The following is a 72089-nucleotide window of genomic DNA, read 5'->3' on the forward strand; positions in this document are numbered from 1 at the left end:
TTGAAACCCTAACCCTAATGTAAAACCCTAATTTGTAACCCTAACCCTAATGTAAAACCCTAGTTTGAAACCCTAACCTTAATGTAAAACCCTAGTTTGAAATCCTAACCCTTATGTAAAACCTTAGTTTGAAGCACTAACCCTAATGTAAATCCTAGTTTAAACCCTAACCCTAATTTGAAACCCTACTTTGAAACCCCAAACCTAATTTGAAACCATAGTTTGAAACCCTAACCCTAATGTAAAACCCTAGTTTGTAAACCTAATCCTAATGTAAAACCTCAAATTGAAACCCAAACCCTAATTTGAAACCCTAGTTTGAAACCCTAAACCTAATGTAAAACCTTAGTTTTAAACCCTAACCCTAATTTAAAACCCCTGTTTTGAAACCCTAACCCTATTGTAAAACCCTTGTTTGAAACCCTAACCTTAATGTAAAACCCTTGTTTGAAACCCTAACACTAATTTGAAACCCTAGTTTGAAACCCTAACCCTAATATAAAACCCTATTTTGAAACCCTAACCCTAATTTTAAACCTCTGTTTTGAAACCCTAACCCTAATTTTAAACCCCTGTTTTGAAACCCTAACCCTAATTTGAAACCCTAGTTTGTAACCCTAACCATAATGTAAAACCCTAGTTTGTAACCCTAACCATAATATAAAACCCTAGTTTATAACCCGAACGCTAATATAAAACCCTAGTTTGAAAGCCTAACTCTAATGTAAAACCCTATTTTGAAACCCTAACCCTAATTTGAAACCCTAGTTTGAAACCCTAACCCTAATGTAAAACCCTTGTTTGAAACACTAACCCTAATGTTAAACCCTAGTTTGAAACCCTAACCTTAATGTAAAACCCTAGTGTGAAACCCTAACCCTAATTTTAAACCCATTTTGAAACACTAAACCTAATGTAAAACCCTTGTTTGAAACACTAACCCTAATGTAAAACCCTAGTTTGAAACCCTAAGCCTAATTTGAAACCCTAGTTTGAAACCCTAACGCTAATGTAAAACCCTAGTTTGAAACCCAAACCCTAATTTAAAACCCGAGTTTGAAACCCTAACCCTAATTTTAATTCCCTGTTTTGAATCCCTAACCCTAATGTAAAACCCTTGTTTGAAACCTTTACCCTAATGTAAAACCCTATTTTGAAACCCTAGTTTGAAACCCTAACCCTAATATAAAACCCTAGTTTGAAACCCTAACCCTAATTTGAAAAACTAGTTTGAAACCCTTACCTTAATGTAAAACCCTTGTTTGAAACCCTATAGCTAATGTAAAACCCTTGTTTGAAACCCTTACCCTAATGTAAAACCCTAGTTTGAAACCCTAACCCTAATGTTAAACCCTAGTTTGAAACCCTAACCCTAATCTAAAACCCTATTTTGAAACCCTAACCCTAATGATAAACCCTAGTTTGAAACCCTAACCCTAAATTGAAACCCTAGTTTGAAACCCTAACCCTAATTTGAAACCCTAGTTTGAAACCCTAACCCTAATGTAAAACCCTTGTTTGAAACCCTAACCCTAATGTAAAACCCTAATGTGAAACCCTAACCCTAATTTTAAACCCCTTTTTGAAACCCTAACCCTAATGTAAAACCCTAGTTTGAAGCAGTAACCCTAATGTAAAACCCTAGTTTGAAACTCTAACCCTAATTTGAAACCCTAGTTTAAAAGCCTAACCCTAATGTAAAACCCTAGTTTGAAAGCGTAACCCTAATGTAAAACCCTAGTTTGAAGCATTAACCCTAATGTAAAACCCTAGTTTGAAACCCTAACCCTAACGTTAAACCCTACTTTGTAACCCTAACCCTAATGTAAAACCATAGTTTGAAACCCTTACCTTAATGTAAAACCCTAGTTTGAAACCCTAACCCTAATGTAAAACCCTAGTTTGAAGCACTAACCCTAATGTCAAACCCTAGTTTGAAACCCCAAACCTAATGTAAAACCCTAGTTTGAAACCCCAAACCTAATTTGAAACCATAGTTTGAAACCCTAACCCTAACGTTAAACCCTACTTTGTAACCCTAACCCTAATGTAAAATCCTAGTTTGAAACCCTAACCCTAACGTTAAACCCTACTTTGTAACCCTAACCCTAATGTAAAACCATAGTTTGAAACCCTAACCCTAATGTAAAACCCTAGTTTGAAACCCCAAACCTAATTTGAAACCATAGTTTGAAACCCTAACCCTAATGTAAAACCCTAGTTTGTAAACCTAATCCTAATGTAAAACCTCAAATTGAAACCCAAACCCTAATTTGAAACCCTAGTCTGAAACCCTAAACCTAATGTAAAACCCTAGTTTGAAACCCTAACCCTAATTTAAAATCCCTGTTTTGAAACCCTAACCCTATTGTAAAACCCTTGTTTGAAACCCTAACCCTAATGTAAAACCCTTGTTTGAAACCCTTACACTAATTTAAAACCCTAGTGTGAAACCCTAACCCTAATTTTAAACCCCTGTTTTGAAACCCTAACCCTAATGTAAAACCCTAGTTTGAAGCAGTAACCCTAATGTAAAACCCTAGTTTGAAACTCTAACCCAAATTTGAAACCCTAGTTTGAAAATCTAACCCTAATTTGAAACCCTAATTTTAAAACCCTAGTTTGAAACCCTAACCCTAATGTAAAACCCTAGTTTGAAAGCGTAACCCTAATGTAAAACCCTAGTTTGAAGCATTAACCCTAATGTAAAACCCTAGTTTGAAACCCTAACCCTAACGTTAAACCCTAGTTTGAAACCCTAACCCTAATGTAAAACCCTATTTTTAAAACCTAACCCTAATGATAAACCCTAGTTTGAAACCCTAACCCTAAATGTAAAACCTTAGTTTGAAGCACTAACCCTAATGTAAAACCCTTGTTTGAAAGCCTAACCCTAATGTAAAACCCTAGTTTGAAACTCTAACCTTAATGTAAAACCCTAGTTTGAAACCCTAACACTAATGATAAACCCTAGTTTGAAACCCTAACCCTAATTTGAAACCCTAGTTTGAAACACTATCATTAATGTAAAACCTTAGTTTGAAACCCTAACCCTAATTTGAAACCCTCGTTTGAAACCTTAACCCTAATATAAAACCCTAGTTTGAAACACTAACCCTATTTTGAAACCCTAGTTTGAAACCCTAACCCTAATGTAAAATCCTAGTTTGAAAGCGTAACCCTAATGTAAAACCCTAGTTTGAAGCATTAACCCTAATGTAAAACCCTAGTTTGAAACCCTAACCCTAACGTTAAACCCTAGTTTGAAACCCTAACCCTAATTTAGAACCCTAGTTTGAAACCCTAACCCTAATGATAAACCCTAGTTTGAAACCCTAACCCTAAATTGAAAACCTAGTTTGAAACCCTAACCCTAATGTAAATCCCTATTTTTAACTTTAACCCTAATGTAAAACCCTAATTTGTAACCCTAACCCTAATGTAAAACCCTAGTTTGAAACCCTAACCTTAATGTAAAACCCTAGTTTGAAACCCTAACCCTTATGTAAAACCTTAGTTTAAAGTAATAACCCTAATGTAAAACCCTAGTTTGAAACCCTAACCCTAATTTGAAACCCCTGTTTTGAAACCCTAACCCTAATTTTAAACCCCTGTTTTGAAATCCTAACCCTAATTTGAAACCCTAGTTTGTAACCCTAACCATAATGTAAAACCCTAGTTTGTAACCCTAACCATAATATAAAACCCTAGTTTATAACCCGAACGCTAATGTAAAACCCTAGTTTGAAAGCCTAACCCTAATGTAAAACCCTACTTTGAAACCCTAACCCTAATGTAAAACCCTAGTTTGAAACCCTAACCCTAATGATAAACCCTAGTTTGAAACCCTAACCCTAAATTGAAACCCTAGTTTGAAACCCTAACCCTAATGTAAAACCCTAGTTTGAAACCCTAACCCTATTGTAAAACCCTAATTTGTAACCCTAACCCTAATGTAAAACCCTAGTTTGAAACCCTAACCTTAATGTAAAACCCTAGTTTGAAATCCTAACCCTTATGTAAAAACCTTAGTTTGAAGCACTAACCCTAATGTAAATCCTAGTTTAAACCCTAACCCTAATTTGAAACCCTACTTTGAAGCATTAACCCTAATGTAAAACCCTATTTTGAAACCCTAACCCTAATGTAAAATCCTAGTTTGAAAGCGTAACCCTAATGTAAAACCCTAGTTTGAAGCATTAACCCTAATGTAAAACCCTAGTTTGAAACCCTAACCCTAACGTTAAACCCTAGTTTGAAACCCTAACCCTAATTTAGAACCCTAGTTTGAAACCCTAACCCTAATGATAAACCCTAGTTTGAAACCCTAACCCTAAATTGAAAACCTAGTTTGAAACCCTAACCCTAATGTAAATCCCTATTTTGAACTTTAACCCTAATGTAAAACCCTAATTTGTAACCCTAACCCTAATGTAAAACCCTAGTTTGAAACCCTAACCTTAATGTAAAACCCTAGTTTGAAACCCTAACCCTTATGTAAAACCTTAGTTTAAAGTAATAACCCTAATGTAAAACCCTAGTTTGAAACCCTAACCCTAATTTGAAACCCCTGTTTTGAAACCCTAACCCTAATTTTAAACCCCTGTTTTGAAATCCTAACCCTAATTTGAAACCCTAGTTTGTAACCCTAACCATAATGTAAAACCCTAGTTTGTAACCCTAACCATAATATAAAACCCTAGTTTATAACCCGAACGCTAATGTAAAACCCTAGTTTGAAAGCCTAACCCTAATGTAAAACCCTACTTTGAAACCCTAACCCTAATGTAAAACCCTAGTTTGAAACCCTAACCCTAATGATAAACCCTAGTTTGAAACCCTAACCCTAAATTGAAACCCTAGTTTGAAACCCTAACCCTAATGTAAAACCCTAGTTTGAAACCCTAACCCTAATGTAAAACCCTAATTTGTAACCCTAACCCTAATGTAAAACCCTAGTTTGAAACTCTAACCTTAATGTAAAACCCTAGTTTGAAATCCTAACCCTTATGTAAAACCTTAGTTTGAAGCACTAACCCTAATGTAAATCCTAGTTTAAACCCTAACCCTAATATGAAACCCTACTTTGAAACCCCAAACCTAATTTGAAACCATCGTTTGAAACCCTAACCCTAATGTAAAACCCTAGTTTGTAAACCTAATCCTAATGTAAAACCTCAAATTGAAACCCAAACCCTAATTTGAAACCCTAGTTTGAAACCCTAAACCTAATGTAAAACCTTAGTTTTAAACCCTAACCCTAATTTAAAACCCCTGTTTTGAAACCCTAACCCTATTGTAAAACCCTTGTTTGAAACCCTAACCTTAATGTAAAACCCTTGTTTGAAACCCTAACACTAATTTGAAACCCTAGTTTGAAACCCTAACCCTAATATAAAACCCTATTTTGAAACCCTAACCCTAATTTTAAACCTCTTTTTTGAAACCCTAACCCTAATTTTAAACCCCTGTTTTGAAACCCTAACCCTAATTTGAAACCCTAGTTTGTAACCCTAACCATAATGTAAAACCCTAGTTTGTAACCCTAACCATAATATAAAACCGTAGTTTATAACCCGAACGCTAATATAAAACCCTAGTTTGAAAGCCTAACTCTAATGTAAAACCCTATTTTGAAACCCTAACCCTAATTTGAAACCCTAGTTTGAAACCCTAACCCTAATGTAAAACCCTTGTTTGAAACACTAACCCTAATGTTAAACCCTAGTTTGAAACCCTAACCTTAATGTAAAACCCTAGTGTGAAACCCTAACCCTAATTTTAAACCCATTTTGAAACACTAAACCTAATGTAAAACCCTTGTTTGAAACACTAACCCTTATGTAAAACCCTAGTTTGAAACCCTAAGCCTAATTTGAAACCCTAGTTTGAAACCCTAACGCTAATGTAAAACCCTAGTTTGAAACCCAAACCCTAATTTAAAACCCGAGTTTGAAACCCTAACCCTAATTTTAATTCCCTGTTTTGAATCCCTAACCCTAATGTAAAACCCTTGTTTGAAACCTTTACCCTAATGTAAAACCCTATTTTGAAACCCTAGTTTGAAACCCTAACCCTAATATAAAACCCTAGTTTGAAACCCTAACCCTAATTTGAAAAACTAGTTTGAAACCCTTACCTTAATGTAAAACCCTTGTTTGAAACCCTATAGCTAATGTAAAACCCTTGTTTGAAACCCTTACCCTAATTTAAAACCCTATTTTGAAACCCTAACCCTAATGATAAACCCTAGTTTGAAACCCTAACCCTAAATTGAAACCCTAGTTTGAAACCCTAACCCTAATGTAAAACCCTAGTTTGAAAGCCTAACCCTAATGTAAAACCCTAATTTGTAACCCTAACCCTAATGTAAAACCCTAGTTTGAAACCCTAACCTTAAAGTAAAACCCTAGTTTGAAACCCTAACCCTAATGTAAAACCTTAGTTTGAAACCCCAAACCTAATTTGAAACCATAGTTTGAAACACTAACCCTAAAGTTAAACCCTAGTTTGAAACCCTAACCCTAACCCTAATGTAAAACCCTTGTTTGAAACCCTAACCCTAATGTAAAACCCTAGTTTGGAACCCAAACCCTAAAGTTAAACCCTAGTTTGAAACCCTAACCCTAATGTAAAACCCTAGTGTGAAACCCTAACCCTAATTTGAAACCCTAGTTTGAAACACTAACCCTAATATAAAACCCTAGTTTGAAACCCTAACCCTAATTTGAAACCCTAGTTTGAAACCCTAACCCTAATGTAAAACCCTTGTTTGAAACCCTAACCCTAATGTAAAACCCTAGTTTGGAACCCTAACCCTAATGTTAAACCCTAGTTTGAAACCCTAACCCTAATGTAAAACCCTAGTGTGAAACCCTAACCCTAATTTTAAACCCCTGTTTTGAAACCCTAACCCTAATGTAAAACCCTAGTTTGAAGCAGTAACCCTAATGTAAAAACCCTAGTTTGAAACTCTAACCCAAATTTGAAACCCTAGTTTGAAACTCTAACCCTAATTTGAAACCCTAATTTGAAACCCTAACCCTAATTTTAAAACCCTAGTTTGAAACCCTAACCCTAATGTAAAACCCTAGTTTGAAAGCGTAACCCTAATGTAAAACCCTAGTTTGAAGCATTAACCCTAATGTAAAACCCTAGTTTGAAACCCTAACCCTAACGTTAAACCCTAGTTTGAAACCCTAATCCTAATGTAAAACCCTAGTTTGAAACCCTAACCCTAATTATAAACCCTAAATTGAAAACCTAACCCTAAATTGAAAACCTAGTTTGAAACCCTAACCCTAATGTAAAACCCTATTTTTAAACCCTAACCCTAATGATAAACCCTAGTTTGAAACCCTAACCCTAAATGTAAAACCTTAGTTTGAAGCACTAACCCTAATGTAAAACCCTTGTTTGAAACCCTAACCCTAATGTAAAACCCTAGTTTGAAACTCTAACCTTAATGTAAAACCCTAGTTTGAAACCCTAACACTAATGATAAACCCTAGTTTGAAACCCTAACCCTAAATGTAAAACCTTAGTTTGAAGCACTAACCCTAATGTAAAACCCTTGTTTGAAAGCCTAACCCTAATGTAAAACCCTAGTTTGAAACTCTAACCTTAATGTAAAACCCTAGTTTGAAACCCTAACACTAATGATAAACCCTAGTTTGAAACCCTAACCCTAATTTGAAACCCTAGTTTGAAACCCTATCATTAATGTAAAACCTTAGTTTGAAACCCTAACCCTAATTTGAAACCCTCGTTTGAAACCTTAACCCTAATATAAAACCCTAGTTTGAAACACTAACCCTATTTTGAAACCCTAGTTTGAAACCCTAACCCTAATGTAAAATCCTAGTTTGAAAGCGTAACCCTAATGTAAAACCCTAGTTTGAAGCATTAACCCTAATGTAAAACCCTAGTTTGAAACCCTAACCCTAATGTTAAACCCTAGTTTGAAACCCTAACCCTTATTTAGAACCCTAGTTTGAAACCCTAACCCTAATGATAAACCCTAGTTTGAAACCCTAACCCTAAATTGAAAACCTAGTTTGAAACCCTAACCCTAATGTAAATCCCTATTTTGAACTTTAACCCTAATGTAAAACCCTAATTTGTAACCCTAACCCTAATGTAAATCCCTATTTTGAACTTTAACCCTAATGTAAAACCCTAATTTGTAACCCTAACCTTAATGTAAAACCCTAGTTTGAAACCCTAACCCTTATGTAAAACCTTAGTTTAAAGTAATAACCCTAATGTAAAACCCTAGTTTGAAACCCTAACCCTAATTTTAAACCCCTGTTTTGAAACCCTAACCCTAATTTTAAACCCCTGTTTTGAAATCCTAACCCTAATTTGAAACCCTAGTTTGTAACCCTAACCATAATGTAAAACCCTAGTTTGTAACCCTAACCATAATATAAAACCCTAGTTTATAACCCGAACGCTAATGTAAAACCCTAGTTTGAAAGCCTAACCCTAATGTAAAACCCTACTTTGAAACCCTAACCCTAATGTAAAACCCTAGTTTGAAACCCTAACCCTAATGATAAACCCTAGTTTGAAACCCTAACCCTAAATTGAAACCCTAGTTTGAAACCCTAACCCTAATGTAAAACCCTAGTTTGAAACCCTAACCCTAATGTAAAACCCTAATTTGTAACCCTAACCCTAATGTAAAACCCTAGTTTGAAACCCTAACCTTAATGTAAAACCCTAGTTTGAAATCCTAACCCTTATGTAAAACCTTAGTTTGAAGCACTAACCCTAATGTAAATCCTAGTTTAAACCCTAACCCTAATTTGAAACCCTACTTTGAAACCCCAAACCTAATTTGAAACCATAGTTTGAAACCCTAACCCTAATGTAAAACCCTAGTTTGTAAACCTAATCCTAATGTAAAACCTCAAATTGAAACCCAAACCCTAATTTGAAACCCTAGTTTGAAACCCTAAACCTAATGTAAAACCTTAGTTTTAAACCCTAACCCTAATTTAAAACCCCTGTTTTGAAACCCTAACCCTATTGTAAAACCCTTGTTTGAAACCCTAACCTTAATGTAAAACCCTTGTTTGAAACCCTAACACTAATTTGAAACCCTAGTTTGAAACCCTAACCCTAATATAAAACCCTATTTTGAAACCCTAACCCTAATTTTAAACCTCTGTTTTGAAACCCTAACCCTAATTTTAAACCCCTGTTTTGAAACCCTAACCCTAATTTGAAACCCTAGTTTGTAACCCTAACCATAATGTAAAACCCTAGTTTGTAACCCTAACCATAATATAAAACCCTAGTTTATAACCCGAACGCTAATATAAAACCCTAGTTTGAAAGCCTAACTCTAATGTAAAACCCTATTTTGAAACCCTAACCCTAATTTGAAACCCTAGTTTGAAACCCTAACCCTAATGTAAAACCCTTGTTTGAAACACTAACCCTAATGTTAAACCCTAGTTTGAAACCCTAACCTTAATGTAAAACCCTAGTGTGAAACCCTAACCCTAATTTTAAACCCATTTTGAAACACTAAACCTAATGTAAAACCCTTGTTTGAAACACTAACCCTAATGTAAAACCCTAGTTTGAAACCCTAAGCCTAATTTGAAACCCTAGTTTGAAACCCTAACGCTAATGTAAAACCCTAGTTTGAAACCCAAACCCTAATTTAAAACCCGAGTTTGAAACCCTAACCCTAATTTTAATTCCCTGTTTTGAATCCCTAACCCTAATGTAAAACCCTTGTTTGAAACCTTTACCCTAATGTAAAACCCTATTTTGAAACCCTAGTTTGAAACCCTAACCCTAATATAAAACCCTAGTTTGAAACCCTAACCCTAATTTGAAAAACTAGTTTGAAACCCTTACCTTAATGTAAAACCCTTGTTTGAAACCCTATAGCTAATGTAAAACCCTTGTTTGAAACCCTTACCCTAATGTAAAACCCTAGTTTGAAACCCTAACCCTAATGTTAAACCCTAGTTTGAAACCCTAACCCTAATCTAAAACCCTATTTTGAAACCCTAACCCTAATGATAAACCCTAGTTTGAAACCCTAACCCTAAATTGAAACCCTAGTTTGAAACCCTAACCCTAATGTAAAACCCTAGTTTGAAAGCCTAACCCTAATGTAAAACCCTAATTTGTAACCCTAACCCTAATGTAAAACCCTAGTTTGAAACCCTAACCTTAAAGTAAAACCCTAGTTTGAAACCCTAACCCTAATGTAAAACCTTAGTTTGAAACCCCAAACCTAATTTGAAACCATAGTTTGAAACACTAACCCTAAAGTTAAACCCTAGTTTGAAACCCTAACCCTAACCCTAATGGAAAACCCTTGTTTGAAACCCTAACCCTAATGTAAAACCCTAGTTTGGAACCCAAACCCTAAAGTTAAACCCTAGTTTGAAACCCTAACCCTAATGTAAAACCCTAGTGTGAAACCCTAACCCTAATTTGAAACCCTAGTTTGAAACACTAACCCTAATATAAAACCCTAGTTTGAAACCCTAACCCTAATTTGAAACCCTAGTTTGAAACCCTAACCCTAATGTAAAACCCTTGTTTGAAACCCTAACCCTAATGTAAAACCCTAGTTTGGAACCCTAACCCTAATGTTAAACCCTAGTTTGAAACCCTAACCCTAATGTAAAACCCTAGTGTGAAACCCTAACCCTAATTTTAAACCCCTGTTTTGAAACCCTAACCCTAATGTAAAACCCTAGTTTGAAGCAATAACCCTAATGTAAAAACCCTAGTTTGAAACTCTAACCCAAATTTGAAACCCTAGTTTGAAACTCTAACCCTAATTTGAAACCCTAATTTGAAACCCTAATTTTAAAACCCTAGTTTGAAAGCGTAACCCTAATGTAAAACCCTAGTTTGAAAGCGTAACCCTAATGTAAAACCCTAGTTTGAAGCATTAACCCTAATGTAAAACCCTAGTTTGAAACCCTAACCCTAACGTTAAACCCTAGTTTGAAACCCTAACCCTAATTTAGAACCCTAGTTTGAAACCCTAACCCTAATGATAAACCCTAGTTTGAAATCCTAACCCTAAATTGAAAACCTAGTTTGAAACCCTAACCCTAATGTAAATCCCTAGTTTGAAACTGTAACCCTAATGTAAAACCCTAATTTGTAACCCTAACCCTAATGTAAAACCCTAGTTTGAAACCCTAACCTTAATGTAAAACCCTAGTTTGAAACCCTAACCCTAATGTAAAACCTTAGTTTGAAGCACTAACCCTAATGTAAAACCCTAGTTTGAAACCCTAACCCTAATGTAAAACCCTAGTGTGAAACCCTAACCCTAATTTTAAACCCCTGTTTTGAAACCCTAACCCTAATTTTAAACCCCTGTTTTTAAACCCTAACCCTAATTTGAAACCCTAGTTTGTAACCCTAACCATAATGTAAAACCCTAGTTTGTAACCCTAACCATAATATAAAACCCTAGTTTATAACCCGAACGCTAATATAAAACCCTAGTTTGAAAGCCTAACCCTAATGTAAAACCCTACTTTGAAACCCTAACCCTAATGTAAAACCCTAGTTTGAAACCCTAACCCTAATGATAAACCCTAGTTTGAAACCCTAACCCTAAATTGAAACCCTAGTTTGAAACCCTAACCCTAATGTAAAACCCTAGTTTGAAACCCTAACCCTAATGTAAAACCCTAATTTGGAACCCTAACCCTAATGTAAAACCCTAGTTTGAAACCCTAACCTTAATGTAAAACCCTAGTTTGAAATCCTAACCCTTATGTAAAACCTTAGTTTGAAGCACTAACCCTAATGTAAATCCTAGTTTAAACCCTAACCCTAATTTGAAACCCTACTTTGAAACCCCAAACCTAATTTGAAACCATAGTTTGAAACCCTAACCCTAATGTAAAACCCTAGTTTGTAAACCTAATCCTAATGTAAAACCTCAAATTGAAACCCAAACCCTAATTTGAAACCCTAGTTTGAAACCCTAAACCTAATGTAAAACCTTAGTTTTAAACCCTAACCCTAATTAAAAAACCCCTGTTTTGAAACCCTAACCCTATTGTAAAACCCTTGTTTGAAACCCTAACCTTAATGTAAAACCCTTGTTTGAAACCCTAACACTAATTTGAAACCCTAGTTTGAAACCCTAACCCTAATATAAAACCCTATTTTGAAACCCTTACCCTAATTTTAAACCCCTGTTTTGAAACCCTAAGCCTAATTTGAAACCCTAGTTTGAAACCCTAACGCTAATGTAAAACCCTAGTTTGAAACCCAAACCCTAATTTAAAACCCGAGTTTGAAACCCTAACCCTAATTTTAATTCCCTGTTTTGAATCCCTAACCCTAATGTAAAACCCTTGTTTGAAACCTTTACCCTAATATAAAACCCTAGTTTGAAACCCTAACCCTAATTTGAAACCCTAGTTTGAAACCCTAACCCTAATGATAAACCCTAGTTTGAAACCCTAACCCTAAATTGAAACCCTAGTTTGAAACCCTAACCCTAATGTAAAACCCTAATTTGTAACCCTAACCCTAATGTAAAACCCTAGTTTGAAACCCTAACCTTAATGTAAAACCCTAGTTTGAAATCCTAACCCTTATGTAAAACCTTAGTTTGAAGCACTAACCCTAATGTAAATCCTAGTTTAAACCCTAACCCTAATTTGAAACCCTACTTTGAAACCCTAACCCTAATGTAAAACCCTAGTTTGAAACCCTAACCCTAATTTTAAACCCCTGTTTTGAAACCCTAAACCTAATGTAAAACCCTAGTTTGAAGCAGTAACAATAATGTAAAACCCTAGTTTGAAACTCTAACCCTAATTTGAAACCCTAACCCTAATGTAAAACCCTAGTTTGAAGCACTAACCCTAATGTCAAACCCTAGTTTGAAACCCTAACCCTAATGTAAAACCCTAGTTTGAAACCCCAAACCTAATTTGAAACCATAGTTTGAAACCCTAACCCTAATGTAAAACCCTAGTTTGTAAACCTAATCCTAATGTAAAACCTCAAATTGAAACCCAAACCCTAAATTGAAACCCTAGTTTGAAACCCTAAACCTAATGTAAAACCCTAGTTTGAAACCCTAACCCTAATTTAAAACCCCTGTTTTGAAACCCTAACCCTATTGTAAAACCATTGTTTGAAACCCTAACCCTAATGTAAAACCCTTGTTTGAAACCCTAACACTAATTTGAAACCCTAGTTTGAAACCCTAACCCTAATTTGAAACCCTAGTTTGAAACCTTAACCCTAATATAAAACCCTAGTTTGAAACCCTAACCCTAATGTAAAACCCTTGTTTGAAACCCTAACCCTAATGTAAAACCCTAGTTTGGAACCCTAACCCTAATGTTAAACCCTAGTTTGAAACCCTAACCCTAATGTAAAACCCTAGTGTGAAACCCTAACCCTATTTTTAAACCCCTGTTTTGAAACCCTAACCCTAATGTAAAACCCTAGTTTGAAGCAGTAACCCTAATGTAAAACCCTAGTTTGAAACTCTAACCCTAATTTGAAACCCTAGTTTAAAAGCCTAACCCTAATGTAAAACCCTAGTTTGAAGCATTAACCCTAATGTAAAACCCTAGTTTGAAACCCTAACCCTAACGTTAAACCCTTTTTTGTAACCCTAACCCTAATGTAAAACCCTAGTTTGAAACCCTAACCCTAATGTAAAACCCTAGTTTAAAGCACTAACCCTAATGTCAAACCCTAGTTTGAAACCCTAACCCTAATGTAAAATCCAAGTTTGAAACCCCAAACCTAATTTGAAACCATAGTTTGAAACCCTAACCCTAATGTAAAACCCTAGTTTGTAAACCTAATCCTAATGTAAAACCTCAAATTGAAACCCAAACCCTAATTTGAAACCCTAGTTTGAAAACCTAATCCTAATGTAAAACCTCAAATTGAAACCCAAACCCTAATGTAAAACCCTAGTTTGTAAACCTAATCCTAATGTAAAACCTCAAATTGAAACCCAAACCCTAATTTGAAACCCTAGTTTGAAACCCTAAACCTAATGTAAAACCCTAGTTTGAAACCCTAACCCTAATTTAAAACCCCTGTTTTGAAACCCTAACCCTATTGTAAAACCCTTGTTTGAAACCCTAACCCTAATGTAAAACCCTTGTTTGAAACCCTAACACTAATTTGAAACCCTAGTTTGAAACCCTAACCCTAATTTGAAACCCTAGTTTGAAACCTTAACCCTAATATAAAACCCTAGTTTGAAACCCTAACCCTAATTTGAAACCCTAGTTTGAAACCCTAACCCTAATGTAAAACCCTTGTTTGAAACCCTAACCCTAATGTAAAACCCTAGTTTGGAACCCTAACCCTAATGTTAAACCCTAGTTTGAAACCCTAACCCTAATGTAAAACCCTAGTGTGAAACCCTAACCCTAATTTTAAACCCCTGTTTTGAAACCCTAACCCTAATGTAAAACCCTAGTTTGAAGCAGTAACCCTAATGTAAAACCCTAGTTTGAAACTCTAACCCAAATTTGAAACCCTAGTTTGAAGCAGTAACCCTAATGTAAAACCCTAGTTTGAAACTCTAACCCAAATTTGAAACCCTAATTTGAAACCCTAATTTTAAAACCCTAGTTTGAAACCCTAACCCTAATGTAAAACCCTAGTTTGAAAGCGTAACCCTAATGTAAAACCCTAGTTTGAAGCATTAACCCTAATGTAAAACCCTAGTTTGAAAGCGTAACCCTAATGTAAAACCCTAGTTTGAAACCCTAACCATAATGTTAAACCCTAGTTTGAAACCCTAACCCTAAAGAAAAAACCCTAGTTTGAAACCCTAACCCTAATGATAGACCCTAGTTTGAACTTCTAAACCTAAATTGAATACCTAATTTGAAACCCTAACCCTAATGTAAAACCCTAGTTTGATACCCTAACCTTAATGTAAAATCCTAATTTCTAACCCTAACCCTAATGTAAAACCCTAGTTTGAAACCCTAACCTTAATGTAAAACCCTAGTTTGAAACCCTAACCCTAATTTTAAACCCATTTTGAAAAACTAAACCTAATGTAAAACCCTTGTTTGAAACACTAACCCTAATGTAAAACCCTAGTTTGAAACCCTAAGCCTAATTTGAAACCCTAGTTTGAAACCCTAACCGTAATGTAAAACCCTAGTTTGAAACCCAAACCCTAATTTAAAACCCGAGTTTGAAACCCTAACCCTAATTTTAATTCCCTGTTTTGAATCCCTAACCCTAATGTAAAACCCTTGTTTGAAACCTTTACCCTAATGTAAAACCCTATTTTGAAACCCTAGTTTGAAACCCTAACCCTAATATAAAACCCTAGTTTGAAACCCTAACCCTAATTTGAAAACCTAGTTTGAAACCCTTACCTTAATGTAAAACCCTTGTTTGAAACCCTATAGCTAATGTAAAACCCTTGTTTGAAACCCTTACCCTAATGTAAAACCCTAGTTTGAAACCCTAACCCTAATGTTAAACCCTAGTTTGAAACCCTAACCCTAATCTAAAACCCTATTTTGAAACCCTAACCCTAATGATAAACCCTAGTTTGAAACCCTAACCCTAAATTGAAACCCTAGTTTGAAACCCTAACCCTAATGTAAAACCCTAGTTTGAAAGCCTAACCCTAATGTAAAACCCTAATTTGTAACCCTAACCCTAATGTAAAACCCTAGTTTGAAACCCAAACCTTAAAGTAAAACCCTAGTTTGAAACCCTAACCCTAATGTAAAACCTTAGTTTGAAGCACTAACCCTAATTTAAAACCCTAGTTTGAAACCCTAACCCTAATTTGAAACCCTAGTTTGAAACACTAACCCTAATGTAAAACCCTAGTTTGAAACCCTAACCCTAATTTGAAACCCTTTTTTGAAACCTTAACCCTAATATAAAACCCTAGTTTGAAACCCTAACCCTAATTTGAAACCCTAGTTTGAAACCCTAACCCTAATGTAAAACCCTTGTTTGAAACCCTAACCCTAATGTAAAACCCTAGTTTGGAACCCTAACCCTAATGTTAAACCCTAGTTTGAAACCCTAACCCTAAAGTAAAACCCTAGTGTGAAACCCTAACCCTAATTTTAAACCCCTGTTTTGAAACCCTAACCCTAATGTAAAACCCTAGTTTGAAGCAGTAACCCTAATGTAAAACCCTAGTTTGAAACTCTAACCAAAATTTGGAACCCTAGTTTGAAACTCTAACCCTAATTTGAAACCCTAGTTTGAAACCCTAACCCTAATGTAAAACCCTAGTTTGAAAGCGTAACCCTAATGTAAAACCCTAGTTTAAAGCATTAACCCTAATGTAAAACCCTAGTTTGAAACCCTAACCCTAATTATAAACCCTAAATTGAAAACCTAACCCTAAATTGAAAACCTAGTTTGAAACCCTAACCCTAATGTAAAACCCTATTTTTAAACCCTAACCCTAATGATAAACCCTAGTTTGAAACCCTAACCCTAAATGTAAAAACTTAGTTTGAAGCACTAACCCTAATGTAAAACCCTTGTTTGAAACCCTAACCCTAATGTAAAACCCTAGTTTGAAACCCTAACACTAATGATAAACCCTAGTTTGAAACCCTAACCCTAATTTGAAACCCTAGTTTGAAACCCTAACATTAATGTAAAACCTTAGTTTGAAACCCTAACCCTAATTTGAAACCCTCGTTTGAAACCTTAACCCTAATATAAAACCCTAGTTTGAAACACTAACCTTAATTTGAAACCCTAGTTTGAAACCCTAACCCTAATGTAAAATACTAGTTTGAAAGCGTAACCCTAATGTAAAACCCTAGTTTGAAGCATTAACCCTAATGTAAAACCCTAGTTTGAAACCCTAACCCTAACGTTAAACCCTAGTTTGAAACACTAACCCTAATTTAGAACCCTAGTTTGAAACCCTAACCCTAATGATAAACCCTAGTTTGAAACCCTAACCCTAATGTAAAACCTTAGTTTGAAGCACTAACCCTAATGTAAAACCCTAGTTTGAAACCCTAACCCTAATGTAAATCCCTAGTTTGAAACTGTAACCCTAATGTAAAACCCTAATTTGTAACCCTAACCCTAAATTGAAAACCTAGTTTGAAACCCTAACCCTAATGTAAATCCCTACTTTGAAACTGTAACCCTAATGTAAAACCCTAATTTGTAACCATAACCCTAATGTAAAACCCTAGTTTGAAGCACTAACCCTAATGTAAAACCCTAGTTTGAAACCCTAACCCTAATGTAAAACCCTAGTGTGAAACCCTAACCCTAATGTAAAACCCCTGAGTTTGAAACTCTAACCCTAATTTGAAACCCTAGTTTGAAACCCTAACCCTAATGTAAAACCCTAGTTTGAAAGCGTAACCCTAATGTAAAACCCTAGTTTGAAGCAGTAACCCTAATGTAAAACCCTTGTTTGAAACCCTAACAATAATGTGAAACCCTAGTGTGAAACCCTAACCCTAATTTTAAACCCCTGTTTTGAAACCCTAACCCTAATGTAAAACCCTAGTTTGAAGCAGTAACAATAATGTAAAACCCTAACCCTAATTTTAAACCCCTGTTTTGAAACCCTAACCCTAATGTAAAACCCTAGTTTGAAGCAGTAACAATAATGTAAAACCCTAACCCTAATTTTAAACCCCTGCTTTGAAACCCTAACCCTAATGTAAAACCCTAGTTTGAAGCAGTAACAATAATGTAAAACCCTAGTTTGAAACTCTAACCCTAATTTGAAACCCTAGTTTAAAAGCCTAACCCTAATGTAAAACCCTAGTTTGAAAGCGTAACCCTAATGTAAAACCCTAGTTTGAATCATTAACCCTAATGTAAAACCCTAGTTTGAAACCCTAACCCTAACGTTAAACCCTACTTTGTAACCCTAACCCTAATGTAAAACCATAGTTTGAAACCCTTACCTTAATGTAAAACCCTAGTTTGAAGCACTAACCCTAATGTCAAACCCTAGTTTGAAACCCTAACCCTAATGTCAAACCCTAGTTTGAAACCCTAACCCTAATGTAAAACCCTAGTTTGAAACCCCAAACCTAATTTGAAACCATAGTTTGAAACCCTAACCCTAATGTAAAACCCTAGTTTGTAAACCTAATCCTAATGTAAAACCTCAAATTGAAACCCAAACCCTAATTTGAAACCCTAGTTTGAAACCCTAAACCTAATGTAAAACCCTAGTTTGAAACCCTAACCCTAATTTAAAACCCCTGTTTTGAAACCCTAACCCTATTGTAAAACCCTTGTTTGAAACCCTAACACTAATTTGAAACCCTAGTTTGAAACCCTAACCCTAATTTGAAACCCTAGTTTGAAACCTTAACCCTAATATAAAACCCTAGTTTGAAACCCTAACCCTAATTTGAAACCCTAGTTTGAAACCCTAACCCTAATGTAAAACCCTTGTTTGAAACCCTAACCCTAATGTAAAACCCTAGTTTGGAACCCTAACCCTAATGTTAAACCCTAGTTTGAAACCCTAACCCTAATGTAAAACCCTAGTGTGAAACCCTAACCCTAATTTTAAACCCCTGTTTTGAAACCCTAACCCTAATGTAAAACCCTAGTTTGAAGCAGTAACCCTAATGTAAAACCCTAGTTTGAAACTCTAACCCAAATTTGAAACCCTAATTTGAAACCCTAATTTTAAAACCCTAGTTTGAAACCCTAACCCTAATGTAAAACCCTAGTTTGAAGCATTAACCCTAATGTAAAACCCTAGTTTGAAACCCTAATCCTAATGATAAACCCGAGTTTGAAACCCTAACCCTAAATGTAAAACCTTAGTTTGAAGCACTAACCCTAATGTAAAACCCTTGTTTGAAACCCAAACCTAATGTAAAACCCTAGTTTGAAACTCTAACCTTAATGTAAAACCATAGTTTGAAACCCTAACCCTAATTTGAAACCCTAGTTTGAAACCCTAACATTAATGTAAAACCTTAGTTTGAAACCCTAACCCTAATTTGAAACCCTCGTTTGAAACCTTAACCCTAATATAAAACCCTAGTTTGAAACACTAACCCTAATTTGAAACCTTAGTTTGAAACCCTAACCCTAATGTTAAACCGTATTTTGAAACCCTAAACCTAATGTAAAACCCTAGTGTGAAACCCTAACCCTAATTTTAAACCCCTGTTTTGAAACGCTAACCCTAATGTAAAACCCTTGTTTGAAACCCTAACCCTAATGTAAAACCCTAGTTTGAAACCCTAAGCCTAATTTGAAACCCTTGTTTGAAACCCTAACCCTAATGTAAAACCCTAGTTTGAAACACTAACCCTAATTTGAAACCCTAGTTTGAAACCCTAACCCTAATGTTAAACCCTATTTTGAAACCCTAAACCTAATGTAAAACCCTATTGTGAAACCCTAACCCTAATTTTAAACCCCTGTTTTGAAACCCTAACCCTAATGTAAAACCCTTGTTTGAAACCCTAACCCTAATGTAAAACCCTAGTTTGAAACCCTAAGCCTAATTTGAAACCCTTGTTTGAAACCCTAGTGTGAAACCCTAACCCTAATTTTAAACCCCTGTTTTGAAACCCTAACCCTTATGTAAAACCCTAGTTTGAAGCAGTAACCCTAATGTAAAACCCCTGAGTTTGAAACTCTAACCCTAATTTGAAACCCTAGTTTGCAACCCTAACCCTAATGTAAAACCCTAGTTTGAAAGCGTAACCCTAATATAAAACCCTAGTTTGAAACCCTAACCATAATGTTAAACCCTAGTTTGAAACCCTAACCCTAAAGAAAAAACCCTAGTTTAAAACCCTAACCATAATGATAAACCCTATTTTGAAACCCTAACCCTAAATTGAAAACGTAGTTTGAAACCCTAACCCTAATGTAAAACCCTAGTTTGAAACCCTAACCCTAATGATAGACCCTAGTTTGAACTTCTAAACCTAAATTGAATACCTAATTTGAAACCCTAACCCTAATGTAAAACCCTAGTTTGATACCCTAACCTTAATGTAAAATCCTAATTTCTAACCCTAACCCTAATGTAAAACCCTAGTTTGAAACCCTAACCTTAATGTAAAACCCTAGTTTGAAACCCTAACCCTAATTTTAAACCCATTTTGAAACACTAAACCTAATGTAAAACCCTATTGTGAAACCCTAACCCTAATTTTAAACCCCTGTTTTGAAACCCTAACCCTAATGTAAAACCCTTGTTTGAAACCCTAACCCTAATGTAAAACCCTAGTTTGAAACCCTAAGCCTAATTTGAAACCCTTGTTTGAAACCCTAGTGTGAAACCCTAACCCTAATTTGAAACCCTAGTTTGAAACACTAACCCTAATGTAAAACCCTAGTTTGAAACCCTAACCCTAATTTGAAACCCTAGTTTGAAACCTTAACCCTAATATAAAACCCTAGTTTGAAACCCTAACCCTAATTTGAAACCCTAGTTTGAAACCCTAACCCTAATGTAAAACCCTTGTTTGAAACCCTAACCCGAATGTAAAACCCTAGTTTGGAACCCTAACCCTAATGTTAAACCCTAGTTTGAAACCCTAACCCTAAAGTAAAACCCTAGTGTGAAACCCTAACCCTAATTTTAAACCCCTGTTTTGAAACCCTAACCCTAATGTAAAACCCTAGTTTGAAGCAGTAACCCTAATGTAAAACCCTAGTTTGAAACTCTAACCAAAATTTGAAACCCTAGTTTGAAACTCTAACCCTAATTTGAAACCCTAATTTGAAACCCTAATTTTAAAACCCTAGTTTGAAACCCTAACCCTAATGTAAAACCCTAGTTTGAAAGCGTAACCCTAATGTAAAACCCTAGTTTGAAGCATTAACCCTAATGTAAAACCCTAGTTTGAAACCCTAACCCTAATTATAAACCCTAAATTGAAAACCTAACCCTAAATTGAAAACCTAGTTTGAAACCCTAACCCTAATGTAAAACCCTATTTTTAAACCCTAACCCTAATGATAAACCCTAGTTTGAAACCCTAACCCTAAATGTAAAAACTTAGTTTGAAGCACTAACCCTAATGTAAAACCCTTGTTTGAAACCCTAACCCTAATGTAAAACCCTAGTTTGAAACTCTAACCTTAATGTAAAACCCTAGTTTGAAACCCTAACACTAATGATAAACCCTAGTTTGAAACCCTAACCCTAATTTGAAACCCTAGTTTGAAACCCTAACATTAATGTAAAACCTTAGTTTGAAACCCTAACCCTAATTTGAAACCCTCGTTTGAAACCTTAACCCTAATATAAAACCCTAGTTTGAAACACTAACCCTAATTTGAAACCCTAGTTTGAAACCCTAACCCTAATGTAAAATCCTAGTTTGAAAGCGTAACCCTAATGTAATACCCTAGTTTGAAGCATTAACCCTAATGTAAAACCCTAGTTTGAAACCCTAACCCTAACGTTAAACCCTAGTTTGAAACCCTAACCCTAATTTAGAACCCTAGTTTGAAACCCTAACCCTAATGATAAACCCTAGTTTGAAACCCTAACCCTAATGTAAAACCTTAGTTTGAAGCACTAACCCTAATGTAAAACCCTAGTTTGAAACCCTAACCCTAATGTAAATCCCTAGTTTGAAACTGTAACCCTAATGTAAAACCCTAATTTGTAACCCTAACCCTAAATTGAAAACCTAGTTTGAAACCCTAACCCTAATGTAAATCCCTAGTTTGAAACTGTAACCCTAATGTAAAACCCTAATTTGTAACCCTAACCCTAATGTAAAACCCTAGTTTGAAACCCTAACCCTAATGTAAAACCTTAGTTTGAAGCACTAACCCTAATGTAAAACCCTAGTGTGAAACCCTAACCCTAATTTTAAACCCCTGTTTTGAAACCCTAACCCTAATGTAAAACCCTAGTTTGAAGCAGTAACCCTAATGTAAAACCCTAGTTTGAAACTCTAACCAAAATTTGAAACCCTAGTTTGAAACTCTAACCCTAATTTGAAACCCTAATTTGAAAGCGTAACCCTAATGTAAAACCCTAGTTTGAAGCATTAACCCTAATGTAAAACCCTAGTTTGAAACCCTAACCCTAATGTAAAACCCTATTTTTAAACCCTAACCCTAATGATAAACCCTAGTTTGAAACCCTAACCCTAATGTAAAACCCTATTTTTAAACCCTAACCCTAATGATAAACCCTAGTTTGAAACCCTAACCCTAAATGTAAAAACTTAGTTTGAAGCACTAACCCTAATGTAAAACCCTTGTTTGAAACCCTAACCCTAATGTAAAACCCTAGTTTGAAACTCTAACCTTAATGTAAAACCCTAGTTTGAAACCCTAACACTAATGATAAACCCTAGTTTGAAACCCTAACCCTAATTTGAAACCCTAGTTTGAAACCCTAACATTAATGTAAAACCTTAGTTTGAAACCCTAACCCTAATTTGAAACCCTCGTTTGAAACCTTAACCCTAATTTGAAACCCTAGTTTGAAACCCTAACCCTAATGTAAAATCCTAGTTTGAAAGCGTAACCCTAATGTAAAACCCTAGTTTGAAGCATTAACCCTAATGTAAAACCCTAGTTTGAAACCCTAACCCTAACGTTTAACCCTAGTTTGAAACCCTAACCCTAATTTAGAACCCTAGTTTGAAACCCTAACCCTAATGATAAACCCTAGTTTGAAACCCTAACCCTAATGTAAAACCTTAGTTTGAAGCACTAACCCTAATGTAAAACCCTAGTTTGAAACCCTAACCCTAATGTAAATCCCTAGTTTGAAACTGTAACCCTAATGTAAAACCCTAATTTGTAACCCTAACCCTAAATTGAAAACCTAGTTTGAAACCCTAACCCTAATGTAAATCCCTAGTTTGAAACTGTAACCCTAATGTAAAACCCTAATTTGTAACCCTAACCCTAATGTAAAACCCTCGTTTGAAACCCTAACCTTAATGTAAAACCCTAGTTTGAAACCCTAACCCTAATGTAAAACCTTAGTTTGAAGCACTAACCCTAATGTAAAACCCTATTTTGAAACCCTAACCCTAATGTAAAACCCTGGTGTGAAACCCTAACCCTAATGTAAAACCCCTGAGTTTGAAACTCTAACCCTAATTTGAAACCCTAGTTTGAAACCCTAACTCTAATGTAAAACCCTAGTTTGAAAGCGTAACCCTAATGTAAAACCCTAGTTTGAAGCAGTAACCCTAATGTAAAACCCTTGTTTGAAACCCTAACACTAATGTGAAACCCTAGTGTGAAACCCTAACCCTAATTTTAAACCCCTGTTTTGAAACCCTAACCCTAATGTAAAACCCTAGTTTGAAGCAGTAACAATAATGTAAAACCCTAGTTTGAAGCACTAACCCTAATTTCAAACCCTAGTTTGAAACCCTAACCCTAATGTAAAACCCTAGTTTGAAACCCTAAGCCTAATTTGAAACCCTTGTTTGAAACCCTAACCCTAATGTAAAACCCTAGTTTGAAACACTAACCCTAATTTGAAACCCTAGTTTGAAACCCTAACCCTAATGTTAAACCCTATTTTGAAACCCTAAACCTAATGTAAAACCCTATTGTGAAACCCTAACCCTAATTTTAAACCCCTGTTTTGAAACCCTAACCCTAATGTAAAACCCTTGTTTGAAACCCTAACCCTAATGTAAAACCCTAGTTTGATACCCTAAGCCTAATTTGAAACCCTTGTTTGAAACCCTAACCCTAATGTAAAACCCTAGTGTGAAACCCTAGTGTGAAACCCTAACCCTAATTTTAAACCCCTGTTTTGAAACCCTAACCCTTATGTAAAACCCTAGTTTGAAGCAGTAACCCTAATGTAAAACCCCTGAGTTTGAAACTCTAACCCTAATTTGAAACCCCTGTTTTGAAACCCTAACCCTAATGTAAAACCCTAGTTTGAAAGCGTAACCCTAATGTAAAACCCTAGTTTGAAACCCTAACCATAATGTTAAACCCTAGTTTGAAACCCTAACCCTAAAGAAAAAACCCTAGTTTGAAACCCTAACCCTAATGATAAACCCTATTTTGAAACCCTAACCCTAAATTGAAAACGTAGTTTGAAACCCTAACCCTAATGTAAAACCCTAGTTTGAAACCCTAACCCTAATGATAGACCCTAGTTTGAACTTCTAAACCTAAATTGAATACCTAATTTGAAACCCTAACCCTAATGTAAAACCCTAGTTTGATACCCTAACCTTAATGTAAAATCCTAATTTCTAACCCTAACCCTAATGTAAAACCCTAGTTTGAAACCCTAACCTTAATGTAAAACCCTAGTTTGAAACCCTAACCCTAATTTTAAACCCATTTTGAAATACTAAACCTAATGTAAAACCCTTGTTTGAAACACTAACCCTAATGTAAAACCCTAGTTTGAAACCCTAAGCCTAATTTGAAACCCTAGTTTGAAACCCTAACCGTAATGTAAAACCCTAGTTTGAAACCCAAACCCTAATTTAAAACCCGAGTTTGAAACCCTAACCCTAATTTTAATTCCCTGTTTTGAATCCCTAACCCTAATGTAAAACCCTTGTTTGAAACCTTTACCCTAATGTAAAACCCTATTTTGAAACCCTAGTTTGAAACCCTAACCCTAATATAAAACCCTAGTTTGAAACCCTAACCCTAATTTGAAAACCTAGTTTGAAACCCTTACCTTAATGTAAAACCCTTGTTTGAAACCCTATAGCTAATGTAAAACCCTTGTTTGAAACCCTTACCCTAATGTAAAACCCTAGTTTGAAACCCTAACCCTAATGTTAAACCCTAGTTTGAAACCCTAACCCTAATCTAAAACCCTATTTTGAAACCCTAACCCTAATGATAAACCCTAGTTTGAAACCCTAACCCTAAATTGAAACCCTAGTTTGAAACCCTAACCCTAATGTAAAACCCTAGTTTGAAAGCCTAACCCTAATGTAAAACCCTAATTTGTAACCCTAACCCTAATGTAAAACCCTAGTTTGAAACCCTAACCTTAAAGTAAAACCCTAGTTTGAAACCCTAACCCTAATGTAAAACCTTAGTTTGAAGCACTAACCCTAATTTAAAACCCTAGTTTGAAACCCTAACCCTAATTTGAAACCCTAGTTTGAAACACTAACCCTAATGTAAAACCCTAGTTTGAAACCCTAACCCTAATTTGAAACCCTAGTTTGAAACCTTAACCCTAATATAAAACCCTAGTTTGAAACCCTAACCCTAATTTGAAACCCTAGTTTGAAACCCTAACCCTAATGTAAAACCCTTGTTTGAAACCCTAACCCTAATGTAAAACCCTAGTTTGGAACCCTAACCCAAATGTTAAACCCTAGTTTGAAACCCTAACCCTAAAGTAAAACCCTAGTGTGAAACCCTAACCCTAATTTTAAACCCCTGTTTTGAAACCCTATCCCTAATGTAAAACCCTAGTTTGAAGCAGTAACCCTAATGTAAAACCCTAGTTTGAAACTCTAACCAAAATTTGAAACCCTAGTTTGAAACTCTAACCCTAATTTGAAACCCTAATTTGAAACCCTAATTTTAAAACCCTAGTTTGAAACCCTAACCCTAATGTAAAACCCTAGTTTGAAAGCGTAACCCTAATGTAAAACCCTAGTTTGAAGCATTAACCCTAATGTAAAACCCTAGTTTGAAACCCTAACCCTAATTATAAACCCTAAATTGAAAACCTAACCCTAAATTGAAAACCTAGTTTGAAACCCTAACCCTAATGTAAAACCCTATTTTTAAACCCTAACCCTAATGATAAACCCTAGTTTGAAACCCTAACCCTAAATGTAAAAACTTAGTTTGAAGCACTAACCCTAATGTAAAACCCTTGTTTGAAACCCTAACCCTAATGTAAAACCCTAGTTTGAAACTCTAACCTTAATGTAAAACCCTAGTTTGAAACCCTAACACTAATGATAAACCCTAGTTTGAAACCCTAACCCTAATTTGAAACCCTAGTTTGAAACCCTAACATTAATGTAAAACCTTAGTTTGAAACCCTAACCCTAATTTGAAACCCTCGTTTGAAACCTTAACCCTAATATAAAACCCTAGTTTGAAACACTAACCCTAATTTGAAACCCTAGTTTGAAACCCTAACCCTAATGTAAAATCCTAGTTTGAAAGCGTAACCCTAATGTAAAACCCTAGTTTGAAGCATTAACCCTAATGTAAAACCCTAGTTTGAAACCCTAACCCTAACGTTAAACCCTAGTTTGAAACCCTAACCCTAATTTAGAACCCTAGTTTGAAACCCTAACCCTAATGATAAACCCTAGTTTGAAACCCTAACCCTAATGTAAAACCTTAGTTTGAAGCACTAACCCTAATGTAAAACCCTAGTTTGAAACCCTAACCCTAATGTAAATCCCTAGTTTGAAACTGTAACCCTAATGTAAAACCCTAATTTGTAACCCTAACCCTAAATTGAAAACCTAGTTTGAAACCCTAACCCTAATGTAAATCCCTAGTTTGAAACTGTAACCCTAATGTAAAACCCTAATTTGTTACCCTAACCCTAATGTAAAACCCTAGTTTGAAACCCTAACCTTAATGTAAAACCCTAGTTTGAAACCCTAACCCTAATGTAAAACCTTAGTTTGAAGCACTAACCCTAATGTAAAACCCTAGTGTGAAACCCTAACCCTAATTTTAAACCCCTGTTTTGAAACCCTAACCCTAATGTAAAACCCTAGTTTGAAGCAGTAACCCTAATGTAAAACCCTAGTTTGAAACTCTAACCAAAATTTGAAACCCTAGTTTGAAACTCTAACCCTAATTTGAAACCCTAATTTGAAAGCGTAACCCTAATGTAAAACCCTAGTTTGAAGCATTAACCCTAATGTAAAACCCTAGTTTGAAACCCTAACCCTAATTATAAACCCTAAATTGAAAACCTAACCCTAAATTGAAAACCTAGTTTGAAACCCTAACCCTAATGTAAAACCCTATTTTTAAACCCTAACCCTAATGATAAACCCTAGTTTGAAACCCTAACCCTAAATGTAAAAACTTAGTTTGAAGCACTAACCCTAATGTAAAACCCTTGTTTGAAACCCTAACCCTAATGTAAAACCCTAGTTTGAAACTCTAACCTTAATGTAAAACCCTAGTTTGAAACACTAACACTAATGATAAACCCTAGTTTGAAACCCTAACCCTAATTTGAAACCCTAGTTTGAAACCCTAACATTAATGTAAAACCTTAGTTTGAAACCCTAACCCTAATTTGAAACCCTCGTTTGAAACCTTAACCCTAATTTGAAACCCTAGTTTGAAACCCTAACCCTAATGTAAAATCCTAGTTTGAAAGCGTAACCCTAATGTAAAACCCTAGTTTGAAGCATTAACCCTAATGTAAAACCCTAGTTTGAAACCCTAACCCTAACGTTTAACCCTAGTTTGAAACCCTAACCCTAATTTAGAACCCTAGTTTGAAACCCTAACCCTAATGATAAACCCTAGTTTGAAACCTTAACCCTAATGTAAAACCTTAGTTTGAAGCACTAACCCTAATGTAAAACCCTAGTTTGAAACCCTAACCCTAATGTAAATCCCTAGTTTGAAACTGTAACCCTAATGTAAAACCCTAATTTGTAACCCTAACCCTAAATTGAAAACCTAGTTTGAAACCCTAACCCTAATGTAAATCCCTAGTTTGAAACTGTAACCCTAATGTAAAACCCTAATTTGTAACCCTAACCCTAATGTAAAACCCTAGTTTGAAACCATAACCTTAATGTAAAACCCTAGTTTGAAAACCTAACCCTAATGTAAAACCTTAGTTTGAAGCACTAACCCTAATGTAAAACCCTATTTTGAAACCCTAACCCTAATGTAAAACCCTAGTTTGAAAGCGTAACCCTAATGTAAAACCCTAGTTTGAAGCATTAACCCTAATGTAAAACCCTAGTTTGAAAGCGTAACCCTAATGTAAAACCCTAGTTTGAAGCCCTAACCATAATGTTAAACCCTAGTTTGAAACCCTAACCCTAATTTAAAACCCCTGTTTTGAAACCCTAACCCTATTGTAAAACCCTTGTTTGAAACCCTAACCCTAATGTAAAACCCTTGTTTGAAACCCTAACACTAATTTAAAACCCTAGTGTGAAACCCTAACCCTAATTTTAATTCCCTGTTTTGAACCCCTAACCCTAATGTAAAACCCTTGTTTGAAACCTTTACCCTAATGTAAAACCCTATTTTGAAACCCTAGTTTGAAACCCTAACCCTAATATAAAACCCTAGTTTGAAACCCTAACCCTAATTTGAAAACCTAGTTTGAAACCCTTACCTTAATGTAAAACCCTTGTTTGAAACCCTATAGCTAATGTAAAACCCTTGTTTGAAACCCTTACCCTAATAAAAAACCCTAGTTTGAAACCCTAACCCTAACGTTAAACCCTAGTTTGAAACCCTAACCCTAATGTAAAACCCTAGTTTGAAACCCTAACCCTAATTATAAACCCTAAATTGAAAACCTAACCCTAAATTGAAAACCTAGTTTGAAACCCTAACCCTAATGTAAAACCCTATTTTTAAACCCTAACCCTAATGATAAACCCTAGTTTGAAACCCTAACCCTAAATGTAAAACCTTAGTTTGAAGCACTAACCCTAATGTAAAACCCTTGTTTGAAAGCCTAACCCTAATGTAAAACCCTAGTTTGAAACTCTAACCTTAATGTAAAACCCTAGTTTGAAACCCTAACACTAATGATAAACCCTAGTTTGAAACCCTAACCCTAATTTGAAACCCTAGTTTGAAACCCTATCATTAATGTAAAACCTTAGTTTGAAACCCTAACCCTAATTTGAAACCCTCGTTTGAAACCTTAACCCTAATATAAAACCCTAGTTTGAAACACTAACCCTAATTTGAAACCCTAGTTTGAAACCCTAACCCTAATGTAAAATCCTAGTTTGAAAGCGTAACCCTAATGTAAAACCCTAGTTTGAAGCATTAACCCTAATGTAAAACCCTAGTTTGAAACCCTAACCCTAACGTTAAACCCTAGTTTGAAACCCTAACCCTAATTTAGAACCCTAGTTTGAAACCCTAACCCTAATGATAAACCCTAGTTTGAAACCCTAACCCTAAATTGAAAACCTAGTTTGAAACCCTAACCCTAATGTAAATCCCTAGTTTGAAACTGTAACCCTAATGTAAAACCCTAATTTGTAACCCTAACCCTAATGTAAAACCCTAGTTTGAAACCCTAACCTTAATGTAAAACCCTAGTTTGAAACCCTAACCCTAATGTAAAACCTTATTTTAAAGTAATAACCCTAATGTAAAACCATAGTTTGAAACCCTAACCCTAATTTTAAACCCCTGTTTTGAAATTCTAACCCTAATTTGAAACCCTAGTTTGTAACCCTAACCATAATGTAAAACGCTAGTTTGTAACCCTAACCATAATATAAAACCCTAGTTTATAACCCGAACGCTAATGTAAAACCCTAGTTTGAAAGCCTAACCCTAATGTAAAACCCTACTTTGAAACCCTAACCCTAATGTAAAACCCTAGTTTGAAACCCTAACCCTAATGATAAACCCTAGTTTGAAACCCTAACCCTAAATTGAAACCCTAGTTTGAAACCCTAACCCTAATGTAAAACCCTAGTTTGAAACCCTAACCCTAATGTAAAACCCTAATTTGTAACCCTAACCCTAATGTAAAACCCTAGTTTGAAACCCTTACCTTAATGTAAAACCCTAGTTTGAAACCCTAACCCTAAATTGAAAACCTACTTTGAAACCCTAACCCTAATGTAAATCCCTAGTTTGAAACTGTAACCCTAATGTAAAACCCTAATTTGTAACCCTAACCCTAATGTAAAACCCTAGTTTGAAACCCTAACCTTAATGTAAAACCCTAGTTTGAAACCCTAACCCTAATGTAAAACCTTAGTTTAAAGTAATAACCCTAATGTAAAACCCTAGTTTGAAACCCTAACCCTAATTTTAAACCCCTGTTTTGAAATTCTAACCCTAATTTGAAACCCTAGTTTGTAACCCTAACCATAATGTAAAACGCTAGTTTGTAACCCTAACCATAATATAAAACCCTAGTTTATAACCCGAACGCTAATGTAAAACCCTAGTTTGAAACCCTAACCCTAAATTGAAACCCTAGTTTGAAACCCTAACCCTAATGTAAAACCCTAGTTTGAAACCCTAACCCTAATGTAAAACCCTAATTTGTAACCCTAACCCTAATGTAAAACCCTAGTTTGAAACCCTTACCTTAATGTAAAACCCTAGTTTGAAACCCTAACCCTAATGTAAAACCCTAGTTTGAAGCACTAACCCTAATGTCAAACCCTAGTTTGAAGCATTAACCCTAATGTAAAACCCTAGTTTGAAATCCTAACCCTTATGTAAAACCTTAGTTTGAAGCACTAACCCTAATGTAAATCCTAGTTTAAACCCTAACCCTAATTTGAAACCCTACTTTGAAACCCTAACCCTAATGTAAAACCCTAGTTTGAAACCCTAACCCTAATTTGAAACCCTACTTTGAAACCTTAACCATAATATAAAACCCTAGTTTGAAACCCTAACCCTAATTTGAAACCCTAGTTTGAAACCCTAACCCTAATGTAAAACCCTTGTTTGAAACCCTAACCCTAATGTAAAACCCTAGTGTGAAACCCTAACCCTAATTTTAAACCCCTGTTTTGAAACCCTAACCCTAATGTAAAACCCTAGTTTGAAGCAGTAACAATAATGTAAAACCCTAGTTTGAAACTCTAACCCTAATTTGAAACCCTAGTTTAAAAGCCTAACCCTAATGTAAAACCCTAGTTTGAAAGCGTAACCCTAATGTAAAACCCTAGTTTGAAGCATTAACCCTAATGTAAAACCCTAGTTTGAAACCCTAACCCAAACGTTAAACCCTACTTTGTAACCCTAACCCTAATGTAAAACCATAGTTTGAAACCCTTACCTTAATGTAAAACCCTAGTTTGAAACCCTAACCCTAATGTAAAACCCTAGTTTGAAGCACTAACCCTAATGTCAAACCCTAGTTTGAAGCATTAACCCTAATGTAAAACCCTAGTTTGAAACCCTAACCCTAACGTTAAACCCTACTTTGTAACCCTAACCCTAATGTAAAACCATAGTTTGAAACCCTTACCTTAATGTAAAACCCTAGTTTGAAACCCTAACCCTAATGTAAAACCCTAGTTTGAAGCACTAACCCTAATGTCAAACCCTAGTTTGAAACCCTAACCCTAATGTAAAACCCTAGTTTGAAACCCCAAACCTAATTTGAAACCATAGTTTGAAACCCTAACCCTAATGTAAAACCCTAGTTTGTAAACCTAATCCTAATGTAAAACCTCAAATTGAAACCCAAACCCTAATTTGAAACCCTAGTTTGAAACCCTAAACCTAATGAAAAACCCTAGTTTGAAACCCTAACCCTAATTTAAAACCCCTGTTTTGAAACCCTAACCCTATTGTAAAACCCTTGTTTGAAACCCTAACCCTAATGTAAAACCCTTGTTTGAAACCCTAACACTAATTTGAAACCCTAGTTTGAAACCCTAACCCTAATTTGAAACCCTAGTTTGAAACCTTAACCCTAATATAAAACCCTAGTTTGAAACCCCAACCCTAATTTGAAACCCTACTTTGAAACCCTAACCCTAATGTAAAACCCTAGTTTGAAACCCTAACCCTAATTTGAAACCCTACTTTGAAACCTTAACCATAATATAAAACCCTAGTTTGAAACCCTAACCCTAATTTGAAACCCTAGTTTGAAACCCTAACCCTAATGTAAAACCCTTGTTTGAAACCCTAACCCTAATGTAAAACCCTAGTGTGAAACCCTAACCCTAATTTTAAACCCCTGTTTTGAAACCCTAACCCTAATGTAAAACCCTAGTTTGAAGCAGTAACAATAATGTAAAACCCTAGTTTGAAACTCTAACCCTAATTTGAAACCCTAGTTTAAAAGCCTAACCCTAATGTAAAACCCTAGTTTGAAAGCGTAACCCTAATGTAAAACCCTAGTTTGAAGCATTAACCCTAATGTAAAACCCTAGTTTGAAACCCTAACCCTAACGTTAAACCCTACTTTGTAACCCTAACCCTAATGTAAAACCATAGTTTGAAACCCTTACCTTAATGTAAAACCCTAGTTTGAAACCCTAACCCTCATGTAAAACCCTAGTTTGAAGCACTAACCCTAATGTCAAACCCTAGTTTGAAGCATTAACCCTAATGTAAAACCCTAGTTTGAAACCCTAACCCTAACGTTAAACCCTACTTTGTAACCCTAACCCTAATGTAAAACCATAGTTTGAAACCCTTACCTTAATGTAAAACCCTAGTTTGAAACCCTAACCCTAATGTAAAACCCTAGTTTGAAGCACTAACCCTAATGTCAAACCCTAGTTTGAAACCCTAACCCTAATGTAAAACCCTAGTTTGAAACCCCAAACCTAATTTGAAACCATAGTTTGAAACCCTAACCCTAATGTAAAACCCTAGTTTGTAAACCTAATCCTAATGTAAAACCTCAAATTGAAACCCAAACCCTAATTTGAAACCCTAGTTTGAAACCCTAAACCTAATGTAAAACCCTAGTTTGAAACCCTAACCCTAATTTAAAACCCCTGTTTTGAAACCCTAACCCTATTGTAAAACCCTTGTTTGAAACCCTAACCCTAATGTAAAACCCTTGTTTGAAACCCTAACACTAATTTGAAACCCTAGTTTGAAACCCTAACCCTAATTTGAAACCCTAGTTTGAAACCTTAACCCTAATATAAAACCCTAGTTTGAAACCCTAACCCTAATTTGAAACCCTACTTTGAAACCCTAACCCTAATGTAAAACCCTAGTTTGAAACCCTAACCCTAATTTGAAACCCTACTTTGAAACCTTAACCATAATATAAAACCCTAGTTTGAAACCCTAACCCTAATTTGAAACCCTAGTTTGAAACCCTAACCCTAATGTAAAACCCTTGTTTGAAACCCTAATCCTAATGTAAAACCCTAGTGTGAAACCCTAACCCTAATTTTAAACCCCTGTTTTGAAACCCTAACCCTAATGTAAAACCCTAGTTTGAAACTCTAACCCTAATTTGAAACCCTAGTTTAAAAGCCTAACCCTAATGTAAAACCCTAGTTTGAAAGCGTAACCCTAATGTAAAACCCTAGATTGAAGCATTAACCCTAATATAAAACCCTAGTTTGAAACCCTAACCCTAACGTTAAACCCTACTTTGTAACCCTAACCCTAATGTAAAACCATAGTTTGAAACCCTTACCTTAATGTAAAACCCTAGTTTGAAACCCTAACCCTAATGTAAAACCCTAGTTTGAAGCACTAACCCTAATGTCAAACCCTAGTTTGAAGCATTAACCCTAATGTAAAACCCTAGTTTGAAACCCTAACCCTAACGTTAAACCCTACTTTGTAACCCTAACCCTAATGTAAAACCATAGTTTGAAACCCTTACCTTAATGTAAAACCCTAGTTTGAAACCCTAACCCTAATGATAAACCCTAGTTTGAAACCCTAACCCTAAATGTAAAACCTTAGTTTGAAGCACTAACCCTAATGTAAAACCCTTGTTTGTAACCCAAACCTAATGTAAAACCCTAGTTTGAAACTCTAACCTTAATGTAAAACCCTAGTTTGAAACCCTAACACTAACGATAAACCCTAGTTTGAAACCCTAACCCTAATTTGAAACCCTAGTTTGAAACCCTAACATTAATGTAAAACCTTAGTTTGAAACCCTAACCCTAATTTGAAACCCTCGTTTGAAACCTTAACCCTAATATAAAACCCTAGTTTGAAACACTAACCCTAATTTGAAACCTTAGTTTGAAACCCTAACCCTAATGTTAAACCGTATTTTGAAACCCTAAACCTAATGTAAAAGCCTAGTGTGAAACCCTAACCCTAATTTTAAACCCCTGTTTTGAAACCCTAACCCTAATGTAAAACCCTTGTTTGAAACCCTAACCCTAATGTAAAACCCTAGTTTGAAACCCTAAGCCTAATTTGAAACCCTTGTTTGAAACCCTAACCCTAATGTAAAACCCTAGTTTGAAACACTAACCCTAATTTGAAACCCTAGTTTGAAACCCTAACCCTAATGTTAAACCCTATTTTGAAACCCTAAACCTAATGTAAAACCCTAGTGTGAAACCCTAACCCTAATTTTAAACCCTTGTTTGAAACCCTAACCCTAATGTAAAACCCTAGTTTGAAACCCTAAGCCTAATTTGAAACCCTTGTTTGAAACCCTAACCCTAATGTAAAACCCTAGTTTGAAACACTAACCCTAATTTGAAACCCTAGTTTGAAACCCTAACCCTAATGTTAAACCCTATTTTGAAACCCTAAACCTAATGTAAAACCCTAGTGTGAAACCCTAACCCTAATTTTAAACCCCTGTTTTGAAACCCTAACCCTAATGTAAAACCCTTGTTTGAAACCCTAACCCTAATGTAAAACCGTAGTTTGAAACCCTAAGCCTAATTTGAAACCCTTGTTTGAAACCCTAACCCTAATGTAAAACCCTAGTGTGAAACCCTAGTGTGAAACCCTAACCCTAATTTTAAACCCCTGTTTTGAAACCCTAACTCTTATGTAAAACCCTAGTTTGAAGCAGTAACCCTAATGTAAAACCCCTGAGTTTGAAACTCTAACCCTAATTTGAAACCCTAGTTTGAAACCCTAACCCTAATGTAAAACCCTAGTTTGAAAGCGTAACCCTAATGTAAAACCCTAGTTTGAAACCCTAACCATAATGTTAAACCCTAGTTTGAAACCCTAACCCTAAAGAAAAAACCCTAGTTTGAAACCCTAACCCTAATGATAAACCCTATTTTGAAACCCTAACCCTAAATTGAAAACGTAGTTTGAAACCCTAACCCTAATGTAAAACCCTAGTTTGAAACCCTAACCCTAATGATAGACCCTAGTTTGAACCTCTAAACCTAAATTGAAAACCTAGTTTGAAACCCTAACCCTAATGTAAAACCCTAGTTTGAAACCCTAACCTTAATGTAAAACCCTAGTTTGAAACCCTAACTCTAATGGAAAACCCTAGTGTGAAACCCTAACCCTAATTTTAAACCCCTGTTTTGAAACCCTAACCCTAATTTGAAACCCTAGTTTGTAACCCTAACCATAATGTAAAACCCTAGTTTGTAACCCTAACCATAATGTAAAACCCTAGTTTGAAACCCTAACCCTAATGCAAAACCCTAGTTTGAAACCCTAACCCTAATTTGAAACCCTCGCCCTTATTTAAAACCCCTGTTTTGAAACCCAAACCCTAATGTAAAACGCTTGTTTGAAACCCTAACCCTAATGTCAAACCCTAGTTTGAAACCCTAACCCTAATGTTAAACCGTAGTTTGAAACCATAACCCTAATGTATAACCCTAGTTTGAAGCACTAACCCTAATGTAAAACCCTAGTTTGAAGCACTTACCCTAATGTAAAACCCTAGTTTGAAACCCTAACCCTAATGTAAAATCCTAGTTTGAAAGCGTAACCCTAATGTAAAACCCTAGTTTGAAGCATTAACCCTAATGTAAAACCCTAGTTTGAAACCCTAACCCTAACATTAAACCCTAGTTTGAAACCCTAACCCTAATTTAGAACCCTAGTTTGAAACCCTAACCCTAATGATAAACCGTAGTTTGAAACCCTAACCCTAAATTGAAAACCTAGTTTGAAAGCCTAACCCTTATGTAAAACCCTAGTTTGAAACTGTAACCCTAATGTAAAACCCTAATTTGTAACCCTAACCCTAATGTAAAACCCTAGTTTGAAACACTAACCTTAATGTAAAACCCTAGTTTGAAAACCTAACCCTAATGTAAAACCTTAGTTTGAAGCACTAACCCTAATGTAAAACACTAGTTTGAAACCCTAACCCTAATGTAAAACCCTAGTGTGAAACCCTAACCCTAATTTTAAACCCCTGTTTTGAAACCCTAACCCTAATTTTAAACCCCTGTTTTGAAACCCTAAACCTAATTTGAAACCCTAGTTTGTAACCCTAACCATAATGTAAAACCCTAGTTTGTAACCCTAACTATAATGTAAAACCCTAGTTTTTAACCCTAACGCTAATGTAAAACCCTAGTTTGAAAGCCTAACCCTAATGTAAAACCCTAGTTTGAAGCATTAACCCTAATGTAAAACCCTAGTTTGAAACCCTAACCCTAATGTTAAACCCTAGTTTGAAACCCTAACCCTAATGTAAAACACTAGTTTGAAACCCTAACCCTAATGATAAACCCTAGTTTGAAACCCTAACCCTAAATTGAAACCCTAGTTTGAAACCCTAACCCTAATGTAAAACCCTAGTTTGAAACCCTAACCCTAATGTAAAACCCTAATTTGTAACCCTAACCCTAATGTAAAACCTTAGTTTGAAACCCTAACCTTAATGTAAAACCCTAGTTTGAAACCCTAACCCTTATGTAAAACCTTAGTTTGAAGCACTAACCCTAATGTAAATCCTAGTTTAAACCCTAACCCTAATTTGAAACCCTAGTTTGAAAGCCTAACCCTAATGTAAAACCCTAGTTTGAAGCATTAACCCTAATGTAAAACCCTAGTTTGAAACCCTAACCCTAATGTTAAACCCTAGTTTGAAACCCTAACCCTAATGTAAAACCCTAGTTTGAAACCCTAACCCTAATGATAAACCCTAGTTTGAAACCCTAACCCTAAATTGAAACCCTAGTTTGAAACCCTAACCCTAATGTAAAACCCTAGTTTGAAACCCTAACACTAATGATAAACCCTAGTTTGAAACCCTAACCCTAATTTGAAACCCTAGTTTGAAACCCTATCATTAATGTAAAACCTTAGTTTGAAACCCTAACCCTAATTTAATACCCTCGTTTGAAACCTTAACCCTAATATAAAACCCTAGTTTGAAACACTAACCCTAATTTGAAACCCTAGTTTGAAACCCTAACCCTAATGTAAAATCCTAGTTTGAAAGCGTAACCCTAATGTAAAACCCTAGTTTGAAGCATTAACCCTAATGTAAAACCCTAGTTTGAAACCCTAACCCTAACGTTAAACCCTAGTTTGAAACCCTAACCCTAATTTAGAACCCTAGTTTGAAACCCTAACCCTAATGATAAACCCTAGTTTGAAACCCTAACCCTAAATTGAAAACCTAGTTTGAAACCCTAACCCTAATGTAAATCCCTAGTTTGAAACTGTAAACCTAATGTAAAACCCTAATTTGTAACCCTAACCCTAATGTAAAACCCTAGTTTGAAACCCTAACCTTAATGTAAAACCCTAGTTTGAAACCCTAACCCTAATGTAAAACCTTAGTTTAAAGTAATAACCCTAATGTAAAACCATAGTTTGAAACCCTAACCCTAATTTTAAACCCCTGTTTTGAAATTCTAACCCTAATTTGAAACCCTAGTTTGTAACCCTAACCATAATGTAAAACGCTAGTTTGTAACCCTAACCATAATATAAAACCCTAGTTTATAACCCGAACGCTAATGTAAAACCCTAGTTTGAAAGCCTAACCCTAATGTAAAACCCTACTTTGAAACCCTAACCCTAATGTAAAACCCTAGTTTGAAACCCTAACCCTAATGATAAACCCTAGTTTGAAACCCTAACCCTAAATTGAAACCCTAGTTTGAAACCCTAACCCTAATGTAAAACCCTAGTTTGAAACCCTAACCCTAATGTAAAACCCTAATTTGTAACCCTAACCCTAATGTAAAACCCTAGTTTGAAACCCTTACCTTAATGTAAAACCCTAGTTTGAAACCCTAACCCTAAATTGAAAACCTAGTTTGAAACCCTAACCCTAATGTAAATCCCTAGTTTGAAACTGTAACCCTAATGTAAAACCCTAATTTGTAACCCTAACCCTAATGTAAAACCCTAGTTTGAAACCCTAACCTTAATGTAAAACCCTAGTTTGAAACCCTAACCCTAATGTAAAACCTTAGTTTAAAGTAATAACCCTAATGTAAAACCCTAGTTTGAAACCCTAACCCTAATTTTAAACCCCTGTTTTGAAATTCTAACCCTAATTTGAAACCCTAGTTTGTAACCCTAACCATAATGTAAAACGCTAGTTTGTAACCCTAACCATAATATAAAACCCTAGTTTATAACCCGAACGCTAATGTAAAACCCTAGTTTGAAAGCCTAACCCTAATGTAAAACCCTACTTTGAAACCCTAACCCTAATGTAAAACCCTAGTTTGAAACCCTAACCCTAATGATAAACCCTAGTTTGAAACCCTAACCCTAAATTGAAACCCTAGTTTGAAACCCTAACCCTAATGTAAAACCCTAGTTTGAAACCCTAACCCTAATGTAAAACCCTAATTTGTAACCCTAACCCTAATGTAAAACCCTAGTTTGAAACCCTTACCTTAATGTAAAACCCTAGTTTGAAACCCTAACCCTAATGTAAAACCCTAGTTTGAAGCACTAACCCTAATGTCAAACCCTAGTTTGAAGCATTAACCCTAATGTAAAACCCTAGTTTGAAATCCTAACCCTTATGTAAAACCTTAGTTTGAAGCACTAACCCTAATGTAAATCCTAGTTTAAACCCTAACCCTAATTTGAAACCCTACTTTGAAACCCTAACCCTAATGTAAAACCCTAGTTTGAAACCCTAACCCTAATTTGAAACCCTACTTTGAAACCTTAACCATAATATAAAACCCTAGTTTGAAACCCTAACCCTAATTTGAAACCCTAGTTTGAAACCCTAACCCTAATGTAAAACCCTTGTTTGAAACCCTAACCCTAATGTAAAACCCTAGTGTGAAACCCTAACTTTAATTTTAAACCCCTGTTTTGAAACCCTAACCCTAATGTAAAATTCTAGTTTGAAGCAGTAACAATAATGTAAAACCCTAGTTTGAAACTCTAACCCTAATTTGAAACCCTAGTTTAAAAGCCTAACCCTAATGTAAAACCCTAGTTTGAAAGCGTAACCCTAATGTAAAACCCTAGTTTGAAGCATTAACCCTAATGTAAAACCCTAGTTTGAAACCCTAACCCAAACGTTAAACCCTACTTTGTAACCCTAACCCTAATGTAAAACCATAGTTTGAAACCCTTACCTTAATGTAAAACCCTAGTTTGAAACCCTAACCCTAATGTAAAACCCTAGTTTGAAGCACTAACCCTAATGTCAAACCCTAGTTTGAAGCATTAACCCTAATGTAAAACCCTAGTTTGAAACCCTAACCCTAACGTTAAACCCTACTTTGTAACCCTAACCCTAATGTAAAACCATAGTTTGAAACCCTTACCTTAATGTAAAACCCTAGTTTGAAACCCTAACCCTAATGTAAAACCCTAGTTTGAAGCACTAACCCTAATGTCAAACCCTAGTTTGAAACCCTAACCCTAATGTAAAACCCTAGTTTGAAACCCCAAACCTAATTTGAAACCATAGTTTGAAACCCTAACCCTAATGTAAAACCCTAGTTTGTAAACCTAATCCTAATGTAAAACCTCAAATTGAAACCCAAACCCTAATTTGAAACCCTAGTTTGAAACCCTAAACCTAATGAAAAACCCTAGTTTGAAACCCTAACCCTAATTTAAAACCCCTGTTTTGAAACCCTAACCCTATTGTAAAACCCTTGTTTGAAACCCTAACCCTAATGTAAAACCCTTGTTTGAAACCCTAACACTAATTTGAAACCCTAGTTTGAAACCCTAACCCTAATTTGAAACCCTAGTTTGAAACCTTAACCCTAATATAAAACCCTAGTTTGAAACCCTAACCCTAATTTGAAACCCTACTTTGAAACCCTAACCCTAATGTAAAACCCTAGTTTGAAACCCTAACCCTAATTTGAAACCCTACTTTGAAACCTTAACCATAATATAAAACCCTAGTTTGAAACCCTAACCCTAATTTGAAACCCTAGTTTGAAACCCTAACCCTAATGTAAAACCCTTGTTTGAAACCCTAACCCTAATGTAAAACCCTAGTGTGAAACCCTAACCCTAATTTTAAACCCCTGTTTTGAAACCCTAACCCTAATGTAAAACCCTAGTTTGAAGCAGTAACAATAATGTAAAACCCTAGTTTGAAACTCTAACCCTAATTTGAAACCCTAGTTTAAAAGCCTAACCCTAATGTAAAACCCTAGTTTGAAAGCGTAGCCCTAATGTAAAACCCTAGTTTGAAGCATTAACCCTAATGTAAAACCCTAGTTTGAAACCCTAACCCTAACGTTAAACCCTACTTTGTAACCCTAACCCTAATGTAAAACCATAGTTTGAAACCCTTACCTTAATGTAAAACCCTAGTTTGAAACCCTAACCCTAATGTAAAACCCTAGTTTGAAGCACTAACCCTAATGTCAAACCCTAGTTTGAAACCCTAACCCTAATGTAAAACCCTAGTTTGAAACCCCAAACCTAATTTGAAACCATAGTTTGAAACCCTAACCCTAATGTAAAACCCTAGTTTGTAAACCTAATCCTAATGTAAAACCTCAAATTGAAACCCAAACCCTAATTTGAAACCCTAGTTTGAAACCCTAAACCTAATGTAAAACCCTAGTTTGAAACCCTAACCCTAATTTAAAACCCCTGTTTTGAAACCCTAACCCTATTGTAAAACCCTTGTTTGAAACCCTAACCCTAATGTAAAACCCTTGTTTGAAACCCTAACACTAATTTGAAACCCTAGTTTGAAACCCTAACCCTAATTTGAAACCCTAGTTTGAAACCTTAACCCTAATATAAAACCCTAGTTTGAAACCCTAACCCTAATTTGAAACCCTACTTTGAAACCCTAACCCTAATGTAAAACCCTAGTTTGAAACCCTAACCCTAATTTGAAACCCTACTTTGAAACCTTAACCATAATATAAAACCCTAGTTTGAAACCCTAACCCTAATTTGAAACCCTAGTTTGAAACCCTAACCCTAATGTAAAACCCTTGTTTGAAACCCTAATCCTAATGTAAAACCCTAGTGTGAAACCCTAACCCTAATTTTAAACCCCTGTTTTGAAACCCTAACCCTAATGTAAAACCCTAGTTTGAAGCAGTAACAATAATGTAAAACCCTAGTTTGAAACTCTAACCCTAATTTGAAACCCTAGTTTAAAAGCCTAACCCTAATGTAAAACCCTAGTTTGAAAGCGTAACCCTAATGTAAAACCCTAGTTTGAAGCATTAACCCTAATGTAAAACCCTAGTTTGAAACCCTAACCCTAACGTTAAACCCTACTTTGTAACCCTAACCCTAATGTAAAACCATAGTTTGAAACCCTTACCTTAATGTAAAACCCTAGTTTGAAACCCTAACCCTAATGTAAAACCCTAGTTTGAAGCACTAACCCTAATGTCAAACCCTAGTTTGAAGCATTAACCCTAATGTAAAACCCTAGTTTGAAACCCTAACCCTAACGTTAAACCCTACTTTGTAACCCTAACCCTAATGTAAAACCATAGTTTGAAACCCTTACCTTAATGTAAAACCCTAGTTTGAAACCCTAACCCTAATGTAAAACCCTAGTTTGAAACCCTAACCCTAATGATAAACCCTAGTTTGAAACCCTAACCCTAAATGTAAAACCTTAGTTTGAAGCACTAACCCTAATGTAAAACCCTTGTTTGAAACCCAAACCTAATGTAAAACCCTAGTTTGAAACTCTAACCTTAATGTAAAACCCTAGTTTGAAACCCTAACACTAATTTTAAACCCCTGTTTTGAAACCCTAACCCTAATGTAAAACCCTTGTTTGAAACCCTAACCCTAATGTAAAACCGTAGTTTGAAACCCTAAGCCTAATTTGAAACCCTTGTTTGAAACCCTAACCCTAATGTAAAACCCTAGTGTGAAACCCTAGTGTGAAACCCTAACCCTAATTTTAAACCCCTGTTTTGAAACCCTAACTCTTATGTAAAACCCTAGTTTGAAGCAGTAACCCTAATGTAAAACCCCTGAGTTTGAAACTCTAACCCTAATTTGAAACCCTAGTTTGAAACCCTAACCCTAATGTAAAACCCTAGTTTGAAAGCGTAACCCTAATGTAAAACCCTAGTTTGAAACCCTAACCATAATGTTAAACCCTAGTTTGAAACCCTAACCCTAAAGAAAAAACCCTAGTTTGAAACCCTAACCCTAATGATAAACCCTATTTTGAAACCCTAACCCTAAATTGAAAACGTAGTTTGAAACCCTAACCCTAATGTAAAACCCTAGTTTGAAACCCTAACCCTAATGATAGACCCTAGTTTGAACCTCTAACTCTAAATTGAAAACCTAGTTTGAAACCCTAACCCTAATGTAAAACCCTAGTTTGAAACCCTAACCTTAATGTAAAACCCTAGTTTGAAACCCCAAACCTAATTTTAAACCACAGTTTGAAACCCTAACCCTAATGTAAAACCCTACTTTGAAACCCTAACTCTAATGGAAAACCCTAGTGTGAAACCCTAACCCTAATTTTAAACCCCTGTTTTGAAACCCTAACCCTAATTTGAAACCCTAGTTTGTAACCCTAACCATAATGTAAAACCCTAGTTTGTAACCCTAACCATAATGTAAAACCCTAGTTTGAAACCCTAACCCTAATGCAAAACCCTAGTTTGAAACCCTAACCCTAATTTGAAACCCTCACCCTTATTTAAAACCCCTGTTTTGAAACCCTAACCCTAATGTAAAACGCTTGTTTGAAACCCTAACCCTAATGTCAAACCCTAGTTTGAAACCCTAACCCTAATGTTAAACCGTAGTTTGAAACCATAACCCTAATGTATAACCCTAGTTTGAAGCACTAACCCTAATGTAAAACCCTAGTTTGAAGCACTTACCCTAATGTAAAACCCTAGTTTGAAACCCTAACCCTAATGTAAAATCCTAGTTTGAAAGCGTAACCCTAATGTAAAACCCTAGTTTGAAGCATTAACCCTAATGTAAAACCCTAGTTTGAAACCCTAACCCTAACATTAAACCCTAGTTTGAAACCCTAACCCTAATTTAGAACCCTAGTTTGAAACCCTAACCCTAATGATAAACCGTAGTTTGAAACCCTAACCCTAAATTGAAAACCTAGTTTGAAAGCCTAACCCTAATGTAAAACCGTAGTTTGAAACTGTAACCCTAATGTAAAACCCTAATTTGTAACCCTAACCCTAATGTAAAACCATAGTTTGAAACACTAACCTTAATGTAAAACCCTAGTTTGAAAACCTAACCCTAATGTAAAACCTTAGTTTGAAGCACTAACCCTAATGTAAAACACTAGTTTGAAACCCTAACCCTAATGTAAAACCCTAGTGTGAAACCCTAACCCTAATTTTAAACCCCTGTTTTGAAACCCTAACCCTAATTTTAAACCCCTGTTTTGAAACCCTAAACCTAATTTGAAACCCTAGTTTGTAACCCTAACCATAATGTAAAACCCTAGTTTGTAACCCTAACTATAATGTAAAACCCTAGTTTTTAACCCTAACGCTAATGTAAAACCCTAGTTTGAAAGCCTAACCCTAATGTAAAACCCTAGTTTGAAGCATTAACCCTAATGTAAAACCCTAGTTTGAAACCCTAACCCTAATGTTAAACCCTAGTTTGAAACCCTAACCCTAATGTAAAACCCTAGTTTGAAACCCTAACCCTAATGATAAACCCTAGTTTGAAACCCTAACCCTAAATTGAAACCCTAGTTTGAAACCCTAACCCTAATGTAAAACCCTAGTTTGAAACCCTAACCCTAATGTAAAACCCTAATTTGTAACCCTAACCCTAATGTAAAACCTTAGTTTGAAACCCTAACCTTAATGTAAAACCCTAGTTTGAAACCCTAACCCTTATGTAAAACCTTAGTTTGAAGCACTAACCCTAATGTAAATCCTAGTTTTAAACCCTAACCCTAATTTGAAATCCTAGTTTGAAACCCTAACCCTAATAAAAAACCCTAGTTTGAAACCCTAACCCTAATTTGAAACCCTAGTTTGAAACCTTAACCCTAATATAAAACCCTAGTTTGAAACCCTAACCCTAATTTAAAACCCTAGTTTGAAACCCTAACCCTAATGTAAAACACTTGTTTGAAAGCCTAACCCTAATGTAAAACCCTAGTGTGAAACCCTAACCCTAATTTTAAACCCCTGTTTTGAAACCCTAACCCTAATGTAAAACCCTAGTTTGAAGCACTAACCCTAATGTAAAACCCTAGTTTGAAACTCAAACCCTAATTTGAAACCCTAGTTTGAAACCCTAACCCTAATGTAAAACCCTAGTTTGAAAGCGTAACCCTAATGTTAAACCCTAGTTTGAAGCATTAACCCTAATGTAAAACCCTAGTTTGAAACCCTAACCCTAACGTTAAACCCTAGTTTGTAACCCTAACCCTAATGTAAAACCATAGTTTGAAACCCTTACCTTAATGTAAAACACTAGTTTGAAACCCTAACCCTAATGTAAAACCTTAGTTTGTAAACCTAATCCTAATGTAAAACCTCAAATTGAAACCCAAACCCTATTTTGAAACCCTAACCCTAATTTGAAACCCTAGTTTGAAACCCTAACCCTAATGTAAAACCCTTGTTTGAAACACTAACCCTAATGTAAACCCTAGTTTGTAACCTTAACCCTAATGTAAAACTCTAGTTTGAAACCCTAACCCTAATGTTAAACCCTAGTTTGAAACCCTAACCGTAATGTAAAACCCTAGTTTCAAACCCTAACCCTAATGATAAACCCTAGTTTGAAACCCTAACCCTAATGTAAAACCCTAGTGTGAAACCCTAACCCTAATTTTAAACCCCTGTTTTGAAACCCTAACCCTAATGTAAAACCCTAGTTTGAAGCAGTAACCCTAATGTAAAACCCCTGAGTTTGAAGCTCTAACCCTAATTTGAAACCCTAACCCTAATGTAAAACCCTAGTTTGAAAGCGTAACCCTAATGTAAAACCCTAGTTTGAAGCATTAACCCTAATGTAAAACCCTAGTTTGAAACCCTAACCATAATGTTATACCCTAGTTTGAAACCCTAACCCTAATGTAAAACCCTTGTTTGAAAACCTAACCCTAATGATAAACCCTAGTTTGTAACTCTAAACCTAAATTGAAAACCTAGTTTGAAACCATAACCCTAATGTAAAACCCTAGTTTGAAACCCTAACCCTAATGTAAAACCCTAATTTGTAACCCTAACCCTAATGTAAAACCCTAGTTTGAAACCCTAACCTTAATGTAAAACCCTAGTTTGAAACCCCAAACCTAATTTGAAACCATAGTTTGAAACCCTAACCCTAATGTAAAACCCTACTTTGAAACCCTAACTCTAATGTAAAACCCTAGTGTGAAACCCTAACCCTAATTTGAAACCCTAGTTTGTAACCCTAACCATAATGTAAAACCCTAGTTTGTAACCCTAACCATAATGTAAAACCCTAGTTTGAAACCCTAACCCTAATGTAAAACCCTAGTTTGAAACCCTAACCCTAATTTGAAACCCTAACCCTAACTTAAAACCCCTGTTTTGAAACCCTAACCCTAATGTAAAACCCTTGTTTGAAACCCTAACCCTAATGTAAAACCCTAGTTTGAAACCCTAACCCTAATGTTAAACCGTAGTTTGAAACCATAACCCTAATGTAAAACCATAGTTTGAAGCACTAACCCTAATGTAAAACCCTAGTTTGAAACTCTAACCCTAATTTGAAACCCTAGTTTGAAACCCTAACCCTAATGTAAAACCCTAGTTTGAAAGCGTAACCCTAATGTTAAACCCTAGTTTGAAGCATTAACCCTAATGTAAAACCCTAGTTTGAAACCCTAACCCTAACGTTAAACCCTAGTTTGTAACCCTAACCCTAATGTAAAACCATAGTTTGAAACCCTTACCTTAATGTAAAACACTAGTTTGAAACCCTAACCCTAATGTAAAACCTTAGTTTGTAAACCTAATCCTAATGTAAAACCTCAAATTGAAACCCAAACCCTATTTTGAAACCCTAACCCTAATTTGAAACCCTAGTTTGAAACCCTAACCCTAATGTAAAACCCTTGTTTGAAACACTAACCCTAATGTAAACCCTAGTTTGTAACCTTAACCCTAATGTAAAACTCTAGTTTGAAACCCTAACCCTAATGTTAAACCCTAGTTTGAAACCCTAACCGTAATGTAAAACCCTAGTTTCAAACCCTAACCCTAATGATAAACCCTAGTTTGAAACCCTAACCCTAATGTAAAACCCTAGTGTGAAACCCTAACCCTAATTTTAAACCCCTGTTTTGAAACCCTAACCCTAATGTAAAACCCTAGTTTGAAGCAGTAACCCTAATGTAAAACCCCTGAGTTTGAAGCTCTAACCCTAATTTGAAACCCTAGTTTGAAACCCTAACCCTAATGTAAAACCCTAGTTTGAAAGCGTAACCCTAATGTAAAACCCTAGTTTGAAGCATTAACCCTAATGTAAAACCCTAGTTTGAAACCCTAACCATAATGTTATACCCTAGTTTGAAACCCTAACCCTAATGTAAAACCCTTGTTTGAAAACCTAACCCTAATGATAAACCCTAGTTTGTAACTCTAAACCTAAATTGAAAACCTAGTTTGAAACCATAACCCTAATGTAAAACCCTAGTTTGAAACCCTAACCCTAATGTAAAACCCTAATTTGTAACCCTAACCCTAATGTAAAACCCTAGTTTGAAACCCTAACCTTAATGTAAAACCCTAGTTTGAAACCCCAAACCTAATTTGAAACCATAGTTTGAAACCCTAACCCTAATGTAAAACCCTACTTTGAAACCCTAACCATAATGTAAAACCCTAGTTTGTAACCCTAACCATAATGTAAAACCCTAGTTTGAAACCCTAACCCTAATGTAAAACCCTAGTTTGAAACCCTAACCCTAATTTGAAACCCTAACCCTAATTTAAAACCCCTGTTTTGAAACCCTAACCCTAATGTAAAACCCTTGTTTGAAACCCTAACCCTAATGTAAAACCCTAGTTTGAAACCCTAACCCTAATGTTAAACCGTAGTTTGAAACCATAACCCTAATGTAAAACCATAGTTTGAAGCACTAACCCTAATGTAAAACCCTAGTTTGAAACTCTAACCCTAATTTGAAACCCTAGTTTGAAACCCTAACCCTAACGTTAAACCCTAGTTTGTAACCCTAACCCTAATGTAAAACCATAGTTTGAAACCCTTACCTTAATGTAAAACACTAGTTTGAAACCCTAACCCTAATGTAAAACCTTAGTTTGTAAACCTAATCCTAATGTAAAACCTCAAATTGAAACCCAAACCCTATTTTGAAACCCTAATCCTAATTTGAAACCCTAGTTTGAAACCCTAACCCTAATGTAAAACCCTTGTTTGAAACACTAACCCTAATGTAAACCCTAGTTTGTAACCTTAACCCTAATGTAAAACTCTAGTTTGAAACCCTAACCCTAATGTTAAACCCTAGTTTGAAACCCTAACCGTAATGTAAAACCCTAGTTTCAAACCCTAACCCTAATGATAAACCCTAGTTTGAAACCCTAACCCTAATGTAAAACCCTAGTGTGAAACCCTAACCCTAATTTTAAACCCCTGTTTTGAAACCCTAACCCTAATGTAAAACCCTAGTTTGAAGCAGTAACCCTAATGTAAAACCCCTGAGTTTGAAGCTCTAACCCTAATTTGAAACCCTAGTTTGAAACCCTAACCCTAATGTAAAACCCTAGTTTGAAAGCGTAACCCTAATGTAAAACCCTAGTTTGAAGCATTAACCCTAATGTAAAACCCTAGTTTGAAACCCTAACCATAATGTTATACCCTAGTTTGAAACCCTAACCCTAATGTAAAACCCTTGTTTGAAAACCTAACCCTAATGATAAACCCTAGTTTGTAACTCTAGACCTAAATTGAAAACCTAGTTTGAAACCATAACCCTAATGTAAAACCCTAGTTTGAAACCCTAACCCTAATGTAAAACCCTAATTTGTAACCCTAACCCTAATGTAAAACCCTAGTTTGAAACCCTAACCTTAATGTAAAACCCTAGTTTGAAACCCCAAACCTAATTTGAAACCATAGTTTGAAACCCTAACCCTAATGTAAAACCCTACTTTGAAACCCTAACTCTAATGTAAAACCCTAGTGTGAAACCCTAACCCTAATTTGAAACCCTAGTTTGTAACCCTAACCATAATGTAAAACCCTAGTTTGTAACCCTAACCATAATGTAAAACCCTAGTTTGAAACCCTAACCCTAATGTAAAACCCTAGTTTGAAACCCTAACCCTAATTTGAAACCCTAACCCTAATTTAAAACCCCTGTTTTGAAACCCTAACCCTAATGTAAAACCCTTGTTTGAAACCCTAACCCTAATGTAAAACCCTAGTTTGAAACCCTAACCCTAATGTTAAACCGTAGTTTGAAACCATAACCCTAATGTAAAACCATAGTTTGAAGCACTAACCCTAATGTAAAACCCTACTTTGAAACCCTAACCCTAATGTAAAACCCTAGTTTGAAACCCCAAACCTAATTTAAAACCATAGTTTGAAACCCTAACCCTTGTCAGAAGGTAGGGGCTTTAGGACCCAGATGCGGGAAGGCAGAGCGAGGAGGCCGAGGTGTAGTCCAAAGAAGGTTTTAATTTCTGATCAAAAAAGCTATCCTCAAAGTACATAACCCTAACCCTAATGTAAAACCCTTGTTTGAAACCCTAACCCTAATGTAAAACCCTAATTTGTAACCCTAACCCTAATGTAAAACCCTAGTTTGAAACCCTAACCTTAATGTAAAACCATAGTTTGAAACCCTAACCCTAATGTAAAACCCTACTTTGAAACCCTAACTCTAATGTAAAACCCTAGTGTGAAACCCTAACCCTAAATTTAAACCCCTGTTTTAAAACCCTAACCCTAATTCAAAACGCCTGTTTTGAAACCCTAACCCTAATGTACAACCCTTGTTTGAAACCCTAACCCTAATGTTAAAGCCTAGTTTGAAACCCTAACCCTAATGTAAAACCCTAGTGTGAAACCCTAACCCAAATTTTAAACCCCTGTTTTGAAACCCTAACCCTAATTTGAAACCCTAGTTTGAAACCCTAACCGTAATGTAAAACCCTAGTTTGAAGCACTAACCCTAATGTAAAACCCTAGTTTGAAACCCTAACCCTAATGTAAAACCCTAGTTTGAAACCCCAAACCTAATTTAAAACCATTGTTTGAAACCCTAACCCTTGTCAGAAGGTGGGGGCTTTAGGACACAGATGCGGGAAAATAAATGGAACTAACATAACATGAATCTATACATGGCAAAACAACTTAGGCAAAACAAACAGCATGACAAGGTTCCTGACAAGGCAAAAAGGTCAGCGTGACGTGACGTGGCGAAAGACTTACGACAATGGCAACAACAACAGCAACAATGAACCGACACAGACAGGGGGGAAAAAAGCCGACAAAATACACCAACACTAATGACATAACAAGACACACCTGGCTGAGGGCACTGATTGGATGACACATGAGGGTAATGGGGAAACAATCATGAATCAGGGTTGACACACACACAACACGAGGAAGGGCAAGTGACCAGAAACGAGAGGAGTATATTTTCAAACTTATACAGGAAATGACAAGACAAGGGGAACACACAAGGAAAACAGAAGCTAAACATGACCGGACTAAACAAGACTGAAAATAAACATGACAACCCTAATGTAAAACCCTAGTTTGAAACCCCAAACCTAATTTGAAACCATAGTTTGAAACACTTACCCTAAAGTTAAACCCTAGTTTGAAACCCTAACCCTAACCCTAATGTAAAACCCTTGTTTGAAACCCTAACCCTAATGTAAAACCCTAGTTTGGAAGCCTAACCCTAAAGTTAAACCCTAGTTTTAAACCCTAACCCTAATGTAAAACCCTAGTGTGAAACCCTAACCCTAATTTTAAACCCCTGTTTTGAAACCCTAACCCTAATGTAAAACCCTAGTTTGAAGCAGTAACCCTAATGTAAAACCCTAGTTTGAAGCAGTAACCCTAATGTAAAACCCTAGTTTGAAACTCTAACCCTAATTTGAAACCCTAGTTTGAAACTCTAACCCTAATTTGAAACCCTAATTTGAAACCCTAGTTTGAAACCCTAACCCTAATGTAAAACCCTAGTTTGAAAGCGTAACCCTAATGTAAAACCCTAGTTTGAAGCATTAACCCTAATGTAAAACCCTAGTTTGAAACCCTAACCCTAACGTTAAACCCTAGTTTGAAACCCTAACCCTAACGTTAAACCCTAGTTTGAAACCCTAACCCTAAAGTTAAACCCTAGTTTGAAACCCTAACCCTAATGTAAAACCATAGTTTGAAACCCTAACCCTAATGATAAACCCAAGTTTGAAACCCTAACCCTAAAATTAAAACCTAGTTTGAAACCCTAACCCTAATGTAAAACCCTAGTTTGAAACCCTAACCCTAATGATAAACCCTAGTTTGAAACCCTAACCCTAAATTGAAAACCTAGTTTGAAACCCTAACCTTAATGTAAAACCCTAGTCTGAAACCCTAACCCTAATGTAAAACCTTAGTTTGAAGCACTAACCCTAATGTAAAACCCTAGTTTGAAGCACTAACCCTAATGTGAAACCCTAGTTTGAAACCCTAACCCTAATGTAAAACCCTAGTTTGAAACCCCAAACCTAATTTAAAACCATAGTTTGAAACTCTAACCCTTGTCAGAAGGTGGGGGCTTTAGGACCCAGATGCGGGAAAATAAATGGAACTAACAAAACATGAATCTATACATGGCAAAACAACTTAGGCAAAACAAACAGCATGACAAGGTTCCTGACAAGGCAAAAAGGTCAGCGTGACGTGACGTGGCGAAAGACTTACGACAATGGCAACAAACACAGCAACAATGAACCGACACAGACAGGGGGGGAAAAAGCCGACAAAATACACCAACACTAATGACATAACAAGACACACCTGGCTGAGGGCACTGATTGGATGACACATGAGGGTAATGGGGAAACAATCATGAATCAGGGTTGACACAAACACAACACGAGGAAGGGCAAGTGACCAGAAACGAGAGGAGTATATTTTCAAACTTATACAGGAAATGACAAGACAAGGGGAACACACAAGGAAAACAGAAGCTAAACATGACCGGACTAAACAAGACTGAAAATAAACATGACAACCCTAATGTAAAACCCTAGTTTGAAGCAGTAACCCTAATGTAAAACCCCTGAGTTTGAAATTCTAACCCTAATTTGAAACCCTAGTTTGAAACCCTAACCCTAATGTAAAACCCTAGTTTGAAAGCGTAACCCTAATGTAAAACCCTAGTTTGAAGCATTAACCCTAATGTAAAACCCTAGTTTGAAACCCTAACAATAATGTTAAACCCTAGTTTGAAACCCTAACCCTAGTTTGAAACCCTAACCCTAATGATAAACCCTATTTTGAAACCCTAACCCTAAATTGAAAACCTAGTTTGAAACCCTAACCCTAATGTAAAACCCTAGTTTGAAACCCTAACCCTAACGATAAACCCTAGTTTGAACCCCTAAACCTAAATTGAAAACCTAGTTTGAAACTCTAACCCTAATGTAAAACCCTAGTTTGAAACCCTAACCTTAATGTAAAACCCTAGTTTGAAACCCCAAACCTAATTTGAAACCATAGTTTGAAACCCTAACCCTAATGTAAAACCCTACTTTGAAACCCTAACTCTAATGTAAAACCCTAGTGTGAAACCCTAACCCTAATTTTAAACCCCTGTTTTGAAACCCTAACCCTAATTTGAAACCCTAGTTTGTAACCCTAACCATAATGTAAAACCCTAGTTTGTAGCCCTAACCATAATGTAAAACCCTCATTTGAAACCCTAACCCTAATGTAAAACCCTAGTTTGAAACCCTAACCCTAATTTGAAACCCTAACCCTTATTTAAAACCCCTGTTTTGAAACCCTAACCCTAATGTAAAACGCTTGTTTGAAACCCTAACCCTAATGTCAAACCCTAGTTTGAAACCCTAACCCTAATGTTAAACCGTAGTTTGAAACCATAACCCTAATGTAAAACCCTAGTTTGAAGCACTAACCCTAATGTAAAACCCTAGTTTGAAGCACTAACCCTAATGTAAAACCCTAGTTTGAAACCCTAACCCTAATGTAAAACCCTAGTTTGAAACCCCAAACCTAATTTAAAACCATAGTTTGAAACCCTAACCCTTGTCAGAAGGTGGGGGCTTTAGGACCCAGATGCGGGAACATAAATGGAACTAACAAAACATGAATCTATACATGGCAAAACAACTTAGGCAAAACAAACAGCATGACAAGGTTCCTGACAAGGCAAAAAGGTCAGCGTGACGTGACGTAGCGAAAGACTTACGACAATGGCAACAACAACAGCAACAATGAACCGACTCAGACAGGGGGGGAAAAAGCTGACAAAATACACCAACACTAATGACATAACAAGACACACCTGGCTGAGGGCACTGATTGGATGACACATGAGGGTAATGGGGAAACAATCACGAATAAGGGTTGACACACACACAAAATGAGGAAGGGCAAGTGACCAGAAACGAGAGGAATCAATTTTCAAACTAAAACAGGAAATGACAAGACAAGGGGAACACACAAGGAAAACAGAAGCTAAACATGACCGGACTAAACAAGACTGAAAATAAACATGACAACCCTAATGTAAAACCCTAGTTTGAAACCCCAAACCTAATTTAAAACCATAGTTTGAAACCCTAACCCTTGTCAGAAGGTGGGGGCTTTAGGACCCAGATGCGGGAACATAAATGGAACTAACAAAACATGAATCTATACATGGCAAAACAACTTAGGCAAAACAAACAGCATGACAAGGATCCTGACAAGGCAAAAAGGTCAGCGTGACGTGACGTGGCGAAAGACTCACGACAATGGCAACAACAACAGCAACAATGAACCGACACAGACAGGTGGAAAAAAAGCCGACAAAATACACCAACACTAATGACATAACAAGACACACCTGGCTGAGGGCACTGATTGGATGACACATGAGGGTAATGGGGAAACAATCACGAATCAGGGTTGACACACACACAACACGAGGAAGGGCAAGTGACCAGAAACGAGAGGAATAAATTTTCAAACTAAAACAGGAAATGACAAGACAAGGGGAACACACAAGGAAAACAGAAGCTAAACATGACCGGACTAAACAAGACTGAAAATAAACATGACAACCCTAATGTAAAACCCTAGTTTGAAACCCCAAACCTAATTTGAAACCATAGTTTGAAACACTAACCCTAATGTAAAACCCTACTTTTAAACCCTAACCCTAATGTAAAACCCGTGTGAAACCCTAACCCTAATTTTAAACCCCTGTTTTGAAACCCTAACCGTAATGTAAAACCCTAGTTTGAAACCCTACCCCTAATTTGAAACCCGAGTTTGAAACCCTAACGCTAATGTAAAACCCTAGTTTGCAACCCTAACCCTAATTTGAAACCCTAGTTTGAAACCCTAACCTTAATGTTAAACCCTATTTTGAAACCCTAACCCTAATGTAAAACCCTAGTTTGAAACCCCAACCCTAATGTAAAACCCTAGTTTGCAACCCTAACCCTAATGTAAAACCTTAGTTTGAAGCACTAACCCTAATGTAAAACCCTAGTTTGAAAACCTAACCCTAATGTAAAACCCTAGTGTGAAACCCTAACCCTAATTTTAAACCCCTGTTTTGAAACCCTAACCCTAATTTTAAACCCCTGTTTTGAAACCCTAAACCTAATTTGAAACCCTAGTTTGTAACCCTAACCATAATGTAAAACCCTAGTTTGTATTCCTAACCATAATGTAAAACCCTAGTTTTTAACCCTAACGCTAATGTAAAACCCTAGTTTGAAAGCCTAACCCTAATGTAAAACCCTAGTTTGAAGCATTAACCCTAATGTAAAACCCTAGTTTGAAACCCTAACCCTAATGTTAAACCCTAGTTTGAAACCCTAACCCTAATGTAAAACCCTAGTTTGAAACCCTAACCCTAATGATAAACCCTAGTTTGAAACCCTAACCCTAAATTGAAACCCTAGTTTGAAACCCTAACCCTAATGTTAAACCCTAGTTTGAAACCCTAACCCTAATGTAAAACCCTAATTTGTAACCCTAACCCTAATGTAAAACCCTAGTTTGAAACCCTAACCTTAATGTAAAACCCTAGTTTGAAACCCTAACCCTTATGTAAAACCTTAGTTTGAAGCACTAACCCTAATGTAAATTCTAGTTTTAAACCCTAACCCTAATTTGAAACCCTAGTTTGAAACCCTAACCCTAATGAAAAATCCTAGTTTGAAAACCTAACCCTAATTTGAAACCCTAGTTTGAAACTTTAACCCTAATATAAAACCCTAGTTTGAAACCCTAACCCAAATTTGAAACCCTAGTTTGAAACCCTAACCCTAATGTAAAACCCTTGTTTGAAACCCTAACCCTAATGTAAAACCCTAGTTTGAAAACCTAACCCTAATGTAAAACCCTAGTGTGAAACCCTAACCCTAATTTTAAACCCCTGTTTTGAAACCCTAACCCTAATTTTAAACCCCTGTTTTGAAACCCTAAACCTAATTTGAAACCCTAGTTTGTAACCCTAACCATAATGTAAAACCCTAGTTTGTAACCCTAACCATAATGTAAAACCCTAGTTTTTAACCCTAACGCTAATGTAAAACCCTAGTTTGAAAGCCTAACCCTAATGTAAAACCCTAGTTTGAAGCATTAACCCTAATGTAAAACCCTAGTTTGAAACCCTAACCCTAATGTTAAACCCTAGTTTGAAACCCTAACCCTAATGTAAAACCCTAGTTTGAAACCCTAACCCTAATGATAAACCCTAGTTTGAAACCCTAACCCTAAATTGAAACCCTAGTTTGAAACCCTAACCCTAATGTAAAACCCTAGTTTGAAACCCTAACCCTAATGTAAAACCCTAATTTGTAACCCTAACCCTAATGTAAAACCCTAGTTTGAAACCCTAACCTTAATGTAAAACCCTAGTTTGAAACCCTAACCCTTATGTAAAACCTTAGTTTGAAGCACTAACCCTAATGTAAATCCTAGTTTTAAACCCTAACCCTAATTTGAAACCCTAATTTGAAACCCTAACCCTAATGAAAAATCCTAGTTTGAAAACCTAACCCTAATTTGAAACCCTAGTTTGAAACCTTAACGCTAATATAAAACCCTAGTTTGAAACCCTAACCCTAATTTGAAACCCTAGTTTGAAACCCTAACCCTAATGTAAAACCCTTGTTTGAAACCCTAACCCTAATGTAAAACCCTAGTGTGAAACCCTAACCCTAATTTTAAACCCCTGTTTTGAAACCCTAACCCTAATGTAAAACCCTAGTTTGAAGCAGTAACCCTAATGTAAAACCCTAGTTTGAAACTCTAACCCTAATTTGAAACCCTAGTTTGAAACCCTAACCCTAATGTAAAACCCTAGTTTGAAAGCGTAACCCTAATGTAAAACCCTAGTTTGAAGCATTAACCCTAATGTAAAACCCTAGTTTGAAACCCTAACGCTAACGTTAAACCCTAGTTTGTAACCCTAACGCTAATGTAAAACCATAGTTTGAAACCCTTACCTTAATGTAAAATCCTAGTTTGAAACCCTAACCCTAATGTAAAACTCTAGTTTGAAGCACTAACCCTAATGTCAAACCCTAGTTTGAAACCCTAACCCTAATGTTAAACGTTAGTTTGTAAACCTAATCCTAATGTAAAACCTCAAATTGAAACCCAAACCCTATTTTGAAACCCTAACCCTAATTTGAAACCCTAGTTTGAAACCCTAACCCTAATGTAAAACCCTACTTTGAAACCCTAACCCTAATGTAAAACCCGTGTGAAACCCTAACCCTAATTTTAAACCCCTGTTTTGAAACCCTAACCGTAATGTAAAACCCTAGTTTGAAACCCTACCCCTAATTTGAAACCCGAGTTTGAAACCCTAACGCTAATGTAAAACCCTAGTTTGCAACCCTAACCCTAATTTGAAACCCTAGTTTGAAACCCTAACCTTAATGTTAAACCCTATTTTGAAACCCTAACCCTAATGTAAAACCCTAGTTTGAAACCCCAACCCTAATGTAAAACCCTAGTTTGCAACCCTAACCCTAATGTAAAACCTTAGTTTGAAGCACTAACCCTAATGTAAAACGCTAGTTTGAAAACCTAACCCTAATGTAAAACCCTAGTGTGAAACCCTAACCCTAATTTTAAACCCCTGTTTTGAAACCCTAACCCTAATTTTAAACCCCTGTTTTGAAACCCTAAACCTAATTTGAAACCCTAGTTTGTAACCCTAACCATAATGTAAAACCCTAGTTTATAACCCTAACCATAATGTAAAACCCTAGTTTTTAACCCTAACGCTAATGTAAAACCCTAGTTTGAAAGCCTAACCCTAATGTAAAACCCTAGTTTGAAGCATTAACCCTAATGTAAAACCCTAGTTTGAAACCCTAACCCTAATGTTAAACCCTAGTTTGAAACCCTAACCCTAATGTAAAACCCTAGTTTGAAACCCTAACCCTAATGATAAACCCTAGTTTGAAACCCTAACCCTAAAATGAAACCCTAGTTTGAAACCCTAACCCTAATGTAAAACCCTAGTTTGAAACCCTAACCCTAATGTAAAACCCTAATTTGTAACCCTAACCCTAATGTAAAACCCTAGTTTGAAAATCCTAACCTTAATGTAAAACCCTAGTTTGAAACCCTAACCCTTATGTAAAACCTTAGTTTGAAGCACTAACCCTAATGTAAATCCTAGTTTTAAACCCTAACCCTAATTTGAAACCCTAGTTTGAAACCTTAACCCTAATATAAAACCCTAGTTTGAAAGCCTAACCCTAATTTGAAACCCTAGTTTGAAACCCTAACCCTAATGTAAAACGCTTGTTTGAAACCCTAACCCTAATGTAAAACCCTAGTGTGAAACCCTAACCCTAATTTTAAACCCGTTTTGAAACCCTAAACCTAATTTGAAACCCTAGTTTGTAACCCTAACCATAATGTAAAACCCTAGTTTGTAACCCTAACCATAATGTAAAACCCTAGTTTTTAACCCTAACGCTAATGTAAAACCCTAGTTTGAAAGCCTAACCCTAATGTAAAACCCTAGTTTGAAGCATTAACCCTAATGTAAAACCCTAGTTTGAAACCCTAACCCTAATGTTAAACCCTAGTTTGAAACCCTAACCCTAATGTAAAACCCTAGTTTGAAACCCTAACCCTAATGATAAACCCTAGTTTGAAACCCTAACCCTAAATTGAAACCCTAGTTTGAAACCCTAACCCTAATGTAAAACCCTAGTTTGAAACCCTAACCCTAATGTAAAACCCTAATTTGTAACCCTAACCCTAATGTAAAACCCTAGTTTGAAACCCTAACCTTAATGTAAAACCCTAGTTTGAAACCCTAACCCTTATGTAAAACCTTAGTTTGAAGCACTAACCCTAATGTAAATCCTAGTTTTAAACCCTAACCCTAATGTAAAACCCTAGATTGAAGCATTAACCCTAATGTAAAACCCTAGTTTGAAACCCTAACCCTAATGTTAAACCCTAGTTTGAAACCCTAACCCTAATGTAAAACCCTAGTTTGAAGCAGTAACCCTAATGTAAAACCCTAGTTTGAAACTCTAACCCTAATTTGAAACCCTAGTTTGAAACCCTAACACTAATTTAAAACCCTAGTTTGAAGCATTAACCCTAATGTAAAACCCTAGTTTGAAACCCTAACGCTAACGTTAAACCCTAGTTTGTAACCCTAACCCTAATGTAAAACCATAGTTTGAAACCCTTACCTTAATGTAAAACCTTAGTTTGAAACCCTAACCCTAATGTAAAACCCTAGTTTGAAGCACTAACCCTAATGTCAAACCCTAGTTTGAAACCCTAACCCTAATGTAAAACCTTAGTTTGTAAACCTAATCCTAATGTAAAACCTCAAATTGAAACCCAAACCCTATTTTGAAACCCTAACCCTAATTTGAAACCCTAGTTTGAAACCCTAAACCTAATGTAAAACCCTTGTTTGAAACACTAACCCTAATGTAAACCCTAGTTTGTAACCTTAACCCTAATGTAAAACTCTAGTTTGAAACTCTAACCCTAATGTTAAACCCTAGTTTGAAACCCTAACCCTAATGTTAAACCCTAGTTTGAAACCCTAACCCTAATGTAAATCCCTAGTGTGAAACCCTAACCCTAATTTTAAACCCCTGTTTTGAAACCCTAACCCTAATGTAAAACCCTAGTTTGAAGCAGTAACCCTAATGTAAAACCCCTGAGTTTGAAACTCTAACCCTAATTTGAAACCCTAGTTTGAAACCCTAACCCTAATGTAAAACCCTAGTTTGAAAGCGTAACCCTAATGTAAAACCCTAGTTTGAAGCATTAACCCTAATGATAAACCCTATTTTGAAACCCTAACCCTAAATTGAAAACATAGTTTGAAACCCTAACCCTAATGTAAAACCCTAGTTTGAAACCCTAACCCTAATGATAAACCCTAGTTTGTAACTCTAAACCTAAATTGAAAACCTAGTTTGAAACCCTAACCCTAATGTAAAACCCTAGTTTGAAACCCTAACCCTAATGTAAAACCCTAATTTGTAACCCTAACCCTAATGTAAAACCCTAGTTTGAAACCCTAACCTTAATGTAAAACCCTAGTTTGAAACCCCAAACCTAATTTGAAACCATAGTTTGAAACCCTAACCCTAATGTAAAACCCTAGTTTGTAACCCTAACCATAATGTAAAACCCTAGTTTGAAACCCTAACCCTAATTTGAAACCCTAACCCTAATTTAAAACCCCTGTTTTGAAACCCTAACCCTAATGTAAAACCCTTGTTTGAAACCCTAACCCTAATGTAAAACCCTAGTTTGAAACCCTAACCCTAAAGTTAAACCGTAGTTTGAAACCATAACCCTAATGTAAAACCATAGTTTGAAGCACTAACTCTAATGTAAAACCCTACTTTGAAACCCTAACCCTAATGTAAAACCCTAGTTTGAAACCCCAAACCTAATTTAAAACCATAGTTTGAAACCCTAACCCTTGTCAGAAGGTAGGGGCTTTAGGACCCAGATGCGGGAAGGCAGAGCGAGGAGGCCGAGGTGTAGTCCAAAGAAGGTTTTAATTTCTGATCAAAAAAGCTATCCTCAAAGTACAAAATAAATGGACCTAACAAAACATGAATCTATACATGGGAAAACAACTTAGGCAAAACAAACAGCATGACAAGGTTCCTGACAAGGCAAAAAGGTCAGCGTGACGTGACGTGGCGAAAGACTTACGACAATGGCAACAACAACAGCAACAATGAACCGACACAGACAGGGGGGAGAAAGCCGACAAAATACACCAACACTAATGAAATAACAAGACACACCTGGCTGAGGGCACTGATTGGATGACACATGAGGGTAATGGGGAAACAATCATGAATCAGGGTTGACACACACACAAAAGGAGGAAGGGAAAGTGACCAGAAACGAGAGGAGTCAATTTTCAATCTAAAACAGGAAATGACAAGACAAGGGGAACACACAAGGAAAACACAAGCTAAACATGACCGGACTAAACAAGACTCAAAATAAACATGACAACCCTAATGTAAAACCCTAGTTTGAAGCAGTAACCCTAATGTAAAACCCCTGAGTTTGAAACTCTAACCCTAATTTGAAACCCTAGTTTGAAACCCTAACCCTAATGTAAAACCCTAGTTTGAAAGCGAAACCCTAATGTAAAACCCTAGTTTGAAGCATTAACCCTAATGTAAAACCCTAGTTTGAAACCCTAACAATAATGTTAAACCCTAGTTTGAAACCCTAACCCTAGTTTGAAACCCTAACCCTAATGATAAACCCTATTTTGAAACCCTAACCCTTAATTGAAAACCTAGTTTGAAACCCTAACCCTAATGTAAAACCCTAGTTTGAAACCCTAACCCTAACGATAAACCCTAGTTTGAACCCCTAAACCTTAATTGAAAACCTAGTTTGAAACTCTAACCCTAATGTAAAACCCTAGTTTGATACCCTAACCTTAATGTAAAACCCTAATTTGTAACCCTAACCCTAATGTAAAACCCTAGTTTGAAACCCTAACCTTAATGTAAAACCCTAGTTTGAAACCCCAAACCTAATTTGAAACCATAGTTTGAAACCCTAACCCTAATGTAAAACCCTACTTTGAAACCCTAACTCTAATGTAAAACCCTAGTGTGAAACCCTAACCCTAATTTTAAACCCCTGTTTTGAAACCCTAACCCTAATTTGAAACCCTAGTTTGTAACCCTAACCATAATGTAAAACCCTAGTTTGTAGCCCTAACCATAATGTAAAACCCTCATTTGAAACCCTAACCCTAATGTAAAACCCTAGTTTGAAACCCTAACCCTAATTTGAAACCCTAACCCTTATTTAAAACCCCTGTTTTGAAACCCTAACCCTAATGTAAAACGCTTGTTTGAAACCCTAACCCTAATGTAAAACCCTAGTTTGAAACCCTAACCCTAATGATAAACCCTAGTTTGAAACCCTAACCCTAAATTGAAAACCTAGTTTGAAACCCTAACCTTAATGTAAAACCCTAGTCTGAAACCCTAACCCTAATGTAAAACTTTAGTTTGAAGCACTAAACCTAATGTAAAACCCTAGTTTGAAACCCTAACCCTAATGTAAAACCCTAGTTTGAAACCCTAACCCTAATGATAAACCCTAGTTTGAAACCCTAACCCTAAATTGAAACCCTAGTTTGAAACCCTAACCCTAATGTAAAACCCTAATTTGTAACCCTAACCCTAATGTAAAACCCTAGTTTGAAACCTTAACCCTAATGTAAAACCTTAGTTTGAAGCACTAATCCTAATGTAAAACCCTAGTTTGAAACCCTAACCCTAATTTGAAACCCTAGTTTGAAACCCTAACCCTAATTTGAAACCCAAGTTTGTAACCCTAACCCTTATTTAAAACCCCTGTTTTGAAACCCAAACCTAATGTAAAACCCTAGTTTGAAACCCTAACCCTAATGTCAAATCCTAGTTTGAAACCCTAACCCTAATGTTAAACCGTAGTTTGAAACCATAACCCTAATGTAAAACCTTAGTTTGAAGCACTAACCCTAATGTAAAACCCTAGTTTGAAGCACTAACCCTAATGTGAAACCCTAGTTTGAAACCCTAACCCTAATGTAAAACCCTAGTTTGAAGCATTAACCCTAATGTAAAACCCTAGTTTGAAACCCTAACCATAATGTTATACCCTAGTTTGAAACCCTAACCCTAATGTAAAACCCTTGTTTGAAAACCTAACCCTAATGATAAACCCTATTTTGAAACCCTAACCCTAAATTGAAAACATAGTTTGAAACCCTAACCCTAATGTAAAACCCTAGTTTGAAACCCTAACCCTAATGTAAAACCCTAATTTGTAACCCTAACCCTAATGTAAAACCCTAGTTTGAAACCCTAACCTTAATGTAAAACCCTAGTTTGAAACCCCAAACCTAATTTGAAACCATAGTTTGAAACCCTAACCCTAATGTAAAACCCTACTTTGAAACCTTAACTCTAATGTAAAACCCTAGTGTGAAACCCTAACCCTAATTTGAAACCCTAGTTTGTAACCCTAACCATAATGTAAAACCCTAGTTTGTAACCCTAACCATTATGTAAAACCCTAGTTTGAAACCCTAACCCTAATGTAAAACCCTAGTTTGAAACCCTAACCCTAATTTGAAACCCTAACCCTAATGTAAAACCCTGTTTTGAAACCCTAACCCTAATGTAAAACCCTTGTTTGAAACCCTAACCCTAATGTAAAACCCTAGTTTGAAACCCTAACCCTAATGTTAAACCGTAGTTTGAAACCATAACCCTAATGTAAAACCATAGTTTGAAGCACTAACCCTAATGTAAAACCCTACTTTGAAACCCTAACCCTAATGTAAAACCCTAGTTTGAAACCCCAAACCTAATTTAAAACCATAGTTTGAAACCCTAACCCTTGTCAGAAGGTGGGGGCTTTAGGACCCAGATGCGGGAAAATAAATGGAACTAACAAAACATGAATCTATACATGGCAAAACATCTTAGGCAAAACAAACAGCATGACAAGGTTCCTGACAAGGCAAAAAGGTAGGCGTGACGTGACGTGGCGAAAGACTTACGACAATGGAAACAACAACTGCAACAATGAACCGACACAGACAGGGGGGGAAAAAGCCGACAAAATACACCAACACTAATGACATAACAAGACACACCTGGCTGAGGGCACTGATTGGATGACACATGAGGGTAATGGGGAAACAATCATGAATCAGGGTTGACACACACACAACACGAGGAAGGGCAAGTGACCAGAAACGAGAGGAGTATATTTTCAAACTTATACAGGAAATGACAAGACAAGGGGAACACACAAGGAAAACAGAAGCTAAACATGGACTAAACAAGACTGAAAATAAACATGACAACCCTAATGTAAAACCCTAGTTTGAAGTAGTAACCCTAATGTAAAACCCCTGAGTTTGAAACTCTAACCCTAATTTGAAACCCTAGTTTGAAACCCTAACCCTAATGTAAAACCCTACTTTGAAAGCGTAACCCTAATGTAAAACCCTAGTTTGAAGCATTAACCCTAATGTTAAACCCTAGTTTGAAACCCTAACCCTAATGATAAACCCTATTTTGAAACCCTAACCCTAAATTGAAAACCTAGTTTGAAACCCTAACCCTAATGTAAAACCCTAGTTTGAAACCCTAACCCTAACGATAAACCCTAGTTTGAACCCCTAAACCTAAATTGAAAACCTAGTTTGAAACTCTAACCCTAATGTAAAACCCTAGTTTGATACCCTAACCTTAATGTAAAACCCTAATTTGTAACCCTAACCCTAATGTAAAACCCTAGTTTGAAACCCTAACCTTAATGTAAAACCCTAGTTTGAAACCCCAAACCTAATTTGAAACCATAGTTTGAAACCCTAACCCTAATGTAAAACCCTACTTTGAAACCCTAACTCTAATGTAAAACCCTAGTGTGAAACCCTAAACCTAATTTTAAACCCCTGTTTTGAAACCCTAACCCTAATTTGAAACCCTAGTTTGTAACCCTAACCATAATGTAAAACCCTAGTTTGTAGCCCTAACCATAATGTAAAACCCTCATTTGAAACCCTAACCCTAATGTAAAACCCTAGTTTGAAACCCTAACCCTAATTTGAAACCCTAACCCTTATTTAAAACCCCTGTTTTGAAACCCTAACCCTAATGTAAAACGCTTGTTTGAAACCCTAACCCTAATGTCAAACCCTAGTTTGAAACCCTAACCCTAATGTTAAACCGTAGTTTGAAACCATAACCCTAATGTAAAACCGTAGTTTGAAACCATAACCCTAATGTAAAACCCTAGTTTGAAGCACTAACCCTAATGTAAAACCCTAATTTGAAGCACTAACCCTAATGTAAAACCCTAGTTTGAAACCATAACCCTAATGTAAAACCGTAGTTTGAAACCATAACCCTAATGTAAAACCCTAGTTTGAAGCACTAACCCTAATGTAAAACCCTAATTTGAAGCACTAACCCTAATGTAAAACCCTAGTTTGAAACCCTAACCCTAATGTAAAACCCTAGTTTGAAACCCCAAACCTAATTTAAAACCATAGTTTGAAACCCTAACCCTTGTCAGAAGATGGGGGCTTTAGGACCCAGATGCGGGAAAATAAATGGAACTAACAAAACATGAATCTATACATGGCAAAACAACTTAGGCAAAACAAACAGCATGACAAGGTTCCTGACAAGGCAAAAAGGTCAGCGTGACGTGACGTAGCGAAAGACTTACGACAATGGCAACAACAACAGCAACAATGAACCGACACAGACAGGGGGGAAAAAAGCTGACAAAATACACCAACACTAATGACATAACAAGACACACCTGGCTGAGGGCACTGATTGGATGACACATGAGGGTAATGGGGAAACAATCACGAATAAGGGTTGACACACACACAACATGAGGAAGGGCAAGTGACCAGAAACGAGAGGAATCAATTTTCAAACTAAAACAGGAAATGACAAGACAAGGGAAACACACAAGGAAAACAGAAGCTAAACATGACCGGACTAAACAAGACTCAAAATAAACATGACAACCCTAATGTAAAACCCTAGTTTGAAACCCCAAACCTAATTTAAAACCATAGTTTGTAACCCTAACCCTTGTCAGAAGGTGGGGGCTTTAGGACCCAGATGCGGGAACATAAATGGAACTAACAAAACATGAATCTATACATGGCAAAACAACTTAGGCAAAACAAACAGCATGACAAGGTTCCTGACAAGGCAAAAAGGTCAGCGTGACGTGACGTGGCGAAAGACTTACGACAATGGCAACAACAACAGCAACAATGAACCGACACAGACAGGTGGGAAAAAAGCCGACAAAATACACCAACACTAATGACATAACAAGACACACCTGGCTGAGGGCACTGATTGGATGACACATGAGGGTAATGGGGAAACAATCACGAATCAGGGTTGACACACACACAACACGAGGAAGGACAAGTGACCAGAAACGAGAGGAATAAATTTTCAAACTAAAACAGGAAATGACAAGACAAGGGGAACACACAAGGAAAACAGAAGCTAAACATGACCGGACTAAACAAGACTGAAAATAAACATGACAACCCTAATGTAAAACCCTAGTTTGAAACCCCAAACCTAATTTGAAACCATAGTTTGAAACACTAACCCTAATGTAAAACCCTACTTTGAAACCCTAACCCTAATGTAAAACCCGTGTGAAACCCTAACCCTAATTTTAAACCCCTGTTTTGAAACCCTAACAGTAATGTAAAACCCTAGTTTGAAACCCTAACCCTAACGATAAACCCTAGTTTCAACCCCTAAACCTAAATTGAAAACCTAGTTTGAAACTCTAACCCTAATGTAAAACCCTAGTTTGATACCCTAACCTTAATGTAAAACCCTAATTTGTAACCCTAACCCTAATGTAAAACCCTAGTTTGAAACCCTAACCTTAATGTAAAACCCTAGTTTGAAACCCCAAACCTAATTTGAAACCATAGTTTGAAACCCTAACCCTAATGTAAAACCCTACTTTGAAACCCTAACTCTAATGTAAAACCCTAGTGTGAAACCCTAAACCTAATTTTAAACCCCTGTTTTGAAACCCTAACCCTAATTTGAAACCCTAGTTTGTAACCCTAACCATAATGTAAAACCCTAGTTTGTAGCCCTAACCATAATGTAAAACCCTCATTTGAAACCCTAACCCTAATGTAAAACCCTAGTTTGAAACCCTAACCCTAATTTGAAACCCTAACCCTTATTTAAAACCCCTGTTTTGAAACCCTAACCCTAATGTAAAACGCTTGTTTGAAACCCTAACCCTAATGTCAAACCCTAGTTTGAAACCCTAACCCTAATGTTAAACCGTAGTTTGAAACCATAACCCTAATGTAAAACCCTAGTTTGAAGCACTAACCCTAATGTAAAACCCTAGTTTGAAGCACTAACCCTAATGTAAAACCCTAGTTTGAAACCCTAACCCTAATGTAAAACCCTAGTTTGAAACCCCAAACCTAATTTAAAACCATAGTTTGAAACCCTAACCCTTGTCAGAAGGTGGGGGCTTTAGGACCCAGATGCGGGAAAATAAATGGAACTAACAAAACATGAATCTATACATGGCAAAACAACTTAGGCAAAACAAACAGCATGACAAGGTTCCTGACAAGGCAAAAAGGTCAGCGTGACGTGACGTAGCGAAAGACTTACGACAATGGCAACAACAACAGCAACAATGAACCGACACAGACAGGGGGGAAAAAAGCTGACAAAATACACCAACACTAATGACATAACAAGACACACCTGGCTGAGGGCACTGATTGGATAACACATGAGGGTAATGGGGAAACAATCACGAATAAGGGTTGACACACACACAACATGAGGAAGGGCAAGTGACCAGAAACGAGAGGAATCAATTTTCAAACTAAAACAGGAAATGACAAGACAAGGGGAACACACAAGGAAAACAGAAGCTAAACATGACCGGACTAAACAAGACTGAAAATAAACATGACAACCCTAATGTAAAACCCTAGTTTGAAACCCCAAACCTAATTTAAAACCATAGTTTGAAACCCTAACCCTTGTCAGAAGGTGGGGGCTTTAGGACCCAGATGCGGGAACATAAATGGAACTAACAAAACATGAATCTATACATGGCAAAACAACTTAGGCAAAACAAACAGCATGACAAGGTTCCTGACAAGGCAAAAAGGTCAGCGTGACGTGACGTGGCGAAAGACTTACGACAATGGCAACAACAACAGCAACAATGAACCGACACAGACAGGTGGGAAAAAAGCCGACAAAATACACCAACACTAATGACATAACAAGACACACCTGGCTGAGGGCACTGATTGGATGACACATGAGGGTAATGGGGAAACAATCACGAATCAGGGTTGACACACACACAACACGAAGAAGGACAAGTGACCAGAAACGAGAGGAATAAATTTTCAAACTAAAACAGGAAATGACAAGACAAGGGGAACACACAAGGAAAACAGAAGCTAAACATGACCGGACTAAACAAGACTGAAAATAAACATGACAACCCTAATGTAAAACCCTAGTTTGAAACCCCAAACCTAATTTGAAACCATAGTTTGAAACACTAACCCTAATGTAAAACCCTACTTTGAAACCCTAACCCTAATGTAAAACCCGTGTGAAACCCTAACCCTAATTTTAAACCCCTGTTTTGAAACCCTAACCGTAATGTAAAACCCTAGTTTGAAACCCTACCCCTAATTTGAAACCCGAGTTTGAAACCCTAACGCTAATGTAAAACACTAGTTTGCAACCCTAACCCTAATTTGAAACCCTAGTTTGAAACCCTAACCTTAATGTTAAACCCTATTTTGAAACCCTAACCCTAATGTAAAACCCTAGTTTGAAACCCCAACCCTAATGTAAAACCCTAGTTTGCAACCCTAACCCTAATGTAAAACTTTAGTTTGAAGCACTAACCCTAATGTAAAACCCTAGTTTGAAAACCTAACCCTAATGTAAAACCCTAGTGTGAAACCCTAACCCTAATTTTAAACCCCTGTTTTGAAACCCTAACCCTAATTTTAAACCCCTGTTTTGAAACCCTAAACCTAATTTGAAACCCTAGTTTGTAACCCTAACCATAATGTAAAACCCTAGTTTGTAACCCTAACCATAATGTAAAACCCTAGTTTTTAACCCTAACGCTAATGTAAAACCCTAGTTTGAAAGCCTAACCCTAATGTAAAACCCTAGTTTGAAACCCTAACCCTAATGTAAAACCCTAGTTTGAAACCCTAACCCTAATGATAAACCCTAGTTTGAAACCCTAACCCTAAATTGAAACCCTAGTTTGAAACCCTAACCCTAATGTAAAAACCTAGTTTGAAACCCTTACCCTAATGTAAAACCCTAATTTGTAACCCTAACCCTAATGTAAAACCCTAGTTTGAAACCCTAACCTTAATGTAAAACCCTAGTTTGAAACCCTAACCCTTATGTAAAACCTTAGTTTGAAGCACTAACCCTAATGTAAATCCTAGTTTTAAACCCTAACCCTTATTTGAAACCCTAGTTTGAAACCCTAACCCTAATGTAAAACCCTTGTTTGAAACCCTAACCCTAATGTAAAACCCTAGTGTGAAACCCTTACCCTAATTTTAAACCCCTGTTTTGAAACCCTAACCCTAATGTAAAACCCTAGTTTGAAGCAGTAACCCTAATGTAAAACCCTAGTTTGAAACTCTAACCCTAATTTGAAACCCTAGTTTGAAACCCTAACCCTAATGTAAAACCCTAGTTTGAAAGCGTAACCCTAATGTAAAACCCTAGTTTGAAGCATTAACCCTAATGTAAAACCCTAGTTTGAAACCCTAACGCTAACGTTAAACCCGAGTTTGTAACCCTAACGCTAATGTAAAACCATAGTTTGAAACCCTTACCTTAATGTAAAACCCTAGTTTGAAACCCTAACCCTAATGTAAAACCCTAGTTTGAAGCACTAACCCTAATGTCAAACCCTAGTTTGAAACCCTAACCCTAATGTAAAACCTTAGTTTGTAAACCTAATCCTAATGTAAAACCTCAAATTGAAACCCAAACCCTATTTTGAAACCCTAACCCTAATTTGAAACCCTAGTTTGAAACCCTAACCCTAATGTAAAACCCTACTTTGAAACCCTAACCCTAATGTAAAACCCGTGTGAAACCCTAACCCTAATTTTAAACCCCTGTTTTGAAACCCTAACCGTAATGTAAAACCCTAGTTTGAAACCCTACCCCTAATTTGAAACCCGAGTTTGAAATTCTAACGCTAATGTAAAACCCTAGTTTGCAACCCTAACCCTAATTTGAAACCCTAGTTTGAAATCCTAACCTTAATGTTAAACCCTATTTTGAAACCCTAACCCTAATGTAAAACCCTAGTTTGAAACCCCAACCCTAATGTAAAACCCTAGTTTGCAACCCTAACCCTAATGTAAAACCTTAGTTTGAAGCACTAACCCTAATGTAAAACCCTAGTTTGAAAACCTAACCCTAATGTAAAACCCTAGTGTGAAACCCTAACCCTAATTTTAAACCCCTGTTTTGAAACCCTAACCCTAATTTTAAACCCCTGTTTTGAAACCCTAAACCTAATTTGAAACCCTAGTTTGTAACCCTAACCATAATGTAAAACCCTAGTTTGTAACCCTAACCATAATGTAAAACCCTAGTTTTTAACCCTAACGCTAATGTAAAACCCTAGTTTGAAAGCCTAACCCTAATGTAAAACCCTAGTTTGAAGCATTAACCCTAATGTAAAACCCTAGTTTGAAACCCTAACCCTAATGTTAAACCCTAGTTTGAAACCCTAACCCTAATGTAAAACCCTAGTTTGAAACCCTAACCCTAATGTAAAACCATAGTTTGAAACCCTTACCTTAATGTAAAACCCTAGTTTGAAACCCTAACCCTAATGTAAAACCCTAGTTTGAAGCACTAACCCTAATGTCAAACCCTAGTTTGAAACCCTAACCCTAATGTAAAACCTTAGTTTGTAAACCTAATCCTAATGTAAAACCTCAAATTGAAACCCAAACCCTATTTTGAAACCCTAACCCTAATTTGAAACCCTAGTTTGAAACCCTAACCCTAATGTAAAACCCTACTTTGAAACCCTAACCCTAATGTAAAACCCGTGTGAAACCCTAACCCTAATTTTAAACCCCTGTTTTGAAACCCTAACCGTAATGTAAAACCCTAGTTTGAAACCCTACCCCTAATTTGAAACCCGAGTTTGAAATTCTAACGCTAATGTAAAACCCTAGTTTGCAACCCTAACCCTAATTTGAAACCCTAGTTTGAAACCCTAACCTTAATGTTAAACCCTATTTTGAAACCCTAACCCTAATGTAAAACCCTAGTTTGAAACCCCAACCCTAATGTAAAACCCTAGTTTGCAACCCTAACCCTAATGTAAAACCTTAGTTTGAAGCACTAACCCTAATGTAAAACCCTAGTTTGAAAACCTAACCCTAATGTAAAACCCTAGTGTGAAACCCTAACCCTAATTTTAAACCCCTGTTTTGAAACCCTAACCCTAATTTTAAACCCCTGTTTTGAAACCCTAAACCTAATTTGAAACCCTAGTTTGTAACCCTAACCATAATGTAAAACCCTAGTTTGTAACCCTAACCATAATGTAAAACCCTAGTTTTTAACCCTAACGCTAATGTAAAACCCTAGTTTGAAAGCCTAACCCTAATGTAAAACCCTAGTTTGAAGCATTAACCCTAATGTAAAACCCTAGTTTGAAACCCTAACCCTAATGTTAAACCCTAGTTTGAAACCCTAACCCTAATGTAAAACCCTAGTTTGAAACCCTAACCCTAATGATAAACCCTAGTTTGAAACCCTAACCCTAAAATGAAACCCTAGTTTGAAACCCTAACCCTAATGTAAAACCCTAGTTTGAAACCCTAACCCTAATGTAAAACCCTAATTTGTAACCCTAACCCTAATGTAAAACCCTAGTTTGAAATCCTAACCTTAATGTAAAACCCTAGTTTGAAACCCTAACCCTTATGTAAAACCTTAGTTTGAAGCACTAACCCTAATGTAAATCCTAGTTTTAAACCCTAACCCTAATTTGAAACCCTAGTTTGAAACCTTAACCCTAATATAAAACCCTAGTTTGAAACCCTAACCCTAATTTGAAACCCTAGTTTGAAACCCTAACCCTAATGTAAAACCCTTGTTTGAAACCCTAACCCTAATGTAAAACCCTAGTGTGAAACCCTAACCCTAATTTTAAACCCCTGTTTTGAAACCCTAACCCTAATTTGAAACCCTAGTTTGAAACCCTTACCTTAATGTAAAACCCTAGTTTGAAACCCTAACCCTAATGTAAAACCCTAGTTTGAAGCACTAACCCTAATGTCAAACCCTAGTTTGAAACCCTAACCCTAATGTAAAACCTTAGTTTGTAAACCTAATCCTAATGTAAAACCTCAAATTGAAACCCAAACCCTATTTTGAAACCCTAACCCTAATTTGAAACCCTAGTTTGAAACCCTAACCCTAATGTAAAACCCTACTTTGAAACCCTAACCCTAATGTAAAACCCGTGTGAAACCCTAACCCTAATTTTAAACCCCTGTTTTGAAACCCTAACCGTAATGTAAAACCCTAGTTTGAAACCCTACCCCTAATTTGAAACCCGAGTTTGAAATTCTAACGCTAATGTAAAACCCTAGTTTGCAACCCTAACCCTAATTTGAAACCCTAGTTTGAAACCCTAACCTTAATGTTAAACCCTATTTTGAAACCCTAACCCTAATGTAAAACCCTAGTTTGAAACCCCAACCCTAATGTAAAACCCTAGTTTGCAACCCTAACCCTAATGTAAAACCTTAGTTTGAAGCACTAACCCTAATGTAAAACCCTAGTTTGAAAACCTAACCCTAATGTAAAACCCTAGTGTGAAACCCTAACCCTAATTTTAAACCCCTGTTTTGAAACCCTAACCCTAATTTTAAACCCCTGTTTTGAAACCCTAAACCTAATTTGAAACCCTAGTTTGTAACCCTAACCATAATGTAAAACCCTAGTTTGTAACCCTAACCATAATGTAAAACCCTAGTTTTTAACCCTAACGCTAATGTAAAACCCTAGTTTGAAAGCCTAACCCTAATGTAAAACCCTAGTTTGAAGCATTAACCCTAATGTAAAACCCTAGTTTGAAACCCTAACCCTAATGTTAAACCCTAGTTTGAAACCCTAACCCTAATGTAAAACCCTAGTTTGAAACCCTAACCCTAATGTAAAACCATAGTTTGAAACCCTTACCTTAATGTAAAACCCTAGTTTGAAACCCTAACCCTAATGTAAAACCCTAGTTTGAAGCACTAACCCTAATGTCAAACCCTAGTTTGAAACCCTAACCCTAATGTAAAACCTTAGTTTGTAAACCTAATCCTAATGTAAAACCTCAAATTGAAACCCAAACCCTATTTTGAAACCCTAACCCTAATTTGAAACCCTAGTTTGAAACCCTAACCCTAATGTAAAACCCTACTTTGAAACCCTAACCCTAATGTAAAACCCGTGTGAAACCCTAACCCTAATTTTAAACCCCTGTTTTGAAACCCTAACCGTAATGTAAAACCCTAGTTTGAAACCCTACCCCTAATTTGAAACCCGAGTTTGAAATTCTAACGCTAATGTAAAACCCTAGTTTGCAACCCTAACCCTAATTTGAAACCCTAGTTTGAAACCCTAACCTTAATGTTAAACCCTATTTTGAAACCCTAACCCTAATGTAAAACCCTAGTTTGAAACCCCAACCCTAATGTAAAACCCTAGTTTGCAACCCTAACCCTAATGTAAAACCTTAGTTTGAAGCACTAACCCTAATGTAAA

Source organism: Vanacampus margaritifer, chromosome 3, assembly GCF_051991255.1.
Source record: "Vanacampus margaritifer isolate UIUO_Vmar chromosome 3, RoL_Vmar_1.0, whole genome shotgun sequence".
NCBI lineage: Eukaryota > Metazoa > Chordata > Actinopteri > Syngnathiformes > Syngnathidae > Vanacampus > Vanacampus margaritifer.